At 39.4% G+C, this 72,089-nt stretch overlaps 1 protein-coding gene across 1 annotated transcript; it reads right to left on the bottom strand.

The window, feature by feature from the left end:
• Positions 1 to 6,450: 6,450 nt before the first annotated feature.
• On the bottom strand, positions 6,451 to 43,865 carry GYPC (glycophorin C (Gerbich blood group)). Its single transcript, XM_050339572.1, has 3 exons — positions 43,690 to 43,865; positions 15,630 to 15,680; positions 6,451 to 13,431 (listed from the first exon to the last, which is right to left on the bottom strand). Exons 1-3 carry the CDS (start codon positions 43,721 to 43,723, stop codon positions 13,235 to 13,237), a joined length of 282 nt encoding a protein of 93 aa, XP_050195529.1. The 5' UTR covers positions 43,724 to 43,865; the 3' UTR covers positions 6,451 to 13,234.
• Between the last annotated feature and the right edge of the window lie 28,224 nt (positions 43,866 to 72,089).

The raw sequence follows: 72,089 nt of genomic DNA on the forward strand, positions 1-72,089 counted from the left end.
CAGTTCCAGAAAAGCTCTTTTATGTTACTCTTACCTTCTTACAGAGTTATCCACATTCCCTGGATTACCAGTCAGCCTTTACTTGCTTCTGCAGGGATATCACTACAAGGAAGGTGAGAGAGATTTTTTGGCCTGAATCAACTAGAGACAAAATAAGTTGAAAGAAAAGCTCATCACACAGGGAACCAGACTTAGCATTCACTCATCAGAAGTAATGGCTCTAGTAGGAAAGAAATAAGGGTTGGACAAAATCCAGCTGATCACAGCAGGGTAACAACAGGAGAGCAGGGTAGAGAGGCACTGCCCAACAGACCAGAGTGTGTGAGCTGTGCCACATGAAAGTGTAGCTCATGCCTCAAGGACAATGGTGCAATGCTGAGGTGTGACTGAGAAGTCTATTCCACACTGGCTGAAGGGAGCAGGGACAGAAAAGGAGGGTGAAAGAAATTGCGCGCCCTCTAAGTATCCTGCTCTGCCAGGAAATAAATCTTACATAGTAAAGCCAAACAGAATCATACAGAAATATGGATTTGCTCTTTTAATTCAAAGTATCCTGTTGTCCAAGAAGAGCTATTTTTATATGCTCTTCACTAAACATCGCTGTATTTTCACACTGTAGTTTTCCTCCTTCAAACTTTCTTCCATACTTCATCTTTGGCTAAAAATACATTCTGAAACCCACAGGGAAAATGATATTTTGCACCCCTCTAGTCAAATCAGAGGACTGACCAAAAAACTTTTTTATAAAATCTTTTTACCAGCTGTGACTATTTACTAAATAAGAGAGGATTTTCTCCCTAGAGGAAGCCAGCTCATAAATTTAACTACATCTAGTTGCTGTGTTAGATTGCAAACCCTAGGTGACTGGTAGGATTCATGATTCTTGGATAATAGCAATATTTTTGAGAATGAAGTCCAGGTGTGCAGCAATTGAGTCAGTGTCAGGAAGCAAGGGCATGCTGGGAGTTCTGACTCATTGATAAAAGCTTCTGGTCATTGAAGCCTAAAATAGCTTTGGTAGAACATGAGTTTAGGTGAAATGAGTTTCAGGCACTTAATGGCAAAGTGTTATTGTCAATCTTAGTAGCAATGCATAAATAAAGTCTTTGATATTGACCTTACTAGGCAGTAAATATAGGCTTTCTGAGATACCTCAAATGCATAGATTTACCTTTCAAATGCACCTCTCTTCAAATTTCTGTAAGGTCTGAATGATCCAGCTGTGTATCTCTATTTCTTACTATGAAGCACTTACTGATAGGAAGGCTGCTTCTGAAGATAGGGTTCAACTCTTGACTTAAAAACTCTAATCAAGTCAGGAGTCTTCAGGCAGATTCTGTTTTCAGTTATCTCTGTGGAAATTGAGTAGCTTTATCAAAATCAGCTGATAGTATAAGAGCAGCATGGTGGGCAGTGACTGCTCTATGTATCTTTGTCTTCTAAATAACCTTCCTTGTGTTGTTACTAAATCACTATATTCCTGTTCAAAGAGTACCTGCAATCACGTCTCTGCAGAACCAAAGGAACAGCAGAATTTAGAGTATTCTTCTGGTTTCTATTTCACTCAGTCCTACACTTAATTAAACAAACAAACAAACAAACAAACAAAAAAGAGAGAGAGAGAGAAAAAAAGGCATCTCCCCAAAATTCAAAAATAAAAAACCTAATTTCATGAACAGTGAACCTTCACTCCCAGTTCATAGGCTGAAGGGATTAGAGAAGAATGTTGATTTTCCTTTTATTTTATGCTTTACATTTAAGGGTGATATCTTTAATTTGCAAAGCGCTTGGGTTATGAGTGATGGTAGAACAAATTCTATTTTCCATTTCTAATCTTCTTGTCTGTGACTAACTCAAAGTTTTACCCTCCTTTCCTGACCACGGTAACTCCTGTTTGCCATATGAACAGGATTAGCCATTCGAAGCATGATAGACCCAGCAGTCGATTCCCAGATCTCTGGGAATTCTAAGTCAGTGATTTATACTGTATGTGACCTTCTAACACTATAAGGCAACTTAAATTTATTTGGATTTTTTAAACGTATTTTTCTAAATCAATTAATTTCTGGGAATTTTGATCAAAAGTAATTGCACTTATAAAACCCATATCTTTTTCTCATCGGTTTCAATTTGCTGCCATTACCATAAGCTGTTGCTTTTCCACAGAAAATGTGAACAATTGCCTTCTTAAGAGAAACTCTTCAGCTTACACCCAATGCAAGATCTTACACAAGAGGTGGGTGAAAAATCAATTAAAAATTATTTGTTTGTCCCCTGAAAGATTATACTCTTGTGATGTAAAACTTTCAAAATTTTCTCCTTGATCTGAATATTCCTGTGAGGTAACTAACTTTAGACAGGCCTATAATGGTAAAACATTGTCAGTAAGCTCTCCTTTTCAAATGAGCAGAAAAACTTGTTTAAAGCATCTTCCATCTTTGAAAGCATTTTCCCCTTCATAAACCTTGAAGTGCTACAGCAAAGCTGTAGCTGTCTGCATGCAGCCTGCCTGTCACTTATGGAAACCTCAAATTTCATATATCAAGGGCTTGTGTGAAAATTGCTTCAAGTGTTAATTGCCCAAATGATTCAGCTTTATAAGAGCCTCTCTTATGTACTGAAGTATGTCTCATAGCACGCTGAGTGCCAGGCTCCAATAGAGAGCCAGCTGTGTTCTGCTCCCAGATGTTTGAAGAAGATAATTCTTCCCCATCATTTCAGTTTCCCATCACAAAATCCTGAAAAATTTGTTTAATGAAGTCATTAATGCACAATAGCATATTTCTTCCTTTTTTTCCTGTTAAAAAAATACTCTCCCTAGAATGTATGCAAGTTTGCCTTGGTTTATAATTACAGTAGCACATTGTCAGATTAACTGTGCTGAGGAGATAAAACAAAAGCCATCAGTTCTGCAAAATTAAGACTGTGCCAACATAATTTAGAAAGGATCAGAACCCTCTACTTTCAAAGATGTTGTTTGTTTGCTGTGTTTAAGGTCATTTTAATTCTACAATTTACCTATTGCTACATGAATAGTTACTGGAAACCTAACAAAAAGTACACATAATCCTAAGTCTTGGATTCAAGCTTTTTCATAACTCTTCCTCATCCAGATCTCATTTTTCAACATGTTCATTGGTCCTTGACCAATTTACAATGCTAAGGGTTTTTTTTGTTTGAGTCAAAATAGCTACACTGAGGTGAAGGGATCTGTGTTAGCTTATAGCAGCTGCTTGTGTGCTGTGTCAAAACTCAGGATTCAATAACAAGAAAAAAAGCTTTTTACAGGGAGATCCTGCTTGGACTTTGCCTATCACTGTGCAGGTGCAGAGAATTTCAAGGAGAGGTTTTCTGAGCTGTGTGGTGATAAAATATTTGTGAGATCCACAGCTTGATCTTAGCAGTGAGTGACTAGCATCAATTCCTGCTGCTTTCTGACTCAGCTGTCAGAAGAGATTTCTTGTAGACTTTGTTGTAGCTGAGTTTGAACAACAACAGATAGGTGCTGGGTTAATTCAGACTATCTCCATGGCCTCTCTGCTCTTGAATACAAGTATATAGCTGTATTTACACAACACAGGTGCTAAGCAATGTGAGTTCTCCCTTCACAGTTCCCAAGGTACAAGGAGACAGTTCATTGCCTTCCCAGGTCCATGTGTTTGTGTGTTCACCCACCATCACAGCACTTCAAGATCCAAGGTTGCTCTGGTTTTACCACCTCTGATCCAGCTGCTGCTGCGAGTTCTGGACTCCGCCCAGCAGCTGTGGCCTCTTCCAGCTGTTGTTAAATTTAGTGCAGAGTACATTTTTGCTGTTTCAATTAGAGGTGATAAGACCCTTTAAAAAGCATTTTTTCAGTAGCTGATGGCCCTCACAAGTTTTCAGCAGATGTTGGTGTGGAGGTTATTGAGATCTGAGAAATATGAGAAAGCACAGCTCCTTGTGATAATGGTGGGATGAAGCAGCTGCTCTGTTACAGAGCTTGTATCTCTACTAAATGATCCATCCAAAATCAGGACATAGACACCTGGGGATACAAATAATTATCTGATTTGTTCAAAATGGTGTTAATGGGAACGGTGGTGAAAAGCTTAAATTTCTATATATGGGCTTAATATTAGACCATAAGACTATTTTAGCAGCCACAGCAGCCACTGACATAGAATAGGAATGGGCACATGTATGTTCTATCTTGATGTTCTGCATTCAAGCAGCTGGAGCAGAAGGCTGTATATCTTTGAAGGGGTCATTTTATTTTACTCCTAACAGGAATTTCATCAGCTAAGGTGCTAAATAAAAATACAAAAAAACAACCAATCAACCAACAAACAACAAGCCCCATATCCTCCCTGCTCCTACTTTATTAGAGTCCCAGGGCAAATCAAGGCATGCTCAGAGGCCTTCCTTAAAGAACTAATGGAGTCTCTCATTCTTGATTTTTGTTCATTGTAGACCCTGTTTTTTTTTTGGCTGGGAATGCCAGCTTGAGAGAGATACATGTTAGATATACAATCTTAAGAAACTGTATAACATTTTCTCAGGGGTTTAATTTACCATAATAATACCAATAAAACCAAACAGAGCCCTTGGAAGATGGAAACTTCTACCTGGCCTCAGAGATAGGCAATGAATGATTATATATATTTTCTCAGCTCCACCTTACTACAATGTACATAGAGAGAGAGAGCAAGATCTGGGAAGACACTGCACAAGAAAGATGTTTATTAGCTAAAATGACAAAAACACATTCCATGAATGCTCCTGCAGAGGGAAGATGAAACAAAATATTACTTTGTCTTTGTGCAGTGTTATCAAATTTTACTATACAACACAAAACTACTGAAGAATAATAGTTTTAGTGAATAATGAATGACCTTTCACTCATCTGTTTGATTAAAAATACTTTTTCTTCAGACTGACTTTTCATTTACTCTTCATACTAGAGAATAGACAATTATAAGACATTCTGGATTTTTTTTTTTTTTCAAAAATAATTCAACTTTGACTAAGATATTGGTTTATAAAAAAGTTGTTGTTTGATCCATGTCAGAACAATATTGTGGTAATGTTTTCTTTAAATCATCAATGTCTCTATGCTTTGGGGAGGGAGGCTGAGTGACCTTCACTCATAACTGTTCCACTACCTTCCTTACAAAAATGCCTGACCGACTGGGGTTTGCCGAAACTTTTTAGTCAATTTTTTTTTGTATGGGAAAACACCCCACCACAATCAAACAAAGAACAATCCTCTCCCTCCCTTGCAATTGGATCTATGAAAAGGTCAGCCAGAGTCTAATAAGAAACTTCCTAATCCTTCAACAGGAGAGGATGAAAACTGGACTTGAGGGCTGGAGAAAAAGGAAAAAAGTGGGGACAGGCTTTCAAGGTCCATGTAACTTATACCACCAAGTGGGGCAAGGAGTAAGCTGATTTGGTAGGTGAGATAAGGTTTAAAGTAATCTGATTCTGAACTATTTGCTCTTATTCTTGTGCCTGTAATCCATTTTTCATTGCAGTCAGTGAAGCCGCAGAGACGAGGGATCTGGTTAAACTTAAACACAGCTGCCAGATGTTTTTTGCAGGGAAGAAGGGGAGAGAGGTATTGTATGTGAAGACTAAGAAAAATAATTCTGTGGGGGCTTTTGGCAAGTGTTCAGCATCTTGCTGTTCAGGGGAATCAGCTTGTTCCTGATTCTGCGCTCTGCCTTCCATTTTTCAATTTGCTTCTTGGCATCCTGGTGTCAGAAGCATCATTCATGTCATGCATGAAGAAAGACTGAAAGAGTTCTGAGCTTCCTTCATGGAACAACGGTCTTTATCCCTTAACTAGAAAACTGAGAGATGTAATAATATCTGATTCTTCAACTTTTGTTCTGGTAGGCAAGTTGGGCTGCTGCTGAACAGAAGGGAATTGAGATATTTGAGCTCTATAGAAGAAATTCTGAGCACAAGGCTCTATTTATGCAGAACATTACAAGAATGTGAGAAAAGGTATGGAGAGCCTGGAGGGTCACACATGCATTTGTGAAACAAAGACTTATGAATGGAGAAGAAAGCAAAAACTGACAGTAAAGAATGGCAGAAAGTGTAATTTAATCAAAATACAATATAAAATCTTATTTATGTTAAATATGCCTTACAGCAGGCTTTATTAAAATGCTATTGATCACTCCATTAGGTGTTATAATGAATAAAGATGATTGTTCCAAGTAACTAACAATGTGGTGTTGAGTTGCATTTTATTAAAATATCCATATGTCACATTGAGAAGTGTTTCCAAGTGCATCTGCTAGCAATCCCTCAGGGAGATTAAGTACTTTCTTTTCAAGATACCAGAAACTGAGTGACCACTCAGGTCTTAATGATCATTAATCAAGCACCAGAAATTAGGAAACATCTCTCTGTGTATATATATACATATATATATATGTAGATAGATAGATAGATAGATAGATAGATAGATAGATAGTGGTTGCAAAAGGTTTAGGTGTTATACTTTGGGGTTTTTTTAAGTTGAGATAGAAATGCTAATCAAGATCATTGTTGAGAACTAGTTTTTTCACTGCAAGGTCTGGACCTTTTCTCAGTGTAGTCAAAATATGCTGTAAAATATGTTTTAGTTTCAGCACCAACCATAGAAGAGATATGAAGTGAATCATACGTACATGTAAGATGATGCATTTAATGCTGAAAACTCTTAATTACATGTACTTCCCCTTGTCTGGCAATTTTTCCTTTACTTAGCTCTTTGTTTCTGCTGTAAGCTGTCAACTACTGGCCATCAATAAAGCATGAATTTGCTCTGAACATACTTTAATTATTTCTTGGCGAATAGCCTATGGCCAATCTCTGTGGAGTTGCTTGCCATGCAGTGCCACTGGTAACAGTAAAATGCATCACAGATTTGGGCTGCTGATGCTCCAATAATCCTGTTGTCTTATGTGGTATTAAGTCAAGGTCAAATTTCCGTGATGTGCTGGTGGAGGATCAGTGTAGAGTCTTCAGCAGTCTTACCTCTCAGCTTACCATCTCTGCACAAACATTGCTGATGAACCATTTGGCTGGTGCTGGCCTCTAAATAGTCCTACACATCAAAATCCTATGGCACATGAAAGGCCCATTGGAATAGCTCTTCTTACTGCAGCTTCTCTGCAGATACTAAAACTTAGATGATCCACTGTCCTTCAGGTTTTCACCAGTTTGAGGCATCATTTTGACCTGATAACATACCACCTGAAGACCTTTTCCCAGTGACAGCAGTGACTTTTGAAAGAACGGGGTGGCAGTGGCAAGATTGTTAATGGTTAGACTTCATGATCCCTAAATGATTGTATGATTCTACTACAATACCTCTTATACTAGGCATACACTCTAAGTACTCTTTAACTGGGGATATATAAAGAGAAAAGAGAAATTGTATGGAAAGCATGAAGAACAAAGCAGAGTTATTCACAGTTGGTACCAGTTGTGTGGAAGGCAGGTCATTCAACAGTAAATAGACATTAGGTATTTATAATCTGCCCAGAATTTTTAAGAATAGATAATAGAGTAATGCACAGGTTCACACTGGCATCCACAGGTTAATGTTACTTCAGAGGTAATTATTGTTTGATTTCTCATTTAAAGAATCACTGCTTCTTAGATCTATCAAAAACTTCTCTTACTTTTTTAATGCAAACCCCAGCAGTATATCTTTTAGGGTTTGTGTGCTTTATTAAGAAACATTCTCACCCACTATTCCTTTTTGATCTACATTCCTATGAAAACAACGTAATTGCCAATTCTAAAAGTTCATGGTATTTTCAAGACAAGAAAAATAAGAGTCTTTTAAATGCTGAAAATTACAATTTTAATTATAAAGTTCATTAGTTTCTTCATATTTTACCTTTTTTTCCTTCCCCCCTACCGACTCCATTCAAAATATAGTAGATTTACACCATCAGTCTATTAATAGCTTTGGTAAATACAAACATTATAGTCAGCTTTAACATAAAGTCAGCAGTAAGCTTTGAAAGCTCTTTTTCTCTATTCTTGTCATAGCAATGCTGCAATTCAAATATACTTCAGTACAACATGTCAGATACTTTCCATACATACAGTTTGAAACAACAGAAAAATGTGTGAAGACAAGAAGTTATGCTGAAAGATCAGCACTTATAAAGATTGTACTCTATTTTACTGTGTTTCTTTCTGACATGGGTGGGAATATGTTTTTTTTTGCAGGAAAGATAAATATAGTCAGTGAAATTTGTGTTCCACTGAGTTCAATGAGACTTTGCCCCAACCACATAGGCAACAGGCATGTAGAATAAGGATTCCTTATTTTCAGTCACTGACAATACTACTGTCTTGAACTAGAGAAAGATCTCTAGTGCTAAAAATACTTAATTTCTTTGTAATGTGGTTGGAATTTTTGCTCACCATCTATGTTGTTCTTCGATAGCTTTATGTTCCTTTATTAACTGCCTGAATTTCCAGACTGCAGATGTGCGCTCATTGCTTGTTCAGGGATTCTTTAGTTTTCTGTCCTGAATGAACTGCTGCTGTGAGGCTTCTGCGTTTTCTAAACATACATTTCATTTTGTGCAAAGAACTGAGAGGTTTTAGAAAATGAAATAAACAGCTCTTAATGCGTTTAATGTGAGTATTCTTTTGGTGTGTATTTACCAGCATTTTTTGATTAGACTTGCACATGCAAGGAATCCAAACGTCTCATATAATTCAAAGAAATTTGTTGTCACCAGTTACCTTCAGCAAATACACTTTGATTTCTCTAAACATGAATATCTATTTTGTTTGATGAAAAACTGCTCTCCATCTATATTGACATCTGATTACATTCTCCTGCTCTGTATCTTTTTACTGATTTACATCTTGTTTCAGTATTTCCTCTATTCTGTGAGGGATTCTTGCAGGCTTTAGCTAATGGTGCTGTCCTGCTTATCCTGGAGCTATAAATGTTTCAGCACCTTGTCTGCATTCCTTGCTGAAAGAACACAGTCCTTTTTATTTCCCTGTCCTGATGTTCCCCAATGATCCCTAGATTTGATTTAACAGAAAAATTGATGTTAGTGTTCTGAGAAATCCTATGGTCCTATATTTAATAATATCCCAAAGTGATTTGGTCCTAAAAAGACCATTTGGTACTAAAAAGAAAAAAAATTGTATATATATATATATATAAAATTATTTTGACTAGTGGATGATTAAATTCTCCTCAGGACTGTATTAGTGGGCAATGGCTCATTGGACCTCAGGAAAACCTGGAATGATAGAGGCCAAGACCCAGAAAAAAAATGCATGCTGTGTCCGCTAACGTGTGGTCAGACACACATTTGGAACTGAGTTCTTTTAGACAGAATTACTCTGCTGAGTTGTAATGCTGCTTTAGGGACTGAGATGGGCAACCAGTCATTTTTGTACAGGGGAGAACTGTCAGTTATGCTCAAAAAATTAGGAGAAATAGAGTTCCAGATGTTAGGGTAGAATGTCAGAATATTGAATCTGTGAAAATTGGTTTCAAAGCTTGATAAGAAGAAATGGATTAAAAAGAAATTAATTTCCCTTTGCAAGCAATTACTTTTTTTCAGTGAGGGAATTTGAAAGCTCCGTGGACCTATTCTTAAAGCTCACCAATGCAATCGGAAATATTGTGTTTAACTCTTGTCATTTCCATATATCTTCAAAAAAGTCCTGTGTTCCTACAGGATCATATTTATCTTCTCTGTTCCAACTTCAGCAAATATTGGTCATTTTGGTACACTGCTTTCCTGTACGTCATTGATAAATGACTTATATTTCTAAATGTGGACCTCTCACTTCCTATGCAAAGTGAGATTCAACAAGCTTTCATAGGGCAGAAAGGCACCAGGACAAATTCAAGTGACTTGAGGGATCATCGTACTACTCCCTTGTTTAATAAACACTGGAGATTTATAGCACTAAATTTAACAACTATAGAGCTTGCAGTGCTGTTTTTTGACCCATTTTCTGTAAAACTGTAACATATGTGATCACCCTGTAAATCAGTCTCAGGTCAGGTTAGTCAGGCTTGCTCAAAATTTTACACAGCATTGGCAATCTGAAGATAAAATCTTTTGAAAATTGGTCCTTGGTTAGCAGAGAGGGATAGAGCATCTTAATTGATAAAAATGGATAAATAAATACATAAGTAAATGGCTAATCTTTGCCATAGGGAAGGCAGTAAGCATCCAGATGGGAGCCTGGGGGACTGCAAGCAAGAATAGCAGTCACAGGTGAGGAGATGGGGCACCAGAGAACTGCAGGACAACAGGCCACAGCAGTGGAGGGACCTGGGATAAAAGTATGTGGCGGAAGAAGAATCTGTTTCATTAATTTTTCTATTCAGGAAACAAATTGTAAAAATCACTTAATCATCAATGATGAAAAGCGATGGCTGCCAACTGAGATGTCTCAGCATTGTACAAAATGTTTGTTTTAGCACAGCATGCTGCTTGCAGAAGGATGTTTGGCTAATTAGTCTTAAAAGTTATAGGAAGTTTTTAATACACTCTTTTTACAACTCAATGGAGTGACTCAAGACAGTAGAGTTATTATATGAGTAAAAAGCAGCAGGATGAGGCCATTAGAGTCTGCCAGTCATCAGATATTATGAGCTTTCTTCATTACAAAGCAAAATTTTTCCTGAAGAAAACAAATAAACAGAAAATCTCCACAAATCATCTCTTGTCTCTGTTCAGTATGCTTGAGTAATTTCTAAATATGCAAAGCCCTGGGGCCCAGAAGGACCTTGTAAAAAAATAAACTCACTGAAACCATAGCTCTTGCCAGAGTTACTGCTGTAGAACTATTCAAAGTGGCTCATTACAGATAGGGAAGCTGTTCCTGTATGCTTGGACTGTTTGTCACGCCCAGATAAAAAGGGAAAGTGGGATAAAGAGTGTTAATCAAGAACAGATATAGTCAAAGACCAGAAGTCACATTCAGTTCAGATTTAGGGGAAGAAATAACACAAAGTCGGGTGTTGACTGATTTGGTAAGAATTGGCTGAGGTCCACTGACCTCATGTTGTACCACTACAAAACCTGATCTCTATAATTTCAATATGGCAGTTTGTCTAAGTCTACCTCATAATTAAAAAACTCACACCCACACCAAAAGAGGCACTAAGTCAGGTTCTCCTGTGTATCAAGTATGACACAGCTGTTTAATAAAAATCAGCTGGCTCAAGTGGCAAAAGCCAGAATTTCATGACTAGGGAAACAAGCAGGAATTTATTTCCTATGTCCCTCACACCCTCCTTTAAAGTCAAAGTTCTTTAGCAGCTGTAGTAACATTACGTGGGGGGACAAAAGGGGACAAAAGGCTGGTAGTCCTCTGTAGGTCCTGCTAGTGCTGGAGGAAGGTTCTTTGATGTTCCCATACCTTGTGTGGGAGATGCAACAGAGCTCAAGCCATCCCAATTATCCTCTTCTCAGAGGAAATATTCACATTTTTATTGAACTGGAGGGTCAGGGATCTTCAGTTTTAAAAATTCAGTCTTACAGCTAAGATTAATTCTAAGAATAATTCAGAGTCCATCCTCTCTAGGTACTGAGTAAAGATTGAGATTGTGATTGAAAGACAAAAATGTCTCGTTTTTCTTCACTTGGGTCCTCAGAGTCTTTTCTTGTTCAGATCTGTCTTACAGCATTTTTATGACCAATGTCAATAATGAACACTGGAGTCCAGGAGCTTTCCAAGCTTTGGTGCCAAGAAATGAGCACAAGTAATCTGCAACAATGTCTTGAAAGCACAGATGTAGATGACTTCATATATGTGTACACACATATATAGATCCAAACACAGGAAAAAAATATATCAAATTGAGCAGAGCTCATCGTCATCTTATTTGTTATCTTGTATTTCTTCTCCTCTATTTGCAGTAGTCCAGGGCACCATCACAGCTGTGGATGAGCAGGTGCAGAGAACAATTTTCCTATTTATGGAGTTAATTGTGGGCTTCACTTAGGAAGCCAACTTACTGGGATAGAGAAACTCATCACCGTCGATTCTTAGGTAAGGAATAAGATCTTTTCATGTGACCACCATGACTGGTATATTTATTTATTTATAATAAAGCATCAATGGTCAGTGTAATTCTCTTGCTTAGCACAATGCAAAGGATATACAAAAGCCATAGAGAGGGAGAAATCAGTGGGGTGCAGACGAAAAAGTTTCTTTATACTGGTAGTCATATGGTTGCATTTCTTAAACACTTATTGGTATCTGCACTAGAACTGAATTCCTCTCCCTACAAAAATCCAAAATCCTATTGGTGGGCATTGAAGAGAATTTTCAAATGCAAAATAAATAAATAAATACTCAGGCAAAATATCTTACATAAAAAAATGTAGCTGAGCTCCATTGTTTCAAAAGGCCTGCTCAAACCAGGAGGCTTTACCTTTTAATATCTGTGCACGTGTGCAGAAAACCTGCCAACTAATTGGAATCATATTTGTAAGTCTACTGACTATTATATACTACCTTGTAAATTCCAACACTTTGCAGCTCTCAAGCTGCTGTGCAGAGAAAGCCAGAAATAAATCCTTCATTTTTACCTTTCCATGTTTTCCAACAGTTTTATTTCTGTGAAATGTCTTTGATTTTTGTATATATAAAATTCAAAAATTTAAAAAAATTCCCAGTGTAAATCCCAAAACAAATAAACAAACAAAACAAACTCCCCTGGGCAAATAAAACTGCACATTTAAGGGGGTGGGGGGAGAGATCTGGGCTACAGATTTATTTTTTGTTCCAGCTACATCAGCTTTATCTAGTTTAATGTTTGTTTTGTTACCATTTGAAATTCAATTTCAGGTAGTTCTGTATCATATCAACATAGGATGCATCATTAACTCTAAGAGGATGTTTTCCTTTGGCATCTGCTATTTTCACCAAATGTCAAGGCTTGACATTTGCTATCTTTATCTGGGTTTGGTATATCACTCATACTGAGATTTTGTTTCTTCTTATCTGATATTGATTTCAGCTGTGACCAGCTGTGTTGCTAATAAAATCAACAGGCAAGTATCTGGCATTTAGAGTTTTTCACTGGTATAGGAAAAGAAACAACCCAGTGACAAAAAAAGCAAAGAGATATTTTTCAATTAGGATGCTTGCCTGTATCCTATTATCCATCTCTTAGCACTTCTGTTGATGTAACATTTCTCATTGATTCCCTTGGGGAAGCCTCCATGGAAATCCTTGCCTCTCAGATGAAATATTCCTTTTTGCTCTCATCCACTGCTTCCTGGAGAGCTGGGTCATTTTTCAAAGCGGCATCTGCGCTTTCGGCAAACTCAGTTCCTTTTGCCTCATTGGTGTGGTAGGTGCCCTTATGCCTGTACATGTACCGAACCATCACCACCAGCAGGCAAATGAGGACAAATACCACTGCAGCAATCACACCTAGAGGAAAGAGATCCGTTAAATGTGTCACCGGTAATAAAATATGAGAAGTATCTCACAGCCAGACATTACAGCTTAGATTGCTTCATAGGAAAAAGCCTGTGTATCATAAGAATACAGGACAAAATCTCACTAGCTTTCTTTCAAAACAATTTGGTTGAGCTCATTGCAGCTGAAAATTCATTACAAAATGAGGAGAAATAAGAGAACATAAAGGAAAACCAATAGGTTTCTTTCATCCTTCTGGTAATATACACCCCAGGGAGGAGCGAGGAGGGGGTGGGGGGTGGTAGTGGAGTTGCAGATAACCTGACCCTGGTTTCTCAGGTGTCCTCAGTTTCAGGAGATGTTCAGGGCACTGAGTATTTCTGAGGAGACATGCAACAAACAGTAGGAGCTGTGTGACTGGTACTGCTCCGTATTTGCAAGCTGCCATTTTATGCTGTGCTCTAATTAAGAAAGTCTGATTTTAAGGAATGTACAAGTGACACCTGGGAGAAGGAAGGGATTCTGGGTACATCTTTCCTGTACATCTTTCCTGTCTCCTGGACTAAGGCTAGTTACAGCAATGTGTGCAGTGGACAAAAGTTTCTAGGGGTAACCCAAATGTGCGTAGGACTAAATGGTGAATGGAAGCAGTCCTAGTGAAGAAAAGTAAATCAAGATCCTTTTCTACTGTGAAAGGTAAAACTCCATAAAAGAGAGGCATCTCTGACAAGTCCATTGTTAAAAACGCTATTCCCTTCCTCCTAGATCAAATTCTTTGCTTAAAAATCCTGAAATTAAATGTAGTATTTTGAAGTTTATTCAACTTGTGTGACTTTTATAATTTTTAAACACTTTTTGCATGCATCCAGGATATGCTTATAAACACTTCAGCTGTGATTCTGTACATGATACTGAGCTGATTCTATGTTCATGACTCCAGTAGTAAACCAAACATCAAAGAAATACACAATAAGAAGAATCAGAACAGGGCATTCCTAAGGCTTCCTCTGCTGTCAGTGGAGAGAGCGTATGTGTGTTTGTGTGTTTGTGTGTGTGTGTGCAGTCATTCCTCTTCTAGAATGGAGTACGTTCATTTTGTCAGATGAATTACTCCCTGCAAATGCCTACTACTCTGCAGAGACAATGAAGGGCAGGTAGACAGTATCACTTTCTGTATCCTATATTCAAGACATGTGGCAGGAGCTTCATATTTATTAGCATCTGTAAACGGAGTGGGCATACCCTATTGGCATAAAAACATGGGAATAGACAGAATGTTAGCAGGGTAAATAAAGATTATAACTCTGCCTTAAAATATATGCCTTAATGTTATCCCTTAGATTTCATGGTGCCTGGTTCTGAACACTGAAGTTACTGCTAGCAGAAATGAAATTGTTTATACAAAGAAATTTGGGTTTACAATAATATCATGGTTGCAGTGTGGGCTTCATCAGTTTTTAGGACCTCACTGGTATCCCTTGACACAAGAGGCTCTAGTTGGCTTTAGATGTAGCACAATATTAATAAGCCTAAGGGACTAGGTACAAATCAATTTACCTGCTACTTGTTCATAGAAAGCTGAAATTAAAGTTACCGGAGATGGGACCTGAGGGAAATATAGCAGAACCTCACCAATTTGCACTAATGATTGGTATAGCCCCTTGTGAATGACTGAAATTAGTGTGTTAGCATGGAAATGAACAAACACAATAAAAATAAAAAGAAGGGTTCTCTCCATGACCATAGCCTTGCTCATTTATTCTGACAACTGTATTTAGTTTAAATGTGTGAGAGAACTTTAATAGAACACCAGGAAATATACTGTGGTGAATTCTGTAATAACAAAGGGTCAGCTGGTATGAGCTAAGGTTGCTCAGATCAAAGGTGCTACATCAGTTCTGTATTAAAGACAGGCTTGACCCAGTGAATAATGAAGGGTATCAGACACTGACTTTGCTGTTGGACTGTTAGGTATTTTGTCCTAAAAAAGAGAATGGATGGGAGTGGTACTGCTCAGTATATGGTTTATGTTCATTATCTCATCTTGTTATCTTGCCAATAGCCCCTCTGGGAGCAGATTTCCCACTGGTCTAATTAACTCTAATTGGGCCACTCCTGTTGTCTTGTCAGCAAGGTAGGGGTTTTGCAAAATGCAAACCAACCTGCTGTTTTAATTCTTACAGTGCTGCTTAGTATGGTCTGTTACTTACCTCCAATAACAGCCACATCTGCTCCAGCTGTGGGGCTCTCGACATCTCCATCTATAAATAGAATAGAACATTCAGAAGTTAATTAAAAAAAAGGAATTGAATCATATGTAGCAGCAGTGGTTGCAATGATGGTGCTGTATTATTTTAGCCTATGAAACTCAGAACTTAAACAAGATCTCTAGTTAGCAAAAGACATTTATGAAATTTCACATTAGAGTTAGCTGTACTGTAACAGTTTTCTGTCACCATTACACTGGAAAATAAATAGCTTGCACATTATGCAAACCATCATGGCCCTCAGGGAAACACCTACTGTTTATTATGAGCACTTACCTGTAACATCCTCCAGTGAATGATTAAATTAAGAGCATTTAGGCACTGTGATTACTCTCAGAAAGGTAGTTTTGGGGAAAAAATATTGATGTCTATTTATTTTCCCATTTATGGCTCTACAGAATGTGGTCTGGATCTTGACTTGATTCAAATTAACCTGACTGTATTGATTTCAATTAGTATTTATTTATCTGCAATATCCTGTTTTTAAACTTACCATTTGTTTTCTTTTGAGCTTGTATTTGGAATCAAGGCAAGCCTGTTACGTGTGTGGTATAAAACAGTCCCCACTTAGAGTAAATCTGAACTCAATGCTGATAAATCAAATTATGATCTTTACTGGATTATAATTTATAAAAAAACCCCCAAAATTTGTAATTTAAATGCAAAAGAGAAGTACTTGACCACGTCTATTTGAGAGGTAAGAAACTGGTCTGAAATGTAAGCTTCTGCAAGAGCAGATAGAATTTGAATTACTCTTAATTATAGCACTTACTAAGAATACCCAAAACATCTAAAAAGCTGAAGCTTTTTAAAGGGAGGATGAAAAAATATTCCAAAAAACAGGAGGATATTTCTCTCCTTATTGTTTGATATAGACCTTAAGTAAAAGTAAAAACATACAGACAATCATTTCTTCACCAACTTAATTGACAGGGTACAATTTGGAATTGTTTTCTGGGGCCTTATTTCATGCCACTAGTATCAGCCCCTGTAGTCCTGGAGTTTTTCTACTTTAGGTTTATGACTGGACTCTAATTTCTTTGTTTAGTTTTGTACCATTTATATAATTCTACATGATACTGGTTTTCAAGCAAGACACAGAACTTTATGTGAGAATTCCTTTTTATTTCCCTTTGGTAAATGCAGTAGATAGAAAAGTTGTCTAGAAAAGGTAAAAATCTAATTCCAAATCTTTCTATAAACTCAGCAGTAGCACTATGGCTGATATTTGGTTCTCCTTTTGCTAAATCTGTACATATGATTCAGATTAAGACAAAATTAACAGTTTTCTCCTTGCTCATGACCAGACTCTCATATCAGTTTGCAACAAGCTGAGGAGACCTGAGATTCAACAGGTCCACCTCTTCCCGAACATGGGAGAAGCTTTTTCTAAAAAGCAGGAGTTCTTTTCTGTCCCCTAGAGATCCTTCTCACACTTTCTTCCATCTATACATTGATGAAAAGATCGAGCATGCCTTGTGTAATTTAAAAACTCTAATTATGTCTATGTCCATTCAAAACCCATGTGCCTTAGAAGAGATTAGTTGCCTCAAGGTCATACTGCTCTGTATTTCTTTATGCACCAAATATATACTGCATGCCAAAAAACCAGGCTCCACTACAGCAATCAAATACTTGAAGGTGAATTCTAAAGTGCTTCCCTAGCTACACAACCTGCTTACAAACATTAATTCCAGATCAAATTCGTATCCCTTTATTTATAAAAAGGTTTATGAGTAACTCTCTGCTTTTACCTGGCATTCCCAGGTTCCTCTCAGACTCAGATAACAAGTAAGTGCCTTATCTCTAGTACTTTCTACCACAGTGCTTTTTGATAATGGATTACGGTATCATCACTTTGCAGAAAAGTTTTCATTTCCATACTGTGCTTTTTAAGTTTGCAAAAGAGTTCTGGACTCATCTTAGCTATTGTTTAGCTGGCACTGATCTGTTAACCTCACAATGCTGTGCCATTCAGCAACCTGCTAACGCTGTGATGTGGCTTCAGTCAACACAGTTCTCATTTTACTGCAAGCACGAGGATCTGACTACTCCTTTGTGTTTCTACTTTTGACCACAAAGAAGGCTTGCTGTGCCCCCAGACATCCTTTTGCTGCATCATCCAGAGTGTCAGAACATTGCAACTACCACCAATGCCCAGACGTTTCCAAGGTCTGTTCCCCAGATGGGTTTAGGAACAATGATGATGGAGAAGACAAAGACACCCTTAATCCCTCTCTCAAAGTCTCTGAAATTTCACTTTGTCCAGAAATAGCTATATGATTCATGGTATGTGATTGTGATGTGATTCATCACAATATTGATAAGCAAGGGTGAAAAGTATCAGTGTTGTTCAAGATTCAGGCAGCACCACCCTTCACGAAACATGACTGAGGAACATGCAAGGCAGGTGTGATGAAATGAGAATCTCTTCCTCGAGCAGGAGTGAGACAGCAGTGGCTGTCCAGAGGGAATCCATGGCTGGCCAGGAACCTCAGCATGGTCTCTCTAAACTCAATCCATGTAAGAAACACACTGCATTATTATAGGACTGAATCTTCACTTTCTGAGGTAGAAAAGATATCAAACATACTGATGGAATTTTTAGCTCAACAATAGCTTTGGCCTTGTACCTTCTTTATTCTGCTCTTCTTCCTATGCAGAGTGCTCAGAGGTCTGTGTTTCAGTTGCTGCTCTTGCACCTGTTCTGATTATTTTCCTTTGTTTCAAGGACATTTTTTGTGTTATCTGCTGCTAAATTGTCCTTGCAAAGCTTCCTCTCACTGTTATGCTGGCCCTTGTCCAGCTACAATCTGGTCCTGAAAGTGTTTAGACAGTATTGTTATTTACTGCCACTGGTTACCATGACACACAGAAATCAAAATAATGTGGAAAAACTTGGTTTTCATAAAATTTCTGGCCATCAGAATGAGTTGACTAAATCAAGAATAGAATATACAAATCAAATTGTTTGTTGCTAGAAAATATGTTTCTAAAAGTAAGAATGAAGGTTAAGAAATGCTTTTGTGTCATGACCTGAAATTCATCAAATTCCAGTTCTGCCCATAAATTTACAGATAAGGAACTTTTACAATAGACCAACAATTGCTGCCTGTCTCATTCTCATCAATCACATCCTGCTGAGAAGGTAGGAGTCTCTGAAAGTCCCAGGAATATGCCTGACTTAAATACTGGAGATCTCTGTCTTTTTGCTTCACAGGTGAAAACCTGCACAACTACCTTGTATGTTAAGGTCGCCAGTGGTGAATTTTTCCTATTAAATTTGTTGGCAAGTTTGTTAAACCATCTCCTCTGGGTTCAGTTTTCCAACCAAACTTGATTTTTATGAATTTTGGTGGCTTTCCCCCTCTATTTTAAACCTATTCTATTTCATTTTGGTTGAGGAGCACTTGTTTGAAGGAGGCAGGTCCAGCACTTGTTTGAGGTTCAGTGCTCTCCTAGTTACACTATGCACTTCTTTGGCAGTTGTAATAGTTTATTTTGTTCTAGAAATTGCAAATTTGAACCACTAAAAACCATAAATCACTTCCTGTTCAAAAATTCTGACACTGGTCCTTAAAATAGTTTAATTTTTTTAATTCATTTATCCTTACTTTTATATCTGAGTTTCATTTAAGTAGTACTTTCAAGCCTTTCTTTGCAATACCAAAGACAAGATGCGCTTTGGAGATGAAAAGTGAGATTTTGGCATGATTTTGTGACACCAGGAAACAGGTCTTTAAGGAAAACATGAAGTATTATGAGAATCCTGATGAAGCTATAAAACTTGTCAGTGAGCTACTTCAGGGGCCGGACCATGCTGAGGCATTCAAACTGACCAATCATTCAACTTACACGGTGACGGGAATTCATGGAAAGGGGCATGTTCATTCCCTAAATACTTTCTCCCCTTCAGTATAGAAAGCTCAGAGTTTAGATCCTATTACTTGCAGAACACTTTTAAGTGCTTCGGTGGTTACTGTCAGTGATACACAGAGATACCTGCAGAGAGCTTCAAGCTTTCTGATTTTCAGGCATTGTTTTTGCCTGCTAAAAGAGTTTCCAGAAAAAAATGCATTATTTGCACCCTTAGCGGTTTTGCAGTTGGCACTTCAGTTAGAAATTTAAGTACCTATGTGTTTGCTTGTTATGACTTTACACATGGAAAAGGCATGAAAGGAAAGCTGTACCTGCAAAGGGATCCCATCTGGCCCACTTGACAGGAATGCATGGGAATCATCCTGCAGGATGCCACCAAATCTCTGCTGTGTAGTCCACACGGGCAATTTGATGTGATAACATAGACCTTACCCCAAACTTATCAAGGTCTCTATAATTTCCTAAGATAAAGTTCCAAACTAAAGCTGGTACTGTTGAGCAGAGAAAGGAAAGCCTGAGATTACAGCTCATGTCACAATTCCCATGCCGCAGTGGGTGATACTGGAGTTTTGGAGTGGGTTTGTCAAGCTGAGTATGCAGATATCTATGTGTGATGAGCAGCTTTTACAGCACAGTTTTCAAAGCCACTTGACAGCAGTCAGGTAGCACTGCTCCTGCTCCTGCCTTTCAGGATTCTGCTACCCACAAGCTTGTGCTTTTGAGTCTTAGCAACCTCAGCCATCTCTTATCATGACACTCCACTGCTAACTGCTCGGTTACAATCTCAGACAAAACCTTGGCTGCTAAATTGCTCTCAAGTAAGTCTTTAAGTGCTTTCTTGGGCAACCCATTTTCTCTCTTGATGTACCTGTTCATTCCATAAGAAGTGCTTGAAATTCATTCAATTTATGTGAATGATAGGCTGAGTTCCTTAAGGCAGTCATTTCCTTCCTAGGGCTTTCGAAGTCACACAGTGGGTTCAGTAAAACATTATAAACTTCTGAGGGCATTGTGGAATATACAGAGTCTACCAGGAAGCTTTTGAACTTTTAAAAACCTTCACTATAATTACTGCAATTTTTATTTTTTTAAATATTCTGTATATAAAAATGTATTAATTATAACTGTTCCTTTCCCAGGGGCTCTTTTTGTTCTTTTTAAGCTCTTCTGCAGCCATGGTTCCTCTTGACTGTAAAAGCAGGTCTTAATATGTCCCTGTTGTCTTCACTGATGCAAGACTTTTCTTACCACACATTTAGTATGAAAGAACTAATGAAGTCTTAACACCTCTGTTGTTTATGCACCTGTGGTATGTCCTACTTGCCCTTCGGTTTATGTTTGTGCCTTGCCAACACACTGCATTCATGAGAAAATCATTAATCTATTAACCTTAGCACACTGATTTAATTTACAAGCTAGAGTTAGAACTGGTTCACTGCAACTGCGTGTCTAAAAATGAGTCAAACCAACTTCTGAAAACTTCATGTTAGAAATATGTTAATTGCTCAAGCTGCTCTCTGGCCTGTGTTGCACTATCAGATGCATCTCACTGAGGTCTTTCTGAATTAAAAAAGAAAAAAAAGTCATTACCTATTTTAATATTTGCCAGTAAGTCTGCAGTGCCCTGCCAGAGCTGGCATCTCTTATCCCAAAGGGTCATCAGCCTGAACCCATCAATTTGACATATTCTGCTGAAAAAGCCATCACCATCTCCCATTAGACAATGAAACACATCAAGGCTGTTCTTTCAAAATTAAGGAACAGTTTCTCATCTGTCAATCTGGAAAAGAGACAGAATAATTTGGCTTCCATTTGTATACTAAATTATTATAAGGACAATAATGGTGACATATAACAACAACAACCACATGATCTTTTGGGGAAGTAAATGGCCTGTGTTGCAAATGTAAGGTAAATCATGCAGATTAAAAATATCTGTGAAATTAAAATTCACTGGGCTCAATTCTCTTGCTATTCTAGCTAGCAAGTACTTTCCCATTAATTCTGAGCAAAGTACAGTTTCATTCAAATAAAACAAAGGTCTGTTTGACTTTTGACACTTCGTAATATAATGAGGATAAAAAGCATTTATGAAATAAGTTTAATTAGATTAGGATTGCCACATAATTTTGGCAGTTTGCATTTGATTCTGGTATACAGTGTCAGCAAAATATTTTTTAATCCATTCTAAAATATTATAAAGTAAATAAGAGAAAATATGTTTTACAATGTTTGAGGAAGTAATGGCTTTGCTCACACAGTTTCTCCTTCTTTTATGAAGCTGAATTGCCCTTGGGTCTTAGGGAAAATCAGAGATGGAGAGATACACTAAAAGTCATCTTGTCAAAAAGTAATCATATGATATCCCTTAATGATAAGAGAGACAAGGAGAAAATGTTAATGAAACTTGGGAAATTATTTTAAGTTAAAAGATAATAAGGATCTTTTAAAAGTGAAGAGATATTCTATATTTTGAAATTTAAAAACCTTATCAAATTTTAAAAGGGAAGAAAATTGTGTTTTAAAGGGTTATATAATCTAAAAAACCTACAGATTTTAGTAAAAATGAAACTTTTATGTTTAGTCCCCAAAAGAAGTGACAGCCTCCTCAAATTCCCCTTTTCCCTTCCACCTGGACTAGTTTGAAACACATATTCCTTTTTTTTTTGAATTAGTTTGCAGTTACTAGAGACTTTAGCTGCTTTGCTCAGAGTAGCTGAATACCCACCACCAATTCTTATGACAATTAAGCAAAGTACATCTGGTAAGAGCATTAAAATAGCAATTCTCCCTCAGAAGTACTATAAATGTTACAACTTTAAAGCTCCCATACAGCACAATACTCGAGAGAGACATTTTTGTAGGCCCATGCTCCCTCCTGATGTGTCCTGTGTATTCACACTGATGTAAATATACAGCAAAAAATTGGCAAAAAAGTTTAGATGGTTCTGTCTCTGCTTAAAGCATCAGGAAGGGTGAGAAGGTTTCAGGTTTGGCAGAATAAGCTCAGAGCAGAGAGCAATTAGAGGAAGGAGATGCCTCCCTTGCTCTGGGGCCCCTCAGCAAGTGGGTAATGAAGCTCATGAAAGAATGCTGCAGAAATCTTGTCTTTAGAGATGAGATGTGGGAAGGCACCGAGGACCACCCAGTAGTGCACTTGCTGCTCATGTATGGTGGCTGGTTTTTGCTGTGATCCCATTGGAAAGCTGCTTGATGTCTGAAGAACAAAGGTGCATGAAGTGCAAGGACCTGGAAGAAGGTCTAATCTATTTCAAAAAACGGTGCATATGGGAATTTGTAAGTTGTGTCCTGTTTTGTCAGTCTCGTGTATAGTTATAACACTGCAAAAAGTTCTTTACTCTTCCATGGAAATATGTTAATGCAACCAAGCCATCATTTACATCTTTCTGCTACAGCCATCAAAGCCACCTCATGTACAACATCTTGCTGGGGAAGATAAATTGACCTGGAGTTGCTTCATTGAAGAAGAAATGACAAAGGGGGTATGAATCAATCCGTAAGGTACAGGCCATGATCAGGACATTTTCCTACATGTGTCTCTCCTCCTCCCACCTCTTCCCTCTTCATCAGAACAGAGTACTGCTTTTGAGGGCTTTATAATCGGGAAGGTTTTGAAAGAAACATAAATATCCAGTGAATCTGTCAAATAATTTCTGTCTGACTTTCCTCCAAAGTCAACAATTCGAAACCCTAGTCATTTTTTGTTGAATCAAAATGGGAACAAAACAGGTTTTTGCTCATTCACTGAGATCAAAGCTAAACAGAAAGGAGTACCTGGCTTAATTGATTAATCATTGCAAATGTTGCAGGTGTTCATAGGCAATCAAAGCAACTGACTATGGGCATAGTGAAAGCCCATCTGACAACCTTTAACTGATACTTGTAATTCTTGAGAGACAGTGCATGGAAGCAGCACATTCCGCTGACCTAAACTTTGCATGTTAGAAACATAAGCATAAAAATCTGAGCCAGAACCTTTAGTGAAAAGTCAAGGCCAAAAGATCTTGGAGGACATGATAATTCCTTCCCAGCTCCTTGGTAAATGGTTGTATGATGCAGCAAGACAACTTAACTGCTAAACTGCTTGTAACTGTTTACCAAGACAAGCCTTTAATTTGTAACTAACAGGTCTACCAGACCTGACTCTCAGGCCTTTCGACCGTGCCATAAGAGGATAAGGTGATCTCTGTATTTCTCAATCTTGTTGTGCTTGATTTTGTGACCTTAATTACTTCTTAAGATTAGGGTTTAGTTTTCACTAGAAACATACTCTTTTTATGGATATGGCACTAAGCATTTATGGATTTGGCACTAAAACAAACATTAGTTAAAGTCAGTTCCCCTAACTAAGACAGTCTGAACCATTTGTTAGTATTTGAAATATTTCCATCAAATACATTCAACAGCATTTTTGCATTCTTTTTTTCTGTTCCTGCTATCTACCAGGCTGTCCTTGTAACCTTCACAGGTTTTGACTCCATTATTCAACTCCAACTGTTTTTAAAGGCAAAGAAGACAAAGATAAGGACTTTGCTTCAATTGTCTTGAGAATTGTAGACTGGAGAAAAAACGTAGACCAGAGTAGTCCAGAAGTGAAGGAAAGGCAGTGAGGGCTCAGCATTTTAAAGCTCTGTTTAGTAGCAGTCAATTCTGCAGTGAACACATGCTTTTCAGCCATCACGCATGTAGATCCAGAGGAGCTGCAGCAAGGTGCTTCCCCTCCCCATGGGGAGCTGCTGAGGCAGCGAGTCAGTGTATGTGGAGGATGGGATTTAGAGGGCAGAGGCATAAGTCCAAAACCAAGAGTGTTTCACTGATTCTGTTGATGGCAGAAAGCTTGTTCTACACTTTAAATACTGTCTCTCACAGTGTCCTTCTGGAAAAAAGGCCCAGCACACTGCAGGATAAACACATCACGCAGTGGGTGAGCAACTGGCTCATGGATCAAGCACAGAGGGTAATAGTGAATGGGGTGACATCAGACTGGTGACCTGTCACCAGTGGGGTTCCACAGGGCTCCGTTGTAGGACCAGTTCTCTTCAGTATCTTCATAAATGATTTGGACACTGGACTACTACAGGGATACTGAACAAGTTTGCAAGTGACACAAAACTGGGAAGAGCTGTTGACTCCCTCAAAAGCAGGGAGGTCCTGCAGAGAGACCTTGACAAATTAGAGGGCTGGGCAATCACCAACCATACGAAGTTCAACAAAGGAGTATCAGGTTCTGCAGCTGGGCTGGGGCAACCCTGGAGGTACGGACAGACTAGGGAATGAGATGCTGGAAGGCAGTGCTGTGGAAAGGGACCCAGGGGTCCTGGTCAGTGGCAAGTTGAATAGGAGTCAGCAGTGCCCTGGCAGCCAGGAGGGCCAACCATGTCCTGAGAGGGCATGAGGAGAAGCAATGCCAGCCAGTCGAGGGAGGGGATTTTCCCACTCTGCTCTGCACTGGTGTGGCCTCACCTTGAATATTGTGTGCAGTTTTGGGCACTGCAATATAAGAAAGATATCAAGCTATTGGAGAGTGTCCAAAGGACAACAATGAAGAGGGTGAAGGGCCTTGAGGGGAAGCTGTATGATGAGTGGCTGAGGTCACTTGGTCTGTTCAGCCTGGAGGAGATTGAGGGGAGACCTCACTGAAATTACAACTTCCTTGTGACTGGAAGAAGAGTGGCAAACACTGATCTCTTCTCTGTGGTGATCAGTGACAGGACTCAAGGGAATGACCTGAAGTTATGTTAGGGGAGGTTTAGGTTGGATAGTAGAAAAAGGTTTTTTACCTGGAGGGTGGTTGGGCACTAGAACAGGCTCCCCAGGGAAGTGGTCACAGCACTAGGCCTGACAGAGTTCAAGAACCATTTGGATGGTATTCTTGGGCACATGATGTGACTCTTGGGGATGGTCCTGTGCAGAACCAGGAGTTGGACGCAATGATCCTTGTGGGACCTTTCCAACTCAGCATATTCTGTGATTCTCTACCGAACACTGACATGCTAGGATAGAAACATGGTGGTTATTTTACTGAGGCTGATAAATGTCTTTTTCTCATTTTGAGATGAAAAAGCTTGACCTTGTGCTTAAATTAGAGGTGATGTGATCAAGCTACAGGTGATGGCATGTAGAAATCACCTGAAATCTGGTGTAAGCCTGCAGTCATGCACAAAGATATTACTGTAACAGTTCAAAGAATGTAGCACCAAGTTCCTATCCTTAGAAAAGTATAATCATTTTCCCAACATGGGCAGTTTTCTTCCTCTGTGTCTCATTCCCACTCCCAATATTTTGTAGCAAAGAAGTCCAAGAGGTGATAATTTTTAGAAATGAGAATTCTCTGTGCTCCATCCACTGACTTATTTGATATGAATTGTATTCAGCTACATCCAGCTCATACACCAGTTCTTGCCTAAGGCACTCTCTACTATGTGTTGCAAGTGGAAATGTCAGGATGTTTAGCATATGCTCTTCAGGGACAAAGAGATCTTCCCTGGAGCACTGACGAGGTTAATGTTATTAATGGAGATACCTGTAATGGAAACAATCTTCCAAATGCTTTGAATATTGAGTATATTAAACAAAGAAAATAAAACATATTGAAACACCTTAGAAACTTGCAAGGCAAATAGTAGCTCAGGGCAACAACATTTTGTATTTTCCAAGGATTCTTCAGTGAATATGCGTATTTCTTTTGCATATCTGCTCTAAAGACAAAGCCCATTTTATTATTTGAAAAGCATTTACGTATCAGTCCAAACTGTCTGAATCAAATTGAGCAATTTTAGCAAAACCTCTTTACCATCTATCATTCATCTGAGCAATTCTGGACAGATTGTGCAATAATTGTTAAAAAGAGTGAAAAAATACAAAAAGGCTTGTTTGTGTATTATTTTTGGACAGTTGTCTGGTATTGTTTGACAAATAGCATCTTGAACACATTAACAGCTAAACAGGAAAGGACCTTCATTGAAACCATATACTGAATGTTTTTCAGCACAAGACTTAAGTTGTGAGATTAATTAACAGTTTTTTACTAATGTTCCTCTCTCCTGGTAAGTACTGGTAAGTGCCTGGTAAGTAATGAATGGTAAGTACCATATAGGTGGAAAGCTAACAACCAGCCTAACGAGATGTTTGAATGCTGGAAAGGAATCTGTATGATCTCAGCTGTCTCCATAGGTAATGCAGAGAGGACACTAGTAGGCAGTTGGCCTAGATGATTGTTGTGAGTCTCTTGCAACTGGAACATTCTGCTCTGTCCTGTTTTGTTCTGACATGCCTTTTTTTCCAGAAGATCTATTCAGCCTCAACAGAGGTGTGGTGAATCCTGGAGTATGGTGTGGGAATTTCCTTCCCATTAACCAGTAAACAAATCTAGAATAGCTTAAACTAAAAGCCCAGCTTTCTAGAGTCTATAATTATGGAAAATAAATCCCAGCCATTACTGTTAGCACTTAACCATCCCTTTCCTAAGCTTTTTCTGAAGGCTTAGCCTTGCTATAAGGCATTGAGAGCCTTGTTTTGTAGAGCTTTCAAAATGCCATGATCAGAAGGGCTGGATGTCTTCTGTAGGTGCTTAAATGGTGTCTTATTCTCTGTGTTTTGCCTGTTAAATTGCAGTCATGCTTATGGAAGAAAACTTACCATGCCAAACTTGATGCTACTACATTCCCAACTATAAAAGAACTTTATTTCATTTTATCTCCTAATAAGGAAAACTTTTTGTGTTCCTGTTCACTTGAATTGCTCTCTGTAGAAGTGTTGACTTTCATACAACCTGGAGAATGATTATAATTTCTGACACTTCTGCTTCTCTTTAAAATCTGGTTGAAACTGGTTGGTGGATCCAGAAGTTCTTGATGAGAAGTGACAGATGGATGAACAGATGATTAAGCAGACAGATAGACAGCAGGAACACATAAGACTCATTTCATTAGAAAACTGGACTGAAAACAGAACTAGCAGTGGGTATTTGGATAATATTCATATTTTGGTCACCAATTAATAAAATGGCATGTTTTTGAAACCATTTCAAAGCTTGTAGCTGACATCCTTAGTGGTTTAAAAAGCAAATTAAAAACCAAAGGAACATTGCTGAGACTTTTTTCAGCTCCTTTCTTTGATCAGAATGCTACGTTTTTTATATTTTGGACTGCATTTTAAACCTTTAAAGCCAGATTCAGCTTGGACAGCCCTGGATATTTCAATGGAGGATTAATGTGTGTCATTAAGCAGAGAAATATGGTCTAGTAGTTTTCAATAGCAACAAATGCTTGCTATGGTACTTCTCTGACCAACTTATTTATCACTTACTGTAAAGCCTTTGGGCTGCTCCTTTCCTAAATATATGAAATACACATGCAGGAAAGCTGTGAGTGAATTGTTGTGATTTGAGCTGGCTGCTACATTCCTGCAGCAAAGGGCATTCTTGTTCCTAAACATTTTCCTTCCAAGCTGATCCAGCATAAAACCAAAAGGAAAGCCCCTTCCTCCGTTCACTATTTACTTATTTACTTATATTTACTATTTACCATATGAGGTTATTTACAATAAGCAGATTGATCCAAATCACCATGTAGTCTGACAGCCAGTTATCTGTTAATAGGGAGGGGTTTGCTAGGTGCAGGCAGAGAGGGCAAAAAGCAGGAATGCTCTTTTGGGTGAGTGAAATACATTGTAAATCTACACTCAGAAAAAGCAAACCTCCCAGAAGAAAAGCATAAGGAGAAAAACAGCTGGTTAAACCTGAAGATTTCTTTTCAGTGGTGCTCTGAGCAGAAAAGAAAAGTCCAGATATTCACAGCCCAGTGACTCCTTTGAACTGCAGTAGCTCTAGAAGGCCATGAAAAAAGTTGGGCTTGGTATTCCCTGTGTAAGAATATACTGGAATGCACTAAGATCCCTCTCTCAGCTGTCAAAATAAGGACCTTAGGGCAGAACTGTTACCCTGTACTTCCCTTCATTTGGGCATGCTGCTCTTCCACAGCTGAATCAGGAGTGATCAGGCTTTGTGGCCCAGCAGCAGTGGTCACTGCTGACCCTTCAGTCTCAAAGCAGGGCACTGTCCAAGTACACAATGTGGAACACCAAGTGGCACACGTACAAGGTGGGATTTGCAAAAGCTCTCACCACTGCATTGCTTCTGCCCCCTTTGAAGTGGGTTCTCTCACACATCCGAACTGCTCAGTAGGGCCAATGGAGAAAGTTTTAAAAATTCCATTCGATGAATATGAGAAACATAATAGAAGCAAGGACCAGGAACATCATAGATAGCCTCTGTCCACTTTCTCTGCATTTCAGCTTTCCAATTTAATTTACCAATTGATGGTGCCTAACAGGTTGCAAAAATCTGCCTTCTCAAGCACTCACGAGAGAGCCTGCAAATTTCTCAAAGCACTTGTATAGCATATCCAAACTATTTACCATTGCTTCCAGAGAGGTTTGCTTTGGAACAGTGTCTTAAGGTCAAGTTATCCCACTGAAACACCTATTAGTATAAGGAGAACGAAAAAAAAAAAAAAAGAAAAATGAACAAGCCAACATCACTAGCACAGCCCTGGAAAATATGAAGTCATAAGGAGAGTTCAGCCAGAGCAGACTCCCATTAAATTTTGTTTAAGAGCCAAGTTCCACCCTGAGATATGTGTGAGCTGCAGTTTATTTCTGGGGGAACTATGCTGTACTTCATGCCAGAGCAAGGCTTGGACACAAGTATGCCTCTGTTATGAGACAGAGGAGTAAAGCCCACTTCCCTTTTGCATTTTTTGGTTCCACCTATATAGATGGAATAGAAAACTTAAAGAAGTGAATAAAACAGCCCACAGTATTACAGGGTTTCTCTGTCAAATTTAATTCCTTCTTCCAGAAGGAATGTCTGTGTTTCTAAATCTACTAGGCTATTTCTATGAGACATGGTAGTCTTTCCCCCTTCCCCTGCCGCCCCCATGAGTGTTAAACACACAGGCAGAAGCTCTAAGGCTTTGTCTTTCTAGCTTCTGTGCCCTTGAGAGTCCCTTTAGGAGACAGCAAGAAATGCTGCCCAGGAGATGCATATGCCTTATGAAGAAGTGCCTGGCTTTACCTCCTTAAAGCCTTCCACTGGACATTTTTACCTGGCAGGTAGGAGCTTTGCTACCTGTGGAGGGAAGAAGGAGTGGCAGTGACATTCCCTATCCTGACTGCATTCCCAGACAGGGGTTAGGCCTGCCTGGCATCCTTACGCTGTGCTGAGTTGCATAGCTGGCTTCAGGTAACAGCATTTATCATAGCTTGGGTGGGCAGCTGCTGCACAGCTGGATGTTGGAAGGGATAAAATGATAAAGTCACGGTCACACGCTCCCGGAGGCACTGGGATTACCTGGGGAAACTGGGCAGGGGAGTGCCCTGCTCCCTGCTACCAGCTGTGCATTCAGTAATGCTGAGCTCTGAAGGTTGAATTCCTTCAACTATAAGTTAAAAGAGCTAATTCAAGAAGAGGGCAAAGCAAGGCTCAGTCCTGCCAAGTGCCGAGTCTGGATGTGAGCAGGAGGTTAAAGTATTTCATATGAGAAACTCTGGTAAATGCAAAAGCTTTTATACTCCAAGGCAACCCTTTAAACACTGAATTACCAATTCTGGCTCAAGAATTTCCCATTCCTCAGATCCCTTGATGGTTACCCTGTGCTTTAACTCTCCATTAAGCATCTGCTACTGGCTCTAATGGGTAAGATGGACCAATGACTCCATGCTTTGTACAGTACTTCCATGGACAGAGCCAAAGAAGCTTTTAGGTCCTGGTTAGTCAAGAAAATCCAGCCATCAGGATTAAACCCATGCTGGCCATCACTTGTCACGGATTCTGTAGCAGATGGGAAGAGGTGGCAGTGCCCCTTGGTAAGTCTCTTCTCCTTAATACTGGTGTAACCTAACAGAAGCTGGTAGGGTCAAGGAGGACACACAGGCAGCTCTGGTTTTGCCACAACACCACTTCATTGTGCAATGGCAGTGAAACAAAGCATGGGAAAAATCAGCCTCAAATCCCATTACCTAGAAGATGGATTGAGAATATTTCAGCAAGGATAGGGAATGCAAATGACAGATATGTGTGGCCCTGGGAGTCTGGAGAGACATATGGCCCTTGACCACAGCTGGTATGCCATGGCTTTACTCCTGTCGAGGGACTGAATTTGAATTTCTTGCTACATCTCCCCTCATCCAGGATATATTTAGTGGGGGCCTGAAGGAGGGACAGGGGAGCAGGAGGAAATTATCCTCTTAGGGATATGGATGCTCATGTCCACAGACAGCAAGCTGTTACCTTGAAGTGCCTAATAGTGGAAAACAAAATCAATTGCAAAGCCAAACACCAGCATTTATCAGTTTTTCCCTGGCAGACTTCCCTCAGCCATGCACAAGTCCCAGGCCTTGCTCTGTGCTGCAGACAGCAGGGCATGATGGGGGAGGGTTGATCCCTTAGGGCTTGAGAGCTTCTTCTCAGGTGTGAGCTGTGAAGGAAATCACTTAGGTGCAAAATGGAACGTGCTACATGTTCCAGTTTCCAAGCCCCTTTTTCTCATTCAATGAGGAAAATACACCCCTCTTCTGTGGAATAAATCATAGACACAGTCTTTAATTACAGAACATGTGGTTCCCTGTCATCACCAATGACTGCTGCCGTTTTACATCTGACAAAAATAGGCATCCAGACCTCCAAAGGGAGTAGCTTATATTACTCTGGCCATCTCCAGAAGCTGCCAGGCTCTGCAGGGCCCTGGGGCTGCACCATGTTTGAGAGGGAGGGAGATTTACTCAGCAATTCAGTACTCAGGTCACTTAAAAGCAGCACCGTAGAAGCAGCAATGTGGAATTTATGCTCCCATCTGCTCTGCTACTGGCCTCTAGAGAAAACAGGACACAGGATATGCTTCCTGTCTGGGGAAGGCTTGTAACAGCCTGGGAAAGAAGGCATGACCTTTCCCTTAGAGGAAATGCAAGTCATGGAGAGAAGTAGGGGGGAGAAGTGCAGGAGGCATTTTTTTTTCTCAGAAACAGTGTCATGCAGTTGTACCTCCTCTTACTTTTCCCCGTGCTCAAAGCTGATCTTTACTTATTTAGCAATGACACACTTTAAACAGTTACATGCCTCTCTGCCACCCCATTGTTGCTGCAGTCACAAACCTTCTGACACAAGTCAGATGCTGTTGAAATGAAAGGTTTCATTCATCTCAAGCAAAGGAAATAAGAGGAGATACTGCAAGAACAGAAGGATGCAGCTCATGCTGTTTCGAGCTCACAAATGGTTATGTCTCCAGGATGCAGAGATTAAGCATCTTACACAGAATGTGGGAGGAGGAAGAAGAGATTCACATATTTTAATGCGTTCCAGAAGGGGAAATCTTTTACCAAGGAGCAACAGCAAAGTTCAGAGAAATGCAAAAGCATTTATCTCTCTAGTTGTGTTCCTGCCTGCCAAAAGCAGGAGGGGTGATTTACTTCTCCTTGGTACAAGGAGTCCCTTATGGATCATTAATCCACGGGGAGAATGAGCTCAGGATCCACAGACATCTTTTCTTAGTGTGCAAGAATTTGGAGTCACCAAGAAATATTCTTCTTTGGAAGCATATAGGGAGCAGAGTTTTTCTCTATTTTGTCCCCACTACCCCCATCTTCAATAGTGTTATGTACAAGAGCTCTAGCTATCACTGATACATTTCTTTGTCTTCAAGGCCATGCTGCTGAGAACACAGCTGCGCTGGGCAGGGCACATCTCCAGGATGCAGGACTGCCGCCTCCCTAAGATCGTGCTCTATGGGGAACTTACCACTGGCTACCGCAAGAGAGGAGCCCCGAAGAGGAGATACAAGGACTGCCTGAAACAATCCCTCATCCTTGGCCATATTGATCATCACCATTGGTCTACCCTGGCCTCCAATCGGGAGGCCTGGAGACACACCATCTATAACACTGCTGCTGCTTTTGAGAACACACGCAGGATCACTCTCGAGGAGAAAAGACAACGCAGAAAGAATCGCGTCTCGTCTGTATCACCTGGGGAGTCTTTCTGCTGTGCCTTCTGCAACTGGACTTGTCTATCTCGCATTGGCCTTTTTAGCCATCAGTGCGCTTGTAGCAAGTGTGGGTAGAGCCCTTCTCAAATCTTCGTTCGTGAAGCCTAGCCATGATGATGATGATTTCTTTGCCTTCATTAAAATCTGTGGTGATAGTAGTTGAGGCTGCTGTGAGCTAAGCCAAGCAGAGTAATATTAAAAAATTAGGATCTGAAATGTGATACAAAGTCCAATAAAATCAATATGAACAGTCTTTTTCCAGGGTACAAGTACCTCAACAGCACTGATTTTGGCAATACAATGATAACTTGCAGTAAGTAAGGCATCTCTTGAGAAGCTCTGCAGAAACAAGAAGAGATAGAAATGGTCGACTGTTTGTTTACATGCCAGGACCTCAAGTGATCTCAGGTGATGAAGCTTTCTGTTTACAGCTAGAACTGATCAGAAAACATGCACCAAGACTTATGGTAGAAAAGGGGTTAGATCTGGTGGATACTTCTTGTTAATATGTTCCCATTTCCTTAGGAGTAATAAAAAGAAAAATAGTCTCATTTTGTCTCACTTTTATTCTGTGAAACCACCTGAAAATATTTCCATAATGTCTCAGTTGCTAAGTGAGGAGCATTAAAGTCTGGCTATATATATATTCACAATATACAGTCATTTACAAAGTGCCACTATTTTGTAGTGGATGGCATTTTATACTCTCTACCTTGGCAAAAAAAACAAAAAACTGCAGCAGAGAATTACATTTCTGTATTCAAATCTCCAAGAAGCAGTCACTCCATGCTTAGATTTGCCAGGTTCCACATAAGTCTGGTAAATCCACGTCCTTATTGCTGTGAATGACTTACAAGATCAGAAATGTGTCTAAAAAGGAAAACCCAAAGCTGGCTGGTATCCTTGGGTTTTATGCTCTCCTGTGTGTCTGTGTGTGCACACAGCATCCTTTATTTTGGCTCTTTGTAGCACAGTTAAGCTCTGACAAACTGAAAAGTATGAAGATTAGAACAATCATGTTTACATGTATTACCACCTACTACTTCATTTCTTCCATGGTACTTAAATGCTCAGGCATGTGGCTTTGAAACACGTTACCTTTAATGCACTTAAAAATCTCTGCTGGATTTCCAGCTTGCTTTGATCTCCATAGTCTAGAGACTATCTCAGAGAATACAAGTAAATATATTTAGGGGGGAAATATCTTCAAGGAGAAAACCCTAAAGTACTTCCACCCTTGATATGCATTTCCAGTTGATGTCATACCTAAGATTGTTTTTTATATTTTACCTTTATGCTTCAGGAGGCCTAAATCTCTGTCCAGAGTCAGCAACTTGATGAGGTAACTTGGGAAGACAGATATGGTCAGTGCCCCTAATGATGAGCACCGAAGTGTCAAATAATGGTTTGGTGATTTTTGTTTAGAAAAGAGATGGAAGGAGAAATAAATTCTGTCCTGAGAAATTTACAGACTAAACAAAGCAAAAAGGATACATTTTTGCAATGAAGAAGACTGTATTTTGTCAGGAGGGAATGGGAAGGATGTGAGAGGAAAGCTGGTAAGAGCTTGCTATTAATCATGAGTAGCAAGGAGACATTATCTGGAGAGCTGGAAACAGAGGAAAGACTCAGCTAAGGCTCCAGGCTATGCAGAAAACAGCTTCTTTCTGGGACTATACAACAGCATCTTTTCCATCTCTTGCCACGCCAAGTCACCATGCATCACTGCCTTTTTGGCGATAGTTTGGACTTGAAGTAATCTCAATTGTCCTCCAGGACAGCAGGTCGATATGAGATCTGGGTTCTTGGGTCAGGGTGTGGGATGATTAACTTGAGAAAGAGAGAGCGTTAGCTGGGGAGATATGATGAGGTGCATGGGCAAGTAAGCAGCACAGTAGAGGTGCCTTGAGGAACCAGATCCATATAGATCTACAAAAGGGGAGATAAAAGGTGATTTTTCAGTTTTTTAAGGATGATCAAGGGTCCAGTCACTAGCCATTTCTTGAGCTCTGGGGATGGAAGAGAAGACAGCTTTCAGTGGGAGATGGTAAAGTGCCAAAGGCAATCAGCAAGGTTTCCAAAGAATTGGTTTCCTCCCATTAGGTGGACACAACCTTCATAAGAAGGACCTACAAAGCACCCTTTGAATCCTATAATCATAGAATGGCTTGGGTTGGAAGTAACCTTAAAGATCATCTGTTTCCAACCACACCCTCATGGTCAGTGACATCTTCTACTAGACCATGTTGGCCAGGTCCCATCCAACCTGGCCTTCTCCTCCCTGAGCTGGTGGTGTTCTTAGTTGTGTTGGATGTTAGCAGAAGCTATTCACTGCACTCTTCTCATGACTGGAGCAGGGATAAAGGGTGAGTAACAGGAAAAGCAACAGTGTGCAGAGCACACTGAGTGGTTTTGAAATAGAGTGAAAAAAAACTCGACTTCCCCTCTTCCCAAAGCAAAGGGGAAGCTGGAACTTGGTCCTCAGTAGCAGTTCATTTTCCGGGTGTTCACAGCACCTTATGCAGGGTTTTCTGGAGAGATGCAGCCTAATCCTGTGTATATGCCCCTGTTTCCACCAAAGGCTTAATTGCCATTAGTAACTGGTAGTATAGGCTTTTTTAAACTAAAAATAGTCCCTGTGAATTCACTGAGGGGAAAAGTGGATTTCTAGGCAACAGAGTCCAGAAATTAAAGTCTGATGATGTAATTATGGAAATTCAAGTTAGACAGACAATAATCAACTCTTCCAATTGTGTGATCCAGAATGTAAAAAGCATGTCCCAGGTTGTATATAAAAATTCCTGTGTGATGACAGGAAAGATCTGGAGGGGGGAAGTGTTGTTTTTTTAGCAAACTGTGAACATGAAAGAGCAAAGAGAAACTAATAGAGAAGAGAAGAGGGAGAGAGAGTGGAAGAGGGGACAACTCCCAAAGGAAGCACAGCCTCAGCCCAGAGGGTGACAGGGAAAAATTTATGTCTTCCTTGCCTGTTCTTTTCTTCCTTCCCACTGGCAGGACTATGGAAGGTCCTTGAAAGAATGGAGGGAATGACATTTAACAACTGGGAGCTGTGTGGCCTATGTTCAGATATGAGCTTTTACCCATGAGCTAAGAAAGTGATAGAGAGGAAGGATTAGGAAGTGGAGAGGATAACTGAACTGGACAAAATGAAAGAGAAGATGTGAGAGAAGTCACAGATACATCAAGGATTTAATTTTCTGCTTTCTTTATTGGATAGGGAGGGGACTGTGTTCATGACACTTGAATGAACCATTGATAGAAGAACTAGCTCATGAGTGCTGGTTATGATAGGTTCAGGAAATAACAGACTTGACTGAAAAAGTAATTTCATAATAAATTGGCAAATTTCTAGCCCTGACACATGTTAAGAAAATCTTGAAAGCAGAATTCAACAATACATCCCAGGAGATAGAAATAAAATATAAAAATCCAGTGTCTCATTTTAAACATCAAATTTTTTGAAAATTTACATGTTTCCTGAGTTCCTGAATTACCGCATTTTCATGGTAACTCTTCATAATCCACTAGAAATATTTTTTTGCCTCTACTCATTCATACATGTAACTCTTTAATCACCTGTGGTTGAGTGATTTTTGAGCTTTTTGTTTTATATAAGGATTATTTGTTTTACCTAAAGTCAGCCATAAAGATCTGCTTTTTCATCCCTTTTTAAGTGACCAGAATTTTTGAAGCATCCAATTAACAGACTAGAAGCATCTTGCTTTTTTCTTATTAAGAATGCTTTTTGCAAAGAAAACAAGCTTATTTTTCTTGTGTACAAAGAAGTTTGCCTACCAAAAAAAAAAAAAAAAGTTAAACTGGACTAACAATTCTGTGAAAGCTATTCCAGTATAAGTTCATTTTCTCATAACTGTTTGAGGTGGACACAGAATTATGTTATATGATTGAACTGATTTTTGCATAAGTGTTCTGTTTCCAAAGAAGGGTAGTTATTTTTTAAAGAATATTTATTTCAGTATGAATATCCTAATATGACCAGTGTTTCCAGAAAACTGTCCTGAAGATGCAGGCAACGAATTCTCCCAGCACAGATGAGCTACAAGAGGAACACAAACCTGATCAAATCTCCTGCCTGCTTAAGGTTTGAACTTGAACCACTCACTACCTGAAGAAGAGTACAGACTTGGTCTTTACTCATCCGTAAAAGGGGTTCTTCCCTTTGAAATAGCCTGATCATATGGAACAGCTCCTTATTGCCTGAGTAAATTTCATTGCATTTCTCTGGATCTTTGTTTATATGTGGACATGGGTCCTGTAATAGTCTACTCAATGGATTCAGGTAAATCCTGTAGGTGCTTAAATTCCAAACACAGAGTGATTCACTGTCTGTATCACCATGAGCTGCCAGGCTCTGACTGTATATACCTATGGTCAGCAGAGACACCTGAATCTGACATCTGCAAGGGATAGTCTGTATAAGTCTATTTTTTTTACTATATCATATGAAAATGATATTTTATAATGTTTTGCAACTTTTTTACGTATAGCTCTAATCATCCTCTTGCTTCCTTTCTTCTTAATGAATTTATTCCTCTGCTAAGCCTTCAAAACTCTATTAATTTTTTCTGCTGCTTTTGAAGGAATCTATCATCTGGAAAGAGAAACATGAGCTTGTGGGTATTGGTCTGTGAATAGAGATATGGTCAGGGAAATAAAATGCTCCACACCCAGAAGCCATATAAGTAGTGGAAAGGGTGGTATGTGTGTATATATATATATGTATGTCTTTGTATAAGTATGCATACAAATATACAGTATACCATATATACATACACTCTGTGTGTTTATACATGTGCATATATACAGAAGTCAAACCCTTTTTCTTAGTTTGGTATTAGTAAAACAGTCTCTGGAATCCTAAATATCTACACATATGTAAGGTCTTGATGTCTGATTCTGCATTGCTGTGACCTTGTTGCACACTCTCTTTATTGTGTGGACTGCCTCATAAAACTAGATATTTTAAACATGCAGTTCCCAGTAAAATAGGCATTTATCACTCACGATAACATGGAACTGTCTCAGGGTGTGTTCAAAAGCCCCCCTGCAACTTACTGATAAAAAGCTTAACTCCATTTCAGCGCTTATCTGAAGAAGAAAGAGGTAGACCTTCATGAAATAACTGAATTTGTTTTTTTCTCTTAAGATGAAAAAGAGAGGCAGAGGAAAGGAAAAAAAAATCGCTTTAAAACTCCAGTGCAGCAGAACAAGTTTAACCCATTGAGATTTTAAGTGAAGTTTTCTGCTTCATCAGGAAGAACCCTGTGGTGAAACATATGTCAGAAGAGAAGCAGATATGAGAAACTGGCCTTCTTTGCATATGAGATGATTAATTAAGAGGAAAATCACTTAGCCAGATGTCTCATTGGTGAAACTACACATGCAAGGTACATCTGCAGTAAGGGAGCAGCATAGCACAGACAGGGCATTTGATTTCCATGCTAACATAGCAGAGATAGGAATCTGGTGTGAATTAGATCATGCTGACTCTTCGAGAAACAGAGGAGTACAGACCTTATTTCAGCTACAAATTATGAGCTGCATGTCTGTTGTTATAATGCTGCACTATTGTTACTTGATGCAGTTGAGTTATTGGTTATGAATAAATTACCCAGAGAAGACAGTAGTCTTCTCCATCCATGTTCATAAATTGTAGGTAAACCAAACATGATTTCTCCAAGTGCCACTTTTCTTCATTCACCAAGAAGTTTTTCAGAATGCTTAGAAGCTGGTGAATTTTTCATCAACTCATTACTGGGGTAACACTTTCAAATTTGTTTGACTTAGGAATTTAAGTCTTTCAGAACTAAACACAACACAGTCTGTCTGCTGTCTGAATACTTGCCCACCTAAGGTGTTCATATATTTTTGTCACTGTGGCACCTTGGTGTCCCCCCAGTTTTTCATGCATTTTCTATCACAATTTGTATGTGAAGTAAAAAATTGTAAAAAAAGATCCTGCTTATGCTAAATGCTGTTTGAAAAAGTTTTCTGATCTTTCTGTAGGAAACATGTAGGCCAGCTGCTAAATCACTACTGAGCTATGTTTTTTTCCTAAGCATGTAGTACAAAATTAGGGAGTGGGAAGTAAAGAGCTGTTACCCCAGTATATCTTCTGGAATCAAACCAACTTCCACCTCCTGGCTGCTATAAATTCCTTCCATAGCTAAAGCTGCCCCACCAGCAGTGTCCATGGAAAGCAGTCATTTCTCTGCTACCTGTAATCTTACCTCTTGATGTAGTCTTTTGAAGAAGAGGTGCCCGTACAATACCTAGCACAATCAGATCCCTCTGTTGGCTTGAATTTCTCTATGCTATAGGAATACTAATCCCTCCCCAACAATAGAGACAGGCACTCCATAGAGCAGACACACAAACAGACTTTCATTAGAGAATGCAGTCCTGAAAGCCTGTTTTACAAAAGACTTTGCTGATTGGACTCAGTCACTTGAACAGTGATGGATACAGGGTATGTTCCACAAGAGCCTAGAAAGAAAGGTGCAGCAGTATCAGCAGTGAGATGCAGACACTGCAGAATTCTGTAACAAAATGTGTATTGTATTAATATTAATGTAATATTATGTGCTTAAGCACATAGCATTCCATAACCTGAGTCCTTAACATCTACTGTGTAAATACTTTTTTTTTTTTGTGGAAAGTGATGACCAGAAATGCTGAGAATTGTGTATTTTAAAACAGCAGACTCCTATTTGGGTCGACATTTCCTCTGTTCTCTCCATCTCAGCGGTTTGCCAACATTTCTTCAGTTAATTACTGAAATTTCAGGTGCATTCTGAGCCTTTCAATTCCCAGACTTTCATATCAACATGTCAGGCAATGAAGGTGTCAGGAGAGCCCTGGGGTATAAAGACAAATTTTCCAATTCATAAGCACATTGGTGGGACACAAACATACAAACAGAGACATTCAATTTACATAAATGCTTGTGGGACATGTTTTGAGACTTCTATGCTAAGAATGAGAGGTTATTATAACCTATGGGCTTCCTTGTTTATAAATGCTCACAGATTTAACAGTGAAGACCAAATTTTCATAATCAATAGCCTCTGTTTTTATTTATTAGTTACTATCACAGGCAAGTGCTTCTGTTGATTAAGGGCAATGAAATCATGTCTACTCCCAAGGCATGAATAACATGAATAAAAGCTTATGGGGTTAATTCAAGGCTTTTCACAGGCCCTGTGAGAAAGGTAGGTGGTGTTACTCCAGTAACATTTAAAGGACCAGTTTGCAGCCCCAAAGTATATCTCATTATGAGTTAAAGATTGGGCAAGGTTGTTCTCAGAAACAGACTCCCCATTCACAGCTATAAGTCACTCTGCCTGTATCAGGGGCCACCTTTGCAAAGCTCTCAGCCTCTCTGGAGGGGGCAACCCACATGTACCTGAGTCATTTTCCCAGAAACCCTACTGTTATTGGGGTAGGTAGAGAAGCTTGGCGTGATGGAGCCGAGACCTCCTGCTCGTGGGACAGGGCAGCACCAGGGTCTGCTCCCCTAAGCAGGACAGGCCTTGTACTGGGGCTACTGCTGGATGACAGCTGGCAATGCAGGTGGAGTGCATTCAGCTCAAAAGGATGGCTTTGATTAATCCAGTTTCTCAGCCTCTTCCTCTGTTTGCAGCTGAGTATGGGCTGAGGACCAGCCTTGCTTCCTGTTTTCCTTTTGGGACAATTCTTCCACATAGCACAGATCACACTGCTTCACTATCCACCGAGAAGAAAGACCTTATCTGCTGATAGGTGATGAGGAAGAGAAGCCTTTACAGGTTGCTCTCCTTAACCACTAATTTCTTTGACAGCTGGTATTTGGACTATAAGAGGCCTCAGATAAAACATTCCCAGCATGCCGAGTACAGATTAAATCCCGTTAGTTGCAGAGCACCTTCTCCAAGGGGATGAACACCTTTGACCTGTAAGGATGGCTTTGCATAGATCACTGACTCCCAAGATTGAACCTTTGACCCAGTGGTGTTTATCGTGTGAGTTCTTCACCTCATTTGAGCTCTCCCGCTACCTCAAAATAGGATCACTGCAGTCTAAAAGGAAGAGGGAAAAGGCCGTCATCTGACCAGAGATTGCCAAACCTGTGGAATTTCTCAGGTTTCATAGTAAGTCAGGTAGTTACTGCTTGTACATCTGAGTAGAGGTGGGAGGAAGCAAATGCATCATCAGAAAGTGATGCATTTAGAAGTGATGGATTTAAAAATCAAGAAACTCACATTCCTGTAGTCAGGCCAGGTCCCTTTTAAATCAGAAGAAGAGGAAAAAGAAGAAGAAGAAAAAGGAAGAGAAGGAGAAGAAGAAGAGAAAGAAGATGACAACAAAAAGGAATTCACAGCACAATATTATATTGAATCTGAGCCAATAAAATTCAAGCCCAACTCCATTTTGGCTTTAACTTCTTTTCTTAGGTATTCCATTTTATTGTAGTGACACACAAATGTCCATTAACAATGAACAGTGGAGTCAATATTCACCCACTCCCCAACATCAGCAGGTTGAACCACTGTCTGCCTGCCTCTGTTCTGTACATAGACAGCCCACTCAGACTGGTGGGATATCTAAGCTGGACATGGAAAATGCCCAAGGTTAGATGGTGTGACCTCCCCGTGTAAAGGCAGAATACATTTGCAGAGTTCACAGAGTTGAATATTTCAAGTCTGAAACATTATCCTGCTCCCACCTGGATTGCCAGGATTACACTGTATTTATAGAAGGAATAAAAATTTCTTATCAGCCGTGAGTGAATACAAGGAGATAAGCAAAGGACATGAGCTATTAGGTAACTTAACACTATTCAGTTTACATCAGTAGGAAGCTGCTCTGTGGTCTCACCTGCAGGTACTCAGCAAAGAATTTTTATGTCCAATATAGTCAAAGGTTTTTGCTGGTATTTTATACATTTTCATACCCATCTCAAAGATTTTCACTGTGGCTATGAAGCAAATTTTGTTTTCCCAGTGACTCTGCCTCTCTGGCAAACATCTGCTGTCCATGCTGCGCAGTGCCTGTCAATGCAATGAACTTTCAATGTGTTATTTCTTGAAAAAAGCTGCAAAAATTTTACTAGGAAATAAGATCCTTTTCCTAAAGACCTTACCTCAAAACCTCAACCATTATTAAAACAAAGCTTGAATTACATAGGAATATGGTACTATCAGACTTTGCTCTAATTGAAGTTTGTTCTTAAACTCTAAATTTGATCCTTGTAGTTTTAAAAAAAAAAAAAAAGAACAACCAAAGACATAATGAAACAAAGTACAGGGACCTTCAGCTGAATCAGTAGGGGAAATTAGGATGGCAAATAAAGAATATATTGTCATTATTTTTCATACAGAATACTTCTTTTATCTGCATTGCAAACCATTTATTTTCACAGACAATCATATGATGTTAAAATAGCTCAAGCTGAGAATTCCTGACCAGATTTTGGAAAAAAACAAGAGAACCTGATGTATCAGCCTTTTTTCATTATGAACAGACAAAAGGCCCCATGAGGCACTAACTCCTCATCCAGATCCCCCCTAGGGCCTTCTATGGCACCCTGTGACAACCTGGGTCTCTCAGAGAAGTGATTTGTAATGCATTCAGGACTATAGAGCTGGCCCCAGATGTGTCACTTGGCCAAGCCTGTCACTAGAGATACAAAATTGGATCTGGACCCTTGCTGAGTTGTGACCACCGTCCCAGACACACTTGGATACCACCAACGTCAGTAATTTACTCAAGCTTTTCCAAATGCAAACCCTCGGAATCCTGAATTAACCTGCCTGTTTCTTTCCTCTCAACAACAGAAAACAAGCTATAATATTCTAAACTGTGGGGTGAAATAGAATAAAATATCAAGTTAGCATCTAATCTTTCTTATCAATTAGAACTTGCAAAAAGGACTAAAAAGTGTACACCAAATAGTGTAAATAGAAATTGCTGGTTGGAATTCCAGATACACCACTTACTGTGTCTTTTCTGATGGATCAGCCTGCCTCATTCAGAGCTTGGGAAACAGTTTCAGTGTTTACAGCCATACAGAACAAATATCCTTGCAGCAATATCTGGATCAAACCCTGAATTGCAGGCTGCTCTGGGCAGTGCTGTCTGCACTTTCTGCCTTCACAACTGGTACCATGGCATGATAAACAATTCTGCTATTGGCAGTTTGTTTATTAAAAAGAAAACAAAAGTGCTGTCTTGAATTTAAATGGGAAAGATCACACTAAAACCATGGAAAAAACATGGATATATTGCGGCACCAAAACCTCAGAGTTTTCCCAGCTTATCTAATGATAATACCCCCCCTTTCCCTCCACTTTCTTTTTAATACTGTACCAAAATGAACACGACCATTCTGCAGCTGAGTCTCTGTGTTCACTTGACTGTTCAGGCCAAATTCTCTCCTTTAAAATTTACTGAAATATGTGGAGTTACGCAAACAGAGGACTTGCCCTCCTGTACTCTCTCTTGCTAAGAAACCAGTTTGCTTGTCCGTAAGCCCGTGTTTCTAAATTTCCAGGAGCAGAAACACATTGTGGCTTTAAATATAGACTGTCAGTTTGTGGCTTGCGTCTCATGTTACACACAGACAGCTTGAAACTCTAAATGCAAGTTGGGCAGCACCATTAATATCTCCGAAAAGTGTCAGTACGTTTTCAAAATGCCCTATATTTTAATTCCTGAAGGGAGGAGGAGGAAAAAACATCCAAATGAAACTTTTCTATGCCGGGGTTTAGGCGGAAACATTACTAACTTTGCTTGGTTCTATTCGGGAGTCAGAGTTTGCAAAGCCTGTTTCAGTTCTTCACTCACACACACACACACACTAACACAAAGAGTAAAAAAAGAAAACAATTTCTTCACAACTTTTTTTTCTTCAGGATTAGTCTCAGGCTTATTTTTTTTTTTTTTGCCCCCATATGAAATGCATTAGACAATCTTTTCCTTAAGAGACAGACTGAGAAATACACTATCATTGTAAAGAGGGGGGGGGGAGTAAGGGTACTCACGTGGTTGAGATGTCGCATTGTTTTGGGAACTCATAATTTACGCCTTTGAAAAATGCCTTATTTGTGTTGACAGTCTCTCTTCCCTGCTCAAAACTGACGGCGGGATTGAACAGAACAGCTGGAAGAACCCAGGAAAATGCTCCTCTTGTTCGGGCTCTCCTTGCCTGGCTCCTGACCCCTTTACAACTGGAAAAGGAAACAGCACATGTGTCATTCTCTTTTGCCTGTGTAGCTCACATGAGCGGGGAGGGGCACCCATTTGCAGATAGCAGTAACTGTATTCAAGTTTTGCAAGTTGGATATATTCCACCCCTTTGCTTTTATTAGCCAGCAACCAGTGGAAAGAAAATGATCTTTTCATTCTTAGCCAAATGTAGACACACCTATTAAATGCACTTCCCAAACTCCTAACCACAGATGTTGATATATTTCTTTAACTGCAAAACTTGCTGCTGACTCCCCAAAGTGCCTACCATCACTGGGTAAGCTTGAAAATAGGGCTTTCAATTTTCATTGCCCAGCATCATCCTTAGCATTCACAGTCTAACTAATTCTGTCCTTTTAACAGGTGAAAATTGAGAATGGCATTTACTTGGTCACAGCAGTTATGTCAGCACATAGCATGAATCTACACTGTGCTGAAAACAAGAGGGAATCTGTGGCTGCAGCACAGGCTGAGGCACTGGCAACTCCATTCCTGGCCCTGATACAGGCTTCTTATGGAAACTTTGGCAAAATATTTAATCTCTGTCCCGTTTTGCTATTGATAAAATAAAGAAGAGATAATTGGTTTCCTCCCAGTCATGGTATTTTTATTTAATCTACAGGCAGACAATATTTATAAAAAGTTGTATTTATTGGTCTGCAGAGGTTAATTTACTCATACTCCACAGCTGGTTTTTCAGCCTGGACTAGGCTACCAGCTCCCTTGTTTATACTGGTGCCATTTAAAGCTATCTGTTTGGCTTTCTGCATGCTGTACTGCAGTCAGTGGTATGCAGTTATTGTAAGTGTGAATACACAATAGACTGCAGTTGACATGGACTACAACTTCTAGATCGTACCAAAATACAAGTAATTTTTAATTATATCCCTTGGACACTACAATGAGTGGACAAAGTTTCCATTTTCCTGCAGTCTGTGAGTCAGGATGTATTAACTGCCTGCCTGTGATAGCAAAAACACGGTAACCAACAGAATGGAAGTGGAAAAAAACAGAGTCATGAAATTCAGGTTGAGACCATCCTGTTTTGCAAAACTGTCACAGGATATTTTTGTGAAATCATCTCAATGACCTCCTACAAGAAATCAATGCTGTGAACTTGGTCCACAGTATTTATCTAACAGCTATAGCATGGAAAGAACAGTTAGTTATTTACATGCCAATGGCAAATAACAGCTTGTTTGTGAGCATGGATGCAGTAAATGGCTTTGGTCAGCATTTCCACACTCTGGGCTTGTGGTAGAGAGCCCTGGAACATTAGTGATGGACAGAGCAAAGCAAGGCACAAAACAAAGGGAAAACAACAGGAAAAGCTCCTGACATTGCTCCTCTTGTTTCAACTCTACAGTGTGACATTAATTTACACCAGGTAGCTTCTCTGAAAATACTGGTGGGCATGTTATCAATTCCTGCTTCTTCTGTATTTGAAACACAATGGGCACGGGTAAAATTGTGGCTTTCTGTTCTGGGCATGAGAATTGTTCTCATGCAAAGTTTTTACATTTAAATCTTTCACCATGCTGATCAAGGACAGGTTGGGTGGGCTTTGAGCACTTGGTCTAGTACAAGGTGTCTCTGCCCATGGCAGAGGGTTTGTAATTAGATGGTCTTTAAGGTCAACCAACTTGAATCATTGTATGATGCCTGAGAAACTTCAGAACTGCTGTTGAGAAAAGACTCCTCAGCTGCTGCATATAAACTGAAGGATGATGGTATTGATAACTTTATTACGTTAAAACCAGTAGTCTCGACCCTTCTCAGGAGAGTTGTGGCAGTGCATGTATCCAAGGGGGTTGTGCTAAACTGAGCCTGATTAGCTTCTGGTGCTTAACCCCTTTGCATCTGTGCAAAACTTCCTGCATCTGTCTAGATTCTTATTAAAACTACTCTCCCACAACTAAAATAACTTATACCTAAGTTTATATAGGAGGATTCTGGCAGAACCAAGCCCACATGAGAAAGTCCACTTTAACACCTTGACATCTTCACTTTTCTTGGGACTTCTTTCTTTGCTAATTGAATAGACTGTGATTCCCAGAAATCAGAGAGCCATTTCCCAAGGCTGTTGTTTGCCTTCAATTAGGTCATTGAAAAGACCTCCCTGACCTTTTCCACTCATCATTAATAGGAAATATGTGATGCTGAAAAGCAAAGAACCATATAGTCTATCATGCTTCTGGAGGAGCCTGAGACTGGGCATGCAAGGAAGTGTGTATGTCAGCTCTGTGGTTTTCATCAGCCAATTACTTGACCTTCTTGGGGCCACAATGTTCCCATTAACCTACAGAAGTATTACCTTCCTCCTGGTGAATACTTTTGCATCTCTAGCCTTTAAAAGCTCAGAGTGCTTTTCAGAGTATGGAAACCAAAATTTCCTTTTTGTCTCAGTAGTGCTTTCAGATGTGACCATTCTTTCAGGTCCAAGAGTGTTAGTTTGGAAGTGGGACCTCCATTCCCTCTGATACTGCAATTTATCCTACTCCTCCTAAGCACAACTATGTAATGAATGCATAGTCAGGCCCACATGGTTGTTCCCTGTGATACTATCTTGCTCCAAGATAAATGATATTTCACAGTCATTCAGGCTTGGCAAGCTGATACCGCATGCTGCAGCTGTTGTTCCCAACAGGAAGGGAGGGTTTAGGCTGCACTTAAAGGAAAATAAATAAATAAACCAAAGGGAAGAGTCTCTCTTCAGGAAGCCATGCTTTACAACAACAGGACATCAGACTGTAAATCTCTGTCTTTGATGGATTTTCATGACAAAACATAATGCAAAATCTGTGATCTCAGCCTATAAAAACAGTGACAAGATTGGAAGAGGCTGAGTGGAAAACTCTCAGTAATATCCTTCATTGCCCACCCTGCATAACCTCCAAGCCTCAGAGAAGGTGTTTGGATCCATCACTCGGACATTTGAGAGAATGTAGCGGTGGTTGAAGCAGCTCTTGCCTGTTTGAGAGTTCAAAATGGGCCTCATGACCATGCTGATGGTCACATTTGGATGAGCCAGTGGTGTCCAACTAGGCTGTGTGTCTGGTCACCTGGCCAGCTGGCCTGAGAGGTGGCGTTGGCTTTCTCACCATCTTTGCTGGCTATGCACTTCAGGCTGTCTTAAACATGCCAGGCTGCTGAGCTATCTGTGGTTGGGTAGGATGCCAAACTTTGAAGACTTCATGCAGGTCAAACAGAGATGTGCACTATGGTGCAGTAGAACCTAGGCTGAATCTTGAAGGAGAGATTCTTTATAGGAAATCATTTGGCTCTGGACATCCCATGAAATACTATTTTCTACTGATTAGCTTCCTCTGCATCTCTGGAAGGAATAATAGTCTATTTATTTTTTACCTTGTCTGGTAGGGTCTCCCTATGCCTTCAGACGTCTTGTTTCCTTTCTGTTTCTCTTTTATTTTGTGCTGAGAGGGTGAGGAATACTGACCACAGAATATTCATCCTCTGTGTGGACCATCTCAGGTCTAGTGTAATGTCATGGAGAATGTGAAAGGGATCAGTGTAGATTTATTATCCAGGATGGACTATGATGCTAGTATAACTCATATTTTATGTGGTGCCTATGTGGTCAGTGACTTTAAGTGCAACTATATTGTGAAATCCTTGGAACACAGAGCAGGAATTTTCTGTCTGCAGTCATAACAGCAACTGTTACTGAATAAGCTCTTGACTCTTGCACAAGGCCAAAAGAGAAGGATTTACCGTGGAGATAAGAATTCTGCTCTTCTTCCTACTTTGTATCTGAGGCATATGTCTTTATTTTTACCATTCTTCTGACTTCCACTTGAACCTGTGGAACCTATGCCTCTCCCTGGAACGCAGCATCCCTCCTGCCTTGTGTTATCACACAGCTATTTGCAGTTACAGGATGTAGTATGACTGTTTGTGTTTAAGGCCCCCACTTAATCTCTTAGTTTATTTGGGTCAAATTCTCTTCCATTTGTGTCTGTAAAAGGGAGGGGAACCTTCAGTGTAACTGCAATGCAAGTCCTTCTCAAAGCACACTGTCTCTCCGTAAAATGGAAATATAAGGAGAATCTAACTCTTTTCTGTAGCCTGGAGCTTGGCTTTCCATGAACTGCAGTCCATTTAATGACACCATGGAGAGAAGATGTGTCAGTCAAGAGCTCAGTGGACAGTGCATTGCAGTCTCTGGGACTATCTATAATGTCATGTCCAAAGATCAGACAGAATGCCTTATAGCCACTGAGTCCCACCTCCTCTCTAATTTAAAGTCCTACACAACTGAAAAACACATCTGGTCATACTCTAGAGCAGTCAACAGGATGTTGACATGCTGTTTGATAGTGCATCTTTGGAACAGTGGTAACATAATCTGGGTAGGAATGGAGGGCGTGAATCATACTATCAGACTCTTGCTGAGTTCAAGAAATCTGAGACCAGGCTTTGGTACATGGATTTCTCATAACAAAAGAATTGAATGACAAATAAAATAAAGTGAATCATGCTGAAATTTAAAACAAAAGGGAAGACTTGCTCACACAAAACAGATCTAAACACTACAAGTCATAATTCCTGGATGATGTGATGTAGTCAGATCTTCAGTGGGGCTGAAAACCATTATTCTTATTCACATAGATGACACCGTATTAATGTAGCATAATTTCAATAAGTTGTCTTTTTCTAGGTTGCTGCATAACTCCAAAATGGCCAGAAAATTGAAAGTCAAGAGTTTTGATGTCTGTGGAACCTGCTGTGTTTTGTTACCCAAGTGTTAAATTATGCTTTCATGGCTAGTTAGTGCAGCCAAAAATCCTCTCAAAGGTGATTAGTCCATCACCTGAACTGTCCTTTTGTAACATGAAATATGGGCTTGTCTCAGCCTGAGCTCTCTGGAGGGCTGGATCCTAAGTTCTTTTGTACTTTACCAAGGCCTTCAGCCTCTTTTGGTAGAAAAGACTGGATACATCAGGCACAGATGGGATACATCCAAAGCTGAGATCTTTCTAACCACAGTGTGAGTGCTTTGACCAAAGCAGTAACTGGGTTGCATCCAACAAAGGTGTTGGATAAGTGCGTGTGCTTCAAATCCATTCCTGAGTCTGCTTCCCACCTTGCAGCAACACTTAGACAAACAGACATAGTCAGATTGGCAGATGATATTTCCTGAAATATAATAACACTGAGGTATTTGGTCTTATTTTTAGCTTGCATGTACTATTCTTTCCAGAGAAATAGGCATCAGTTTAAGATTACTTTCTTCTGTAAGTGCGAGAGCAAAAAGCTCATGCTTGAGCTCACATTTCTCTTCTTCTCTCTACCTCTGGTCTGTCCACAACTGGCAGGACTGCAGAATAAATTTACTTATTTACAAAGGTACTTACAAAATTAATGTCGTTCTGGTAATTTTTATAAGAACACTTTGTAACAACTGTGCTAAATATCTTCTTCATTGTACTGATGTGGTAACAGTCTTCACTTTTCCCTAGTCTTGGAACAATTATCAAATCAGAGATACTTCAGTGCAGAGTTTAGTGTTTCAGTCCCCTGGCATATGGTAAAGTCACAGTTACACTGAATGAAGCTGGGGCACCATGGGAACATTTGTGATAATCCCAAAACCTTGTTGCTTAGCACTGTTCCTACCACTGCTTTCAAAAATAACTCCTCAAAATTATTGGCCTAAGGGAGGCTTGAACTTCCTTTTTCTTATGAGTCATGTGACTGGAGTTGCTTTTATTTTAAAACAACCTTAAACTCACATAGGTTTTTTTTCGTTCTGCAACTCATCTAAGCTATCATGAAGATGTTTGTGTTTGTTTTACTGGTTTTGTACAGGGTGTAGGAGTGAAAGAGTTCCCCAAGTGCAACTAAATGCACTGGACACACCTACCCTTGAGGTCTACTCCTCCATGATTCCAGCTGAAAATAGGATATGGTCTTAAAGCCGGTTAATCTGCTGTTCCTTTTATTTGTGCTAAGTGAGTTTTTATACAAAAATGGATATAGCTTTCTGCTGTGATGGGAGTAAAAAGTTAGAATGGTCTATTTTAAAAATAAACTGCATGCTGATATTTTTTTTTTTTTTTTTTACTGCAGTAAAGTCAATTCAGCTGTATCTGATTGGCACTACATCAAGATTTTTGATGTTCAGCAGGAGAAGAATATACAGCTGCAAAAACCAAAACAAAGCAGAAAAATATCGAACTGCACATGCTGGAATGGCAAAAAGCCCAACTGCAACAGCTTACCAGATATACTCACAGTGAACTGGGCACTGGGACACACAATGAATGCTTTTGCTGACTGAGTTGCACAATGAGTTTTATTTTGGTTTAATGCAGAGTCCAAGTGTTTCCCTCTGGGTATGGTGCCATAGACTTCTTTGAACCTTATTTAAATGATGTGTATGAATGTGGTTGAAGCTTTCAACTGTCAATTCTGCAACACTCTTGCAGATCTACTTTTTTTCGTTCTGATGTTCCTATTAGACATGGGAGTCATTAAACTGCAAGGAAAAGGTGAGATGCTGAGAATGTATAGAGATTACTCCTTTCTTGGAGTGAGCTACAAGCAAACTCTACTGATATATATATATATATATACACACACTTCACTATGAAATATGCAATGCTTTATTTGGAAATAGTTTTCTTCCTTATTAAATCAAAGAGCTGCCCAGGAAGTTATAGTTCAGTACAATAAACATAACTACAGGGAAAATATCCGAATAATCTAAACATATCTTTTCTGTATGAGGTAGATAAATATGAATTTTGGCTTGTGAAGTCAGAAAGAATGTTACAGGGAGAGTTCAGGAATGAAATTAGTTTATATCAGGAAGTTTTTGGGAAAGAACTTAGTTCAGAAATCTCTAGGATCACTGGATCTCGAAATTTTTTTCAAACACTGAAATAAGAGCTGGAGCAATTCTGTGTAGCACGGTGCTACACTGCTGATTTGTTTCTGGGAGCTCAGACCTGTAAAAGAGAAGCACTGAAGAATGCCCTTATGGCTACCTATATTTAGGGAAACACAAAACATCCTGATTTTAGGTACATGATTAGGTCTTGTTACAAGTTGAAGGTATGCTTAAAGATTTTCCTAATTACTGAAGGCTTCCTATAAATATTCATATGTGGACTCTTCCTCTACAACATCACCCAAATTAAATTTCAGAAGTAGACTCTATGATGAGTCAGTCTATTGAAGAAACTTTTTAAAGATAAGGGGTTAGTGTCATTTTATGTAACTTCAGTATCTGAGATATTTGTCACATAATCTATCCTAGTCTTCTGCATACCCTCTGGAGTCAAAATAGTAGATAAAGATTTCCAGAAAGTGATTCATTTTGTGGCTGAAATTAAGTGCAACAAACTACATCACATTCAGTAATTTTCTCTTCCCCCTTAAGACAGAAAAACAATACCCTTCTTTGCTGAGATCCAGACATAAAAGATGATGCAGCTTTTCCATGAATATTTAAATTTGTTATTTCTATTCTGGCACTGTTTCATACTTCTCACAGAGACCATCCTGCTTGTACTTAGCAAATACACACAGAATCCTGCCTTTACCATTTAAAAGTGCTGGTATGCTTTGGAATAGTGGGCAATCAAATCCTCATTTAAGTAAGTGCAACTGATTACATGCACTATGTAGCATGAATAAACACTCTGTGTTAATTAACACTCTGTATCAATATTCCATCATTTGTATTTTCACCTGCTATAATCTTCTGCTGTTTTTTTAACTTCAAAAAATAATTATCAGATGTCCTCTGAAATGTTCTACTGTGATGGGTTGACCTGGCTGGGTGCCAGCTGCCCACTAAAGCTGCTCCATCACTGCCCTCCTCAGCTGGATGGGGGAGAGAAAATATAATGAAAGTTTCATATGTTGGGACAAGGGCAGGGAGGGGTCACTCATCAGCTTATCATTGTGGGAAAAACAGACCTGACTTAGGGAAAAAAAAAATTAATTTTATTGCCAATCAAATCAGAGTAGACTAACAAGAAACAATACCAAATCTTAAAAACACCTTCCACCCACACCTCCTTTCTTCACAGAGCACAACTTTTCTTCTGATTTTCACTCCCTCCTCCCCACCAGTGGCACAGGAGGATAAGGAGTGGTGGTAGTGGTCAGTTCATCTCATGCTGTCTCAGAGGTTCCTTCCAGCTCTGTGTGGAACATGGGGAAAGTTTCTAGCAGTTGCTCACAGAAGCCACCCCTGTGACCTGCACATTACCAAGACCTTACCATGCAAACCCAATACACCTGCTTATAGTATCAATAAATTTAAATAGTGTTATCACATATTATACATAGTGCCATAGAAGTTTTAACTGTTTGAAAAGTACCATAATTAAAGCCAAATAAAGTTTGAATTATTTTATTTCTTTTACTGTTGGTTAATTTTTCTTTTTTTTCATAATTCAAATCCCGACCTTTCTCTGAAAACCTCTGCAGGCTTGTAGTCACTGTAATCCTTGTTAATATTCACATGAGTCAGAATGGTTGTTCTCAGCATTAATGCAGCCAGAAATTTACTCAGCAACATTGTTAGGACTGTATTAGTAGATATGAAGAATACAATTTTAGATATGGTTTTTAACAGTGAGATGGAGCTATACAAGCTCTAATATAAGTTTTTTTTTCAAATGAAGCAGTTAACTTCTACTAAAGAAGTGTAATTGCAAATGCTTAATAATTTATCCATCTGTTTAGCACACATTGGCTTTAAGATCATGTTCTTTCAAGTTTAGAACTGGGAATAACCCCTAGAAATCTGTATTTCACTAGTTAATATTAAATAATACTATTTTTCTTTAGTACTTTCAAAGTTCTGGAATTTTACTGTACATAATGGACTAAAATAATTAATCTTTGGACTGTAGCATCACACATTTGATATCTGTACAAGTAGTACAGTGGGAAAAAGGAGAGAAAAATGAGTATGAATATATCTAGGGGATTTGGTCCCAATTTTTGTAGAACTTATTGATCTTAGAGTATCTCAACTGAAATACAAAACGAAACATGAAATGTTAGTGTCTTGTTGGTATGAGATCTCACTGAAGAGAGTACCCAGATTTTGTCTATGTATAAAACCATTGTGGTTCACAGTTGTTATAATATTTTGTCCTCTTAAGGTATTAAAAATGTATAATTCAACTGAAAAAATCAGAAACACATCCACCAAATAACATTGTTATTTTTCTCTCATGTTACCATATCTTCTGCTGCTGCTAGCTCTGAGCTATTAATCTTTCCATGTAATTTCTTCTAAATCACTGGTGATCCAGCACAACTATCCTGTTGCTAATCCAGCCTGAACACTGAGAGTGTTAGCAGCTGTATTCAGTTATCTATACCTCACAACAAATTAGCTGTTCATGTGTATATGAGCAATGTAACTCACTTATTGTATCAGTTAACATTTCTATACTGTCCACTAAAGTCAGTATTGACATAGCAGTCTATGCAACAGCAAATTGAATAGCCATGGGCAATATGTAGACATTAATCACACACACACACAGACACACACAGAGTATTTATGCTTATATTAAGCTTTTCAATGCCTTTCAAGTTTTGGAAGGCATGTGAGGAGTTTCAATAATTTTATTATTTATCCTTATAGCTGAAGGAAGACTAATGAGGTTCAACAAAGGCAAGTGTAGGGTACTGCACCTGGGGAGGAATAGCCACAAGTACCAGTACAGGTTGGGGGCTGATCTACTAGAGAGTAGCTCTGCAGAGAAGGGTCTGGGAGTTTTGGTGGATGACAAGTTGAGCAAGAGCCAGCAGTGAGCCCCTGTGGCCAGAATGGCCAGTGGTATCCTGGGGTTCATTGGGAACAGTGGGGCTGGCAGGTCAGGGGAGGTGATTCTCCCCCTCCACTTGGCCCTAGTGAGGCCCCATCTAGAGTCTTGTGTCCAGTTCTGGGCTCCTCAGTACAAGACAAGAAACTTCTGGAGAGGGTCCCATAGAGAGCCACAAAGATGATGAGAGATGCCTGAAACATCTCTCTAATGAGGAAAGGCTGAGGGAGATGGGCCTGTTTAGTCTAGAAAGGAGAAGACTGAGAGGGGATTTCATTAATGTTTATAAATATCTGAAAGGCAATGTCAAGAGGATGGTACCAGACTCTCTGCAGTGGTGCCCAGTGACAGAATGAGGAGCAATGGTCATAAGTTAAAACACAAGAATTTCCACATCAACATGAGGAAGAGCTCCTTTACGTTGAGGGTGGCAGAGCACTGGAACAGGCTACCCATCAAAGTTGTGGAGTATCTCCCTAGGGAGACTTTCAAAACCCGCCTGGATTCCTGTGTAATCTGCTGCAGGTGACCCTGCAGTTGAGTTGGACTGGATGCAGGAGTTGGACTGGATGATCTCTAGAGGTCCCTTGCAGCCCTAATGATTCAGGGATTCTGTGTTTCTAGCAATTGTCTGTATTCTGCTAGTGAGCTGATATTGCAAAATTGCTATTTTCTGGCAGAGAGCTATTATTTGGATTCCTCAGAGGAACAGAACATCATCTACAATGTACTGACAGAAAAGGCTGGAAATGTTGAGTTTTCTGATCACTGGGGAAAAAAGGTTTAAAAACATCTTGCTCTGCAAATATTTTCTATAAAGAGAAACACACCTAAAATAATGAGATATAAAGGGGTTTTCTCCATTTAGAAGCCACATTAGTTGAACACAAATCAAGCAAATATCTTATGTCAGACTAAAAATAATATCAACGTAGTCTCTCCTTGTAAAATGTGCACAAGGACAGTAAGAATTCATTTTGTGTCCACTTTATTTTTTACTCATGTCTTTGCCACAGATAGACATTGATAACTCTTGAGTTTTTTTATCTCTTGGCTCTACCTTCCACTGGGGCCACAGCGTTGTGGTTAGAGTTTGTTGTGGACAAGTGAGATCATTGATTTCATACTCTGGGGATGAAAAGCGCCTAGGAGCATTCTGTGGTTTTGGGTAGGCACTCTGGCCTCTAAATGATTTAGGTTCTTTGCTTTTTCACTATCAGACATCTGTTTGGAATAGTGCATTAATAATTGGGAAGGCAGAATGTTTGCTGTACAGGACTTGGATTCACATTTGGACTTTCCCTGTGTCCCACTATCTCCAGGTTGTGAGGTCCACATGGGAACCCATTGAGTGTGAGAGGGTATGATCATCCCATGGAGAAATAGAGGTTACCACTGAAGAAGAGAATGGGAGGACATCTCTTAGGCATGCTAACTTGCCTCTTGTAATTTAATTTTCCTCCATTGACTGTACAGGGACTTCAGCTCCTTTACATATACTAGCTTAAATCCCTGGGAAGGTCACTTGACTTCTTGAAACTAAACGTGTTTTTCACTTCTACAAAAAGTCTCATCAACTGTAGTTCTTTGTAAAATGTCTGCAATGAACAACCCATGACTGACCTCACCTGTTCTGGAAACTGTTGGCTTGAGCTGACTTCTGTTGTCTTGTCAACATTAGGAGAACAGGAAGCAGCAGCATGGAAGAGCTTTTTCTTTTCCATCTCTAAAGCATGGTAGATAAGTAACTTTAAGTATATTGGGTTTGTGATTCATGCATAGCCAAGGCCTTGCTGCAGAAATACATCTGATTAGCTTATCAGAATGAAGATCAAAAGGTAACATGATTATTGCTCGCAAGTATTGCAATGGGGAGAAAAATCAAGTACTAAAAGAGGTTTTGAATCTAGTGGAGTAAATTTTGATGAGTGTTAACAATTGTGCAATTACTCTATACAATTCAAGACACGTTGATAAAGACACACTGATAAAAAATACACGTTTTCTTAGCAACCAAGATTTCTAACAAAGTACTGAGGAAAAGAATGAATTTTTCTAGTTCTTGAAATCTTACAGACACCTTGCTGAAAGATTTATGAGTCAAAGAGAAGTTATTAGTTCAATATCATTCTGTGGCCTGAGTGGCCTTGAAGATATTAATCTGTGAATCAGCCAGTGAAAATCTATGGCCTGTAAAGGGCAGAGCATCCAGCAACAGGACTATGTCTCTTCTGTCCCTACAGACCACAGGCAGATGAAACCGTCTGCATTAGCTCACTGCAGAGCTCAGTGTTGTAGCACTGCTCAAGAATTTCACTGTAAACCACCTCCTTGGTTCTGCTTTTATGCGTATCTAAGTAGATTTAGCACCTACATGTTCAGTCATGAGCACAGAGAGTGGGGGGTGTCACCAAGCAAGCTATCAGTGTGACATTTTCAAGCTGCTGGCTGACTGCAAAGTGACATACAACCTTATACATGAAGCATATGGGGAGGCAGGAGACATATATCAGACAGCAGCTGGCATATCAGGTCTGGGACAGCTTCTACCAGGAAAAGAAAATAGATTGCAATTCCAGGCAGAGTGTTTTAACTCTTCTCTAGTCTCCTATGGAGATTTTAATTTCTTGTATTTGTACAATCCAAATAATTTATGTTCAAGATTAGTCCTTTTGCTGTATGTTACTTCTGCTCTTAATGCACAAAAGCACAGCTTATTTTCTGTTATCTCACTGTGAGAGTCGGATAAACATCAAAAGAGTAGAGTAACTTCAGATTTATCACTATGTAACTGAAAGTGATATCAGGTGTTGGATTTAATATCACCCTTCCCTGCATGAAAGAGGGCCAAAGTCTCTGCTGATGCAAAATGATAGATCTCAGTTGCAAATAAAAAGATTCTCACCTGGTGTTCAGAATACTTAAAAACTACCCAGAGAGAACAATTGAGTAGGAGGATGTATTGTTTTCTACTTTATTCCATGATTTCAGTGTAACTACCTTTCTCAGCGTGAACCCCAGCCATCAAAGTTTCTGGCAGTAGAGTCATTCACTACAGGCTTTCCCTGCTGTCCTGCTGTGGACATTAGTGCGATGCCATGAGTTCTCTTGCACCTGCAGTTACAGCTTCTAAATAGATTGGTGTCCCCTGGAAATCATGTAATATTTCCCCTTGCAGCGTAACCTCTTCGTGGGTGTGACAAAATATACTCTACCAAAAATAACCTGCTTGTTGTTACTTTCCCAAAATGCTCTCAAAAGGATGTGGTGTTACCAACAAATGTTATACTGACAAAACCTGTGGCAAACAAAGGGGTCAGGGATGGTTTGGTGCATGAAAGTGAGAAGTAGGAGATAATCATATGGTTTAGTAGAAGGTAACAAGATAAAAAATAATAGTAGTTGATGTAGTATTAAACATGTGGTATTTTAGTAAACAACAGGAAATTACATAATATTGCAGAAGAAGATGAAAAGGGTAAGAAAAAGGAGTAGATAAAGAAATTCTCCTTATAGAAATAGGCAAAGGAGGAGTGGAGAGAGATGATGACTATTCTGTTAAGTGTAAGAGTGTAAACCAAGCTACCTCTGAATGAGACATGTTGTCTGTCCTTCAGGGTGTTGGAAAGCAGATTAGGCGTGCCAATATTGTGTGGAATTCTTCTGGAAGGGAAAGTAGCTCTGGCAAAGCTCTGTACTGCTGTAGTGGTATTGCTTCTGGACATAGCACTACTAAATAAACTAACTTTTCATGACACACCCTCCCCACACAAAGAGGGCCTTTTCTATGTTCTCTGTAAAAGGTCACCCAGGAGGTTCAAACTGGTCATCCTCCTGAGCACAGTTCAAGTACATGAACCACAAGGGCAGCCATCATCTTATTTAATGTAATCAGAAGGCCGGTTTTGTCTTGGAGCTAAACTTTAGGGAGAGTCATACACTGAGCCAACTCCCCACTATCTCGTATACTTCTCAGCAGTGAGAGCTGGGCTTCTTCTTCTCTGGTCCAACTCCAAGGAATGCAAAATATACTTCTTTTTTCTCCTTTTCTTTTTTTGTTTTTAACTTGTGCAGTTCATACTCTGTGTGTGGTCTATCTCTGAAAATTGTCACTTCAGCATTCAACACTGTCAGAAATGTTTACCTCATTAGAAGGGCTGGAAAAGCTGTGCAACAAAGTAAAATTTAAAGTAAAGTAAATCACTATAGTAGCTTGGATATTAGTGACAATGTAGGAAAATGATAGCAACAAGAATAGCTGAGGAGGTTTTACAGCACCACAGTGCCTAACACTGTAGCAACTCTTCAAAACAACTGTTCTTTCTTTTTCATGTTTGCTTTTAATATCTACTGATTTTTTTTCCCAGATTCTTCTAAGTAAGTAATAAATTTTCTTTCTTTTATGCTTTATGAAGTCCTCTGGAATTCTCAGGTTTTCTAATGTCTGAATGCTATTTATGAGGCATTTGTTTTCAAAGCTGAGGGCACCTGTTATTAAATTCACTTAGTTTAAATTATATGACATACAGTTCTACTGAAGTTTCTGGAAGGAACTTGTATCAGAGTGGTTCCATATGCCCCAGGGTGGGACTGCAGACTCTAATACCAAATGCCACCCTCTTGGAAAACTCCTTATAATATACTGCAGTTGATGATTTGCCCGTAGGCTTTGAGGGTCTGTGTTATACATGTGTAGTTCACCAGAAGGGGAATATATCGTTGGGAGACAATGAAGAAAAAGATGGAGACCAGTGATGATGAACTGCCAATGAAAGTCTTTTGACAGAAAGGAGACTTTGAAAATAGCAATATCAATGATTAATCTTGGTATTTGTTCTCCAGACTGGTGCTGGTAGATGCTTTCACTAGAAAAAGGCTGCAGGTATTTTATTATTCCTTTATGCAGAGGAACCTGCTATAGTTTTTCATACATAGATATGCCATTGCTTATCTAAGTGTACCAGTAAAAACTGTCTTGGCAAAAAGTTGGAATCATAATTTGCCTTTTGAGATGTTTTTTATTACTCCTTTTCCTATGATGAATATTTTTCATGTTTTTAAAACTCTTGTGCCTAGATAGTTCTATACCAAATAGATGGAAATTCTTGTAATTCCTGTCAGTGTAGAAATATCTGAAGGCAAAAGAAATAAATAAAAAAACCTCACATCACCAAAAACTTTGAGGGAAAGATTTTGGCAAAAATTCACCAACCAATCTGATGGTTTGCTGATACATTAGCCAATTAGGATATAATATACAAAGAAAGTGACTGTAATTACACAGTTCAGCATATCAAAGAGTAGTTGCATATGCACATCGCCTACCAAATTATTTCTCTTACTTCTCTGCATATGTAGGTCCAACACATCACATTCACAGTGGGACTAAGTTCCAGTTCTGGGACATTTGTTCTCTCTTGTGTTGTCATAATCTAGAGGCCAGAAGAGAAACCATCCTCTCTTAGAATGTCTCATACTGTTCAACCCCTCTCAGTGCTGAAGGCTGGCATGCAATCTGCCCACTTGTACTTCACGTGACTGGCTGCAAAGAAGTCACATCTGTAATCAAGCATTTGCACTGTGGCAGCTTGGAACTATGCTATTACCCATTTAAGTTTACAGAAGCTGAAGACTCTGATTACTACCCTTTAACACTGTAAAATATGCAGCCACTTGATATGGAGCAATGTTAAATGTTTGGTCAGAAAGATACACAAAGGAAATGTTTCAAAACAACATGTCCCAAAACAAAAGGAGTGCTGAAGCTTTCTTGTATGGCTTTTCTGGACTGTCTAATATGTTGTCCACTTTGTGAAGTAAGCTGAGTGCTTGCTGCCTGTTTTCGGTTGTCCTCGGAAATGAGGGACCACCTCACTGTTTTTTGCTGTTGAAGGAGACAAACTTCAAAAAACAGCAGATCTTCACTTCCCATTCCTTTTTTGGAGATGATCCATGAAAGGCAGGACCAATATTTAAGTGGATTCCCAGGGATGAAGCAGCTGGGTCACTCTAAAGAGCTGCACTTTCCCTTAGGGTATCTGAAATGGGAGAGAAATCACCTAGCAATTTTCTTCCTAAATTCGACGTATTTATTCTGCTGAGCTTTTTGTGGCCTCTCCCCTTTTCAAATCATAAGGTAGTTCATCCTCTATCCATTCATCTATAATGATCTGTTAGTTACTGAGGCCTGGCTCTGTGTTGAATGGTCTTAATGGTTCTGTATATATGTAATGCAAAAATATTGAGTAGTATATGTTGAGGTAATTATTGTGTTGCTTGTTCAGAACTCCACCAATTCCTTTAAAAGAAACAGAGGGTTTTTGCTTAATTGAGGCTTGTTTTCTTGCTTTCTTCTGATGAATTACCCTATACTCTCTGGAAACTTTGGAAATCTGCCTCTTTATATATTTGATATTCCCCAGGTAGTAAGTATAATTTCCAGTTATCTGATATTTTAATTGTTTCAACTAGTATGTTTAAGGTTTGGCTGCTCCAAACTGAGGGTCTGACCCTGCCTATCCTGACCAAATCTTTTTTTTTTTTCAAAGAAATACCATTAATTGTGTTGATCTAGAACCAAACCCAAGAAAACCATGGATAAATAACAACAGTCCACTTGCTTTTTCTAAATTCTCTTGTTGTGTTTACTAGCAATGATTTCTGTGTGCTTGCAATGTTTAAATGTTGCATCTTTGTACTTTTACATATTAAACCTCTGGTCCTTTTCCCTGCCTTTGCTGATCTCATTCACCACTTACTTATGTATGGGGATGTATTAAATCCTACTGAAATCCAGGTAAGTCACATTCACTCTCCTGAATTTCCAGAGATGCTGTATTTGCCTTCAAAGACTTTCCTGATAAAACATTGCTCCAAATTAAGTTAGCAACTCAAAAGCCTCTTCTTACAGAAAAGTTAGTCATGTGAGCTTGCAATTAATGTTTTGTCCTCTGTGACCCAGTTTTGAAAGTCAGGGACTGTGTTTATTCCCATCAGGTCAGCAAAAAAAAATAGGACAAGACGTGACTCAAACACTGTGTTCAGTTTTGGGTCCCTCACTACAAGGAGGACACTGAGGTGCTGAAGCTTGTCCAGAGAAGGGCAATGAAGCTTGAGGAAGGGTCTGGAGCACAAGTCTTATAAGGAGCAGTTGAGGGGGCTGGGGATGTTTAGGCTGTCAAAAAGAAGGCTCAGGGGAGAGTTTATCTTCCTACAATTACCTTAAAGAAGTTTGCAGCCAGCTGGGAGTCAGTCTCTTATCCCAAGTAATAAGCAATAGAAAAAGAAGAAATGGTCTCAAGTTGTACCCAGGGAGGTTTAAATTTGATATTAAGAAAAGGTTTTTCAAAAAAGAGTTGCAAACATTGGAGCAGGCTGCCCAAGGAAGCGTTCAAAAAAGGTATTGATGTGGAATCTAGAGACATGACTTAGTGCTGGACTCAGCAGTGGTAGGTTAATGGTTGGACTTGGTGATCTTAAAGGTCTTTTCCAACCTTAATGATTCTATGGTTCTACGACAACAACTTGTACATAGCGTTTTTTTCTGTTTGTGGGTTGTCTTAGATATGTCAGCTCCACGTTTTCTACCGAGACTCTGTTTTTCTAGGTTGGAATATGTGCAACACTGATGGATATACAGATCATGTTGATTAATTTTATGACTAAGGGAAAGCATTAGGTCTTTCCAAGCCATGATTCATCCAGTCCTTTTTAAACATGTAATTTAGGCTGTGACAAATAGCAACTGAGACATTCCTATTTCTGTCCTCTCTCTATAAAGGGAGTCCAGACTACCTATCGTAGATATGGATGCTAACCCTGAAGACGTTATAAGTTAGGTGATGTGCATCTCATCGGTGATGTGACTCTTACCATCTGTGTTTATGTTTGTTGTTGCTTTTTGGCAGTAGATACAATAATGGAGACTAACTCTACATTAGGTGCTGCAGTAGGTGGTCTGAATGTGGTCTGGAAATGTTAGCTAGGATTTGTAAGTGTATATATGCAAATATATGAGGCACAATAAAACCGCAGTGAATGGCACATAACAATAAAAAAAGGATTTTACTGTATTAGGTGCCTTTGAATAGTCTAGACTTCAGTTTTTTATTCTGCTTAGTTTTACTAATATATGTGGACTAGATTTTTGGTTTGTTTCCCCCCTCAAGTAGCTTGTCCCCAATAATCTGTGAATAACCAGACAAGGGGAATCTGGCATGGCTGGACAAATATTTTTGTGCATCCAGGAAGAAGGAAATGGCTGGGTTCATCATTGGTGGGACAATACCAGGAAACAACTTATGTTCTTTAGTAGGAAGATGTATTTTCCCAGGCCCCAGGAAAAATGAGGTGGTGCTTGTGCACTTTGTATCAGCCTAGCAACAAGTGAAGAAGGAGAAATTGGGTCCAACAGACTTGTGGGCTGGCAATGAGGAACACTGAAGAGTCAGACTTCACAGGGCATTTTCCTGTTCCTGTCTTCTGTCTTTAACCATAAAAAAACCAAAACAAAACAAAACATGAGAGTGGGAAAGGAATACACAAGAGGTTTTGTGAGACAGCAAAAGAAAATAAAGGGAGGGAGGGTGGCTGATATGGTGAGACTGATATCCAGTGGATATCAACTGAGAGAAAAAGCAGTGATTCAGAGATCCCATCTTCAAACGTAATAATATTTTACATGTAATTCTTCAGGCCTATGGCCCAAATATTTTAACTTTTTCAATATTAACCTTCCTGATTCAATAGAATTTACAATTATTTAAACTGTAGTTGCACTTGCAAAGATACTGGAGAAAAAAGATAAGAATTAAAACTAATTCTGGTATGCTGATGACATGGTTGGGAAAAACCTGGAATGACATAACATAAAAATAGAAAGTATGAGATGCCAGAGAGAGAAAGGAAAAATCAAGAGCACCATAGAAAGGATGTGAAGCAGTTGAAAAGATTTCAGGGGAGACTGAACAAATGATCATTACTGTAGTAAACATGACCAGCAATAAACTGTTGAGAGGTAAAAAAAAAAGTGTTTTAGGCCCTTGGCCTAAAAAGAAGATACCTGAGTGCAGAAAGGATCACATACGTACAAATACATATAAAGCTGCTGCTTTTATGCTTGCAGAGCCAAGACAAGAAGCAACAGGACCAAAATGCAGATCCAGTCTAAAGAGCTAGGTAGTCACTTGATCATGGCAATACTATGTGATGTGACAGCCCATATTATACAAGTCAGTGTTAATGGAGAAGAAAAGGGCTCATTAATTTACTATTTCCATACTTAATTCCATACCTTGGTTATGTTCTAAACATTTTGTTGCCTTGGCTTAATTTGGGTCTGAAATAATCTTTGTATTCTATCCCAACATCTAGAATGGTAAAGAGAGAAAAAGATCATAATAGGAAAAATTATAACATGAGGAGGAAAACTAAGTAGTTTTAAATCAAGACAGAAAAAACTTCCTTTCAGTATGTACATTTTTTCATTTGCATTTTTTTTAAAACAAATAATTTCTCCCAGTTGCCTGTTTGTAGGTTTAAAAACAACCTCAAATGCTTATTCTCAAACTGGGTAGTATCAAAAGGAATTAATTAATTCCCCTTGGTTAATTAATTTGGTTTGATGGGCTTCAACACTGCAAGGCAGGGTGGTGTACTAGATTAGATTCTCCAGTTATGTTTCAAGTCTTAATAATGAGAATAGCACAAATCCTCTGGTTCTCTTTAAGTACTCATAGAGTGTATTTTAAAGCCTTAGTTTAGAAGTGGGTGTTTCTCGTTCCAGGCCGTGCTTGCATGAGTTTATTCTGGAGTTTGGGGGGTGAAACTGCGAACGCTCACAAATTGTGTTTAAAACCAAAGTGTGTCTCTGGGAGGTGAGGAAGATCATATTAGCATTTATTTTGAAGAATCTTTTGATCTGGGGTTTTTATTTTCATTGAGAAGAAAACACAGTGCAACCAAAGTAGAAAGATAGCAAAAGTCCCGGGAAAAAACTCTGATTATTTTAGGCCTTGGCATTTAAAAGCACACCAAAATACTTTCCTGCCCTTTTTTTCCATCTCCTGCTGTCTTATCTCAGAATCATTCTGCACTATACAACATATTCCAAATTATTATTATATTGTTATTATTAGTAGCATTACTATTTTACCCTTCTCTTTTCTTTGTACTTGAACTGAAAGACCTAATTTTTATCATGGTGAGGCCCAAATACAAAGACCCTGAATCTAAGACACAATAGCAGCAGCTGGAATCATCTCCATGGGAAAGGAAGGGAAGGGGTCAGGATGATGTCCTGGGATCCCTAACACTTGCACTGGCTTCTTCCTCTCTTATATTTCACTGAGAGGAGCTTTGCAATCACTGAGGCAGGAAGGAGAGTTTGGCAGCCACTGCTTGGCTCCTGATATCCAGGAAGAGCAAGAGGAAGGATACAGTAATGCCTGGATAACCAGCTAGACAGAAAGCCAAAAATGTCCTTATCATTTCATCACCTCACTTTCTTCCCTATGCAGCCCTTGGATCCCAGCCTGTATCAGGGCCAAAACCCCAGGCTGAGAAGGTGGACAGTCATTCCACCTTCCTAGGGATGCACTGGGCTTCCTGCACAGCCAGAAGCCTACTCACATAGGACAGCAGCCCTCTACTGATGCAGCCCGGTACAGCTGTTGATACATGCATCAGCTGGAAGACGTTCTAAGGGAGACATCACACATCCTTGTCTTTTGTTTGCTGTTTAAATATTTCCCTTCAGAAAGAGATAATGGTTTTCAGAATTTAGAACTGTGCTTTCAACCTGTAAAGCTATTTCTTTTTCCTTTTCTCTATCCCTGGCTTTGGCCTTGTTCGTTACATCTCTCCATTGCCCATCATATTTGTTTGCTCTTTTCCTTTTCACCCTCTTCTGCTTCTTTTGTGTCCTGATTTCTTATTTTCAAGAAAAAAGTCAGAACTCCTTTCCTTCCTTCAAGTCTCCTTACTTCTTGTTTAAAGTTGCTCAACCCCTCCCAAAGCCTGGGTTTTCTTCACAGTAGAAAACAAACAAAAGGTCTAGCATCCTTCCTCTATCTCTGAGCTAAGGCATCCTGAAAGAGGAAGGCTCAGATAAACATCTATTCATCTCCACTGCTCCCAGATATAACGTAAAGAGTCTGCTTTATGGATTCAAGATAAGACAATATCTGTAAGCAGAATAAAGAACAAAAGCTCTGGTCACCAGTGAGGGAAAAGAGATTGCTTAAGCCCTCAGCCTCTGTGTCAAAGACTGTTGTCTCATGAGTCAGAAGTGTGCTGGGAGAAGCACATCCCTCAGACACTGTATTGTAGCTAAGATATCCTTCACACTCAAAAGACCAGAATGAGAAAGATAAACTTATCTCTGTATTACATGGGAGGCTTTCAGTTAACCTGTGGTGCACCTCTAAGCACTCAATACATGGGTGACTCACCAGAAAGGCTTGTGAGGGGAGATTGCAATTTTTATGTCCATAGAGCTGAGTCAGACCTGACTCAGTGGAGGAAGTGGATGCAAAACATCGAAAACCACAAGCCCTGGTCTCAAGTAATTATTTTACAGGAAGAAAAATAAATTCCAGCAAAGGCCTGGTGCTGGCAATCTCTTTTGCTCCTTCTGTTGCCTGGGAGCATTTTCTGTCACAATATTCAAGGCCAAGCACTCTACTCTTTGTAATCTTGACTGGGAGGAAAGTATACCCCTATGCCAGTGGCTGATGCTAGTGCTGCTTCAGCAAAAACTCTGGAAATCCATGCTTTGGGACAGAATATGGCAGTTGTGGCTAAAATGAACCCTTGGAGGTGAAGCAAAAAGAAGTCCAGGGAGGAATGCAAGTATAGATGTCCCAGTGGGGGACTAGAAGAGAGGTCCTGGAGTTTGAATGCCATTCAGACGATTTGTGTTTGATTTTTTTTCTTTCTTATGAAATATAAAATAAAGGAAAAGAAGAAGGAAAAAAAAAGTGATCCTTGAGGACGAATCCCTAACAGATCACTAGGACACGTAGGGAGAGTGAGGGGAATGCTTTTCTGAAAGCAGAAGGAGGTATATAAACTGTTTTGTTTTGTTTTGTTTTTTTTTTTTTTTTGTGGTATGAAACATGACAGTGAAATTTCAACACGGAATTCTCTTTTCAGAAAGTTCAGGCTGTTTACTTTCATGTAAGGCCGCCTCTCTTCGTGTTATCACTATCAAAGGTCAAATTATAAGCAGTTTAAAGAAGTGTGTTATTTTAAAGCTTTTTGTATTTCTAGGTAGATTGTGAGGCAGAACTGGCTCACCCACAGAGGAGTCAGTGAAGTGCTAGCTCTTTCACATCTAGGAAATGAGTCAGGTCAGGTAGGAGGAATCAAGCTCTGCTAGTGTCTGGCAGATGATGGCTGGTCTATATGCAGTGAACTCCTTGCTCTGATTATTCTGTGGGGTGAATTAGTGCTGGCAGTTTCAGCCAGCAGAAGGAACAGAGGGGTCAAGTTGTCTGAGTTGTGTTGTCTGTGACTCTGGACCTCTGACACTTACATGAGCAATTGGCCCCTGGTCCCAGTGTGTTTGTGCTGCTGTTCCCCTGCTTCAAAAGACACAGCTCAGGTATCATAAGAGCAGACAGCAGCCACTGCCAGCAAGCATCTTAGCCTCATTTTTTGCTTGACTAAACAAGCACAGATCCTTTAACCCCTCTTTACACATTATGTGCCTTAGGTCACTGTTTTGGGAGCCATGGGTGGTTTGGTTTTAGCTACCTCTTCGTAAAGTATAAGAATCCCTCCTGATAGATGGTTGGTGGTACAATGCTTAGATTTTGAAGGGAAACCTCAGCCACAGAAGGCACTGTACAAAGTTATCATATAATTTCACCTCCTGGGCTCAACTGGAGTATTAGCTGAGAATGGATTGACTTTATACAGAGCCAATCTGCAAAATTCTCTAAGTAAACAAAGATACTACGGCATTTATATTGTATGTGTGTTTTTCTACAAGATATTCAGGGCTTTCAGATATAAGAAGGAAAGACCTGAACCTAATGTTTCTCCTTTAAACTCTCTAGGTCCTCTTTACAATTCATTTTTTGTGTCATTTAAAGGCAATTTACTTCATCAGCTCACTTATGAAACAATTTATTCAGGACAAAACCAAAACAAAAAGCTCTGAGTACAAGGCAACTGAAATTAGTCTCACACTCTCTCCCTACTAGCAAAGATATTGGCTTCTGATCCACATTCCAGACTGGGATACCTTGCAGACAGTATTAACATTCTGGCTTTTGTAGTGCAGAATTGTTTTTAAAAAGATTTTTATTAAATTTCTTTGAGTTTTTCTGTTTTAAAAGCATGGTTTGTCAGTCTGCTTCACAACATTTTTTTCTGTTTTGCATATGTTTAAATCAAGGTTGACTCTTAGATTTCTACCTGAATGCACAAGTCATGATTTGTATGACATTTTCAACCAATATGCTACTTTGCTCATTATTGCCCTCTCTTCCAAAATAACCGCCAAGTCATCCTACAAACTCATTACTTGACCATGTGTTTGTTCATTTGGAGACGAAGGAAGTGGAAGAAGGGAAAACAGTCTCACAGTCTTCCCAGCTAACATCCAATCTCAAATATTTGTTTTTCTATAAAGTAAATCAAGCATGAAAGGACTGACTTGTTTAAAGCTAGTACCAAAAAACTCAGGAGTCTTAAAAAAATATTTTAAACTCAGATACTTTCCACTAGAAACTGCAAAACCAGAAAAGTGTCCCGCAGTGTGTCACAGTCTAGAGAAGTGGCTGTGTCCATGAAATGAAACAAAGCAAACCCTTCATCAACAGCAAACCAGACTGCAGAAAATTCCTTCTCCACAGGGCTATGTTAGTCTTTCTTTTGGCACTGTGGATAGATACCCTGCGAGAAATTATTCAACTAATTACTATTTGAGGAAGTAAGAAAAAAGGTAAGACGCAGTAAAACAAGAAAATAAACTTCTTGAGCAAATAAAATGTATCCTATTTGGAAAACAAATGTTATTTGACTGGCCAAATTTGGGTTCTGTGTGAGGTGGTAACTCTGGACTTTTGCTGACTTCGCAACTCAAATGTCAACTTGTTTCATGGGAAGCAGAAATTCTGCCTCTGGTGATGTCCTGGAACCATCTTGGATCTTGAACCATCCAGCCAACTTGAAGTGCAGGGTTTTCACTCTTCACAGAAGAGCTGCTATAGGGTGAAGTCAAGAAAAAAAAATCCCTCAAAAACCAAAACCCAATTTTGACAAATATGATTTGCCAGGTTTTGCATCACCTTCTGCCTTCTCATTTTGAGCAATTGTTTAATGAAGATCTGATCTCTGTTCATGCTAACACTGCTTCTGATCAGAGCCCTTCTGTAGCACACAGGACCACTGGCAGCAGAGAAATAGTTAATAGTTAGGGACTTTAAGAAATAAAAGAAGGCCTTTGAATCCTGTTTTCAAGAGAAGCCTGCACTTCCATCTGAGGGAGATATGCTTGTTCCTGATGACAACAGTTTTTTACCAGCTTTATGTCATGCTTGTAGAGAAAGGGAAAAACAAACATATAGGGAAACACCATGTCTTGAAAAACGTATCACTTCAGGGATAATTAAGTTCCCAAATCAAGGAAAGATGTTCCAGTGGAGGCCTGTTCAGACCACATGCTCCAATGCCTGACAAAATCCAAGGAGGGACAGGATTACTGAGTCAAAAGAAGTGGTAAAAAATGATAATCACCAAAAAATCCTGACACTAAGACCCATTTTCATAGACTCCCAGTGGAAATATTCTGACAGATTTTGATAGAACTGGATTGTTAATATTTATGAAGCCAGGCAAGACCTCCAGATGGAAGCTGCTCTATAAGCACAAAGCGTAGCTATTAATATTTATTAATCTGAAAGTGCTTATTTAGTTTTTAGGCAATTTTTACTCCATCCTTTTCCTAAGCAAACTAACATTAAATCTGTGGGATCTGTGAATTCTCAGCTTCCCACTGCTGCCTGTGATGTAAATTGCACTTCAAATAAAAATGAAAGGAAATACAGCAAAAAAGTTCAGAAAGTCACTATGTGAAGGCTCGAGAGCTGCTTGCAGAGAGCATTCCTGGCAAGTACTGAACATTTGGACACCACATTGAGCAACATAAACAAAGTTTTCAGACCTGATCCTGTGCCCTCTTTGGAGTACAAACTCACAGAGAAAAGACTATGCCCACAGGAACTTCCTCACAAGGTCATGGATATTTTGGTCATGTTTATGCTGATGGGTGTTCCTTGGTGGTGTTTCAGGGTGGTAAGGATGCCCATCACCATCTTCTCTGGAGCTGTGTGGTGGTGCTTCAGTGGTTCTGGGACCCAGATAGTGTCAGAGAGAGGGCAGTAATGGGGGCACTGTGACTACGTCTACACTACAGCTTGGGTAGTCTTTGTCCCTAGACAAAGACTGTTTGTTCTCATGTTGGGATGTCCTTCCAGAGGAATCCAGGGAATTAAGCATATGGGATTTTGTCACTGCTTGCAGGTGGTCAAGCTGTGCATCCAGTAGCCAGGACTTCAGAACTGTCACAGCAGGGTGTAGTTGCACTCAGTTGCCCTTACTCAGGGGTCTCAATTGTGGTACTAAGTTAAAAAAAAACTGATAAAAGACTTTTTGTGTTCATCAAAAGGAATGAAAAGAACCAAGAGTTCCTGTAAAATCTATGCAGGCAAGTTAAAGTTTCCTCTTCACTTATCAGGCCTAAACCTAATGAATAGAGAGAATCAATTAAATGTGCTGTCTGTAATCTCACTGATTTGAAAGAAATCACTCTTAAGTGCGACTCAGAGAAGGCTCATTTTTTTAAATTAAGTTAAACAAAGGGAAACCAAAACTGGACTCTCATAAAATATTGTTATAAAAGTGGCCATCCTAATTTTAGATAATTAGTTCACACCAATTTTTTATTCTCTTTGGAGAAAAAGAAATGCAGAATATTGTTTGTTCTCTTTTCCTCTGTCTGTCATATATCCAGGCCCAATATGGGGTCTGGAAAAAATAATTACATGATGATAGTGAAAAGTAAACTGATGGTTTATTTCTCCCTTCATATGAAAATGCTTCTTACTGTATATCAATATTTTCAATACTTGTCCTTATTTATTCAATAACTAAGATTATGGCTTTTTGTTAACACAATTAACATCTTAGTCTCCCACAAAAACAAACCAAACCAAACCAAATTTTTTTTCCCTTCAATGAAATAGACGTATTAAAATAAATAATTTTCAAAGCAAACTTGACTCACACAAGGAGTCTCCAAGTTAGCACAGTATTATTGCAGACAAGAAAAAGCCACTGGCAATATCCAGCTCTTAGCACTGAATCATAGAATTGTAGAATGACTTGTGTTGCAAGAGACCTTAAAGATCATCTAGTTCCAACCCCTTTGCCATGGGCAGGAACACTTCCCATTGCACCAGGTTGCTCAAAACCCCATCCAACCCAGTCTTGAACACTGTCAGGTCTGGGGCATCCCCAGCTTCTTTGGACAATCTGTTCCAGTGCCTCACCACCCTCACAGTAAAGAACTTCCTAACATCTAAACTAAGCCTACCCTCTTTCAGTTTGAAGCCATTCTCCCTTGTCCTATCGCTACAGTTCCAGATGACCATAGTTTGCTTTCTGTCTAAATGATCTAATATGGGGTGAAATGAACTCATTTTCCTCATACTCTGTGGGACATGAGATGGCTCAAATTCCCTGTCACATTCTGGCAACACAAGGCTGAACTTAGTACAGCAAACCACAAAACAAAGAGGGCTCCTTGGGCTTGGCAGTGCAGCTAGAAGTAGTACAGCTAGAAGCTACTGGTTGACTCAAAAAGATCTTTGTGAGATTCCTAGCCCAGTCCCATCAGATGCCTCATCTCCCCATTATTTCTAAGTCATCCTACAATTTGGAAAAAATGAAAGAGAAAAGCCATGGAGTTTTCTGATTTCAACAAACATCATAGGTACCTACCTCTGTCTCCTAAGATCAGACTTTCACAAGCTTTATATAATCCCAGATTCAGCACTGTTCTGAACTCCTGTATGACAGGAATGAGCAGAGCTGTGGGTTTGCAGCCTGGTCATCACACATATACCCCATGTTCAGCTCACCCCAGGGCAGCAGAGAGGTTGTTATCCAGTGATGTGCAGATGTGGGCAGGGGAAGTGCTTTAGTCAAAAGACTTGCTGTGCCTGTGGTCGAGACTGAATTTCTCCCCTCAGGACAGATGTTCCTTCAGGTGACCATGTCCTGCTCCAGTCTGAATGGTATTTAAGCACAGATCTACTAAATGCTCTCTTTTCCCTGCTGCACATTAATACTTTCTTCTACATAAGTTATCCTAGGTATGTCTTGACTCCTCTGGAGTGACCAGTTCTGAATGGTAGTGGTGGTGTCATCTTTCCTTTACCACTGTGTTCTGATTTTACTCTACATCTTAAAGATATCTGCATGAGTAAATCTCAAAGCTTTCTTCATTTAGAGAATGCACATCTGCTGTTGATAGTAACAGTGCACCTCAAATTTAATTGACTTCTGTTCTTACTGGAAATGTAGAAATTATTAGAACTTGACATACTGTGGTAATTTATCCCCCTCTGTATTATATCAGGTTGTTAATGTTTTCCTCCCACCTTCTCTTTTTTGCCTTGTATTTTTATAATTGTGGTTTCTCAGATATGCATCTTTATATTTATAATAACACAAACATGTAACAGCATAGGAGGAACAAAATCTCTTTCTGGTGAAGATGTTACTCGTACCTCTGCAGTTGTTGGTGCTCCTTCCAGGTGAGATTGTTCTCCATGCAAGCTTTGCCAAACTTACAAAGAGGTAGCTTGAGTACAACACAGTTTGGCTTTTGAACCCTTTCCCTCCCCTCATGCAAGACATCTCATCATGAGTGTTCCTAGTGAGCTGAGGACAAACACCCTCACATACACACACCCACACCATTCAGTTATAGCAGTGTCTTTCTGAGGTGTGTTACAACCTGCTGATTAAAAAGTGAGTTCTACCCACACTATATCCAAGGTTTAACTCCAGGGGAAATACAAGATCCTTCCAGCATGACATTGTCTGCAGATGTAATATATATATTCTTCATTACATCATCCAGGTTCTTCATAACTCAGGCTGTGAGACTCCTGGGGAGCCCTACACAATATGTTCTTCTCTTTTAACAAGAAAAGATTGATACTTGCTTTATGGTATAGTTTTACCTCATTTTAATTTATTTCAAAGTACAAGTTTTTCTAAAATTTTAGAGAGAAGTTATTAAAAGGATTACTATGTAAAGTTGTATTGTTCAAACTGGCAGAGACAAAATAGCAAAGAGA

This window comes from Myiozetetes cayanensis, unplaced genomic scaffold (genome assembly GCF_022539395.1).
Source record: "Myiozetetes cayanensis isolate MyiCay16 unplaced genomic scaffold, myiCay2020 scf9, whole genome shotgun sequence".
Taxonomy (NCBI): domain Eukaryota; kingdom Metazoa; phylum Chordata; class Aves; order Passeriformes; family Tyrannidae; genus Myiozetetes; species Myiozetetes cayanensis.

Bases quoted from the DNA above. Each gene is read 5' to 3' on its own strand.
- GYPC (XM_050339572.1), bottom strand. From the start codon at position 43,723: ATGAGTTCCCAAAACAATGCGACATCTCAACCAC. The intron at 15,681-43,689 runs GTGAGTACCCTT...TTCTATTTATAG, and splicing joins CAATGCGACATCTCAACCAC to ATGGAGATGTCGAGAGCCCC. The intron at 13,432-15,629 runs GTAAGTAACAGA...TCTTTCCTCTAG, and splicing joins AGATGTGGCTGTTATTGGAG to GTGTGATTGCTGCAGTGGTA.